At 33.5% G+C, this 62,310-nt stretch overlaps 6 protein-coding genes, 1 long non-coding RNA gene and 2 other non-coding genes across 10 annotated transcripts; 6 read left to right on the top strand and 3 right to left on the bottom strand.

Annotated features, from left to right (window-relative positions):
• The first annotated feature begins 1,802 nt into the window (after nucleotides 1-1,802).
• On the top strand, nucleotides 1,803-3,035 carry LOC105177842 (protein PHLOEM PROTEIN 2-LIKE A10). The gene has a single exon (XM_011101108.2). The coding sequence runs from the start codon at nucleotides 1,803-1,805 to the stop codon at nucleotides 3,033-3,035; it is 1,233 nt and encodes a 410-aa protein (XP_011099410.2).
• Nucleotides 3,036-3,330: 295 nt separating this feature from the next.
• Nucleotides 3,331-5,199, bottom strand: LOC148787008 (uncharacterized). Its single transcript, XR_016067368.1, has 2 exons — nucleotides 4,752-5,199; nucleotides 3,331-3,630 (listed from the first exon to the last, which is right to left on the bottom strand). It is a non-coding gene; the product is annotated as an uncharacterized LOC148787008 (long non-coding RNA).
• Nucleotides 5,200-7,589: 2,390 nt separating this feature from the next.
• On the bottom strand, nucleotides 7,590-8,200 carry LOC110013165 (phytosulfokines 3). Its single transcript, XM_020699039.2, has 2 exons — nucleotides 8,032-8,200; nucleotides 7,590-7,941 (listed from the first exon to the last, which is right to left on the bottom strand). Exons 1-2 carry the CDS (start codon nucleotides 8,137-8,139, stop codon nucleotides 7,819-7,821), a joined length of 231 nt encoding a protein of 76 aa, XP_020554698.1. The 5' UTR covers nucleotides 8,140-8,200; the 3' UTR covers nucleotides 7,590-7,818.
• A 13,031-nt stretch (nucleotides 8,201-21,231) lies between these two features.
• On the top strand, nucleotides 21,232-22,217 carry LOC105177843 (uncharacterized). Its single transcript, XM_020698904.2, has one exon. The coding sequence runs from the start codon at nucleotides 21,253-21,255 to the stop codon at nucleotides 21,946-21,948; it is 696 nt and encodes a 231-aa protein (XP_020554563.1). The 5' UTR covers nucleotides 21,232-21,252; the 3' UTR covers nucleotides 21,949-22,217.
• Nucleotides 22,218-29,235: 7,018 nt separating this feature from the next.
• Nucleotides 29,236-29,316, top strand: LOC148787007 (small nucleolar RNA snoR126). The gene has a single exon (XR_016067615.1). It is a non-coding gene; the product is annotated as a small nucleolar RNA snoR126 (small nucleolar RNA).
• A 94-nt stretch (nucleotides 29,317-29,410) lies between these two features.
• Nucleotides 29,411-29,499, top strand: LOC148787006 (small nucleolar RNA snoR8a). Its single transcript, XR_016067618.1, has one exon. It is a non-coding gene; the product is annotated as a small nucleolar RNA snoR8a (small nucleolar RNA).
• A 2,512-nt stretch (nucleotides 29,500-32,011) lies between these two features.
• On the bottom strand, nucleotides 32,012-35,684 carry LOC105177844 (growth-regulating factor 1). The gene is made up of 4 exons (XM_011101109.3): nucleotides 34,962-35,684; nucleotides 34,000-34,203; nucleotides 33,395-33,749; nucleotides 32,012-33,038 (listed from the first exon to the last, which is right to left on the bottom strand). The coding sequence occupies exons 1-4, from the start codon at nucleotides 35,332-35,334 to the stop codon at nucleotides 32,240-32,242; spliced, it is 1,731 nt and encodes a 576-aa protein (XP_011099411.2). The 5' UTR covers nucleotides 35,335-35,684; the 3' UTR covers nucleotides 32,012-32,239.
• Nucleotides 35,685-47,103: 11,419 nt separating this feature from the next.
• Nucleotides 47,104-51,529, top strand: LOC105177845 (AP2-like ethylene-responsive transcription factor ANT). Of its 2 annotated transcripts, none has more exons than XM_011101110.3 (9): nucleotides 47,104-48,715; nucleotides 48,825-49,482; nucleotides 49,652-49,734; nucleotides 49,874-49,882; nucleotides 49,992-50,080; nucleotides 50,163-50,236; nucleotides 50,325-50,375; nucleotides 50,475-50,554; nucleotides 50,691-51,529. In XM_011101110.3, the coding sequence occupies exons 1-9, from the start codon at nucleotides 48,430-48,432 to the stop codon at nucleotides 51,311-51,313; spliced, it is 1,953 nt and encodes a 650-aa protein (XP_011099412.1). In that variant the 5' UTR covers nucleotides 47,104-48,429; the 3' UTR covers nucleotides 51,314-51,529. The 2 variants fall into 2 exon arrangements, with proteins under 2 accessions (XP_011099412.1, XP_011099413.1); XM_011101111.3 differs by having other exon boundaries at nucleotides 47,110-48,715; nucleotides 50,478-50,554.
• Nucleotides 51,530-58,655: 7,126 nt separating this feature from the next.
• On the top strand, nucleotides 58,656-60,083 carry LOC105177847 (receptor-like protein 44). The gene has a single exon (XM_011101112.3). The coding sequence runs from the start codon at nucleotides 58,983-58,985 to the stop codon at nucleotides 59,784-59,786; it is 804 nt and encodes a 267-aa protein (XP_011099414.1). The 5' UTR covers nucleotides 58,656-58,982; the 3' UTR covers nucleotides 59,787-60,083.
• The last annotated feature ends 2,227 nt before the right edge of the window (nucleotides 60,084-62,310 follow it).

The following is a 62,310-nucleotide window of genomic DNA, read 5'->3' as shown; positions in this document are numbered from 1 at the left end:
CGTCCGTGTTTTATGTTAATTTTAATGGACCGGAATCATTTTCGGGATGCTCGTTCTACGGGCTAAAATCGTCAAACGCCCCCCGACTCAAACATTCTACCAGCCCTAGTGCTGGTTTTTACATCAACTTCTTACAATAAAATCTCCACGTTTTCCTTTTACTGTTATTTCAATTTTTTCTTAATTTTATATAAAAATAAAAATTTGTATGGGTTAGTCCATAAAACTTGTATTTTATGTATTTAATTGCAAGAGGTGTCACATCAAATATATTTTTATTTAAAAAAAATTGATAGTATACCTTTTTTATTTAAATTTTTTAATAATGTCATGTCAAAGCATTATTTAAATATTATATTATTATTTTATAAATTTAATGATTAAATTTTTTTATATGTATTTATATATAAAAAGTAATAATTTAGATAAAAATAAATATGTTCAATGAGAATATACGTAAATAACTATATTTTTACTTTCACTAGTACTGTTTCAATAATTAAAAGTAAAATAAAACAAGGCAAGGGAAGATATTTAATTTGTGTTATACGAAAATGAAACCAAATAATTTTAAATTTTAGAATTGGTATAAAATATCTTATAATATATTTATAAAATTATAAAAAGTCTGGTAAGATATTTGAAAATTTTACATAAAACTAACGTGAATGGACAAATGAAAGCATAAATTTTATAAGCTAGAAAAATGGAATAGAGCACTTTTTAATCTCTTTTAGAAAATCAAAACAATGAATTATTTTCTTGAAGGATTTTCAAAAACTTTTGAAATTTTTAGATAACTTCCCTCAATTCAAATCTTTGGTTGCGAATTCGTGTTATACTTAAAAGAATCCATGTTATCTATATATATGTATTACATATAGAATAAATTCTTCTTAATTTTAGTATAATTATAAATTTAGTATTTGCGTGTTCTTTTTCCTATCTTTGCTTGGGCAATGTCTTTGGAGAAAGCCCGGCGGTGCGGTTCTTGACGACCGTGTTATCATAATTGATCAGGAAGTAGCAAGGGGTATGAACAACCCTTGGCCAGGAACAATGCTGGCTCCCAATATTCTCTTAAAAAAATATTAATTATTTATAGTTTTTAAATGTTTTTACACACATCAAAGTGTATCCTGTACTGCGGGCAATTTCTGTATGATTGCCTCATATATGAAGGTAAATGTTTATGTAATTCAAATATGAGCAAGTTTGACCAGCAAAGTTTAATCCCCACTCATTGATCTGTCAATTCAAGAAGTTTGGAACACTGAGCATGGGCCAGCCGCCCTGACTGTTCCATTATTTCTTCATCCCTATCCTCCCATCGCAATTCACACACAACTACCAGATAACTGTATGTATTGAGTTCCAATCATCCATATCCATCTTAGCTGCTGCCTGCAAACGCTTGTACATACTGCAACCTCAGCGTCTGATTTTTCACCCTTCTTATCAGCATAGTTAAAGACTCTTCAAGATTTCTAGTAGATTACCTTCACCTGCAATCTTCTTTCCCGGTTTCTTGCATATTGTGTTGTACGTGCACTCAACCCCTTTAGAAACTGCTTCCTCGTCATCACTTTCCTTTTTCTCTGCCCCCAAGGTTGCGCATACATCATTTCTGCTGTTCTTTTCTGTGTGTGTACATATTTTTCTGTTGGATATAAGCTTTTGTTCGTTGTTGTGCTGTTTTATCTGTACAGGTTTTGTGAATCTGTTACTTTTAAACTTACAGCGGGTTGTTGTAAATAGCTATTTTAGTGAGAGAACTCACTCTGTAAAAAATTTGTATGTTTATGGAACTGTTGAACAAAAGTGTAGACTTTGCAAAGACGAAGAAAAAATGGGTTCTTGTTTTGGGGGCGCTGGGGTTCACTGGTTATGGTGCGTACAGGGTTTACAACTTGCCTTCTGTTGTTAAGAAGAGGCAAAGATTGTTGAAACTGTTGGGTGCATTCATTTCTGTAGCTGAAATGGTGTCCGATTCAGCTGAGGGAATTGGGATTGTTTCAAAAGATTTGAAAGAGTTTCTGGGGTCGGATTCTGATCAAATTCCTCAGAGTTTGAGGCAAATTTCTAAAATTGCTAGGTCCGATGAATTTTCCGAGTCGGTAACTAAGATCACAAGAGCTTTGACAGTGGGAATTCTGCGAGGATATCAACATGAGATGATGAAAAATTGTACATCTTTGAATGGTGATCCGGGTTTCTCCGACAGGGTTATGGATAAGTTGTTTTCGGATTCAGGCTCTGGTTTTGCTTCTGTAGTTGTTGGGAGTTTTGCTAGAAATCTGGTAATGGCCTTATACTCAGAATGGCAACAGGATCGAGGTTCTGGGTTGAATGATCTTCCAAATGCAGATCAGTTTGTTTCCAGATTGGTTGAGGTTGCCTGTGAGGCTAAGTGTAGAGAGCTGATCGGGGATTGTATTCGACTATTTGTGAGCACAGCTGTGGCTGTTTATCTTGATAAAACGATGAATATCAACACCTATGATGAAATCTTCTCTGGTTTGACTAATCCTAAGCATGAAGCTAAAGTACGAGATATGTTGGTTTCTGTCTGCAGTGGTGCAATAGAAACGTTAATCCGAACATCTCATCATGTCTGGACTACAGAATCAGCTGCTGCTTCGAAGTTGAAATCTACTTATTCCAAGATTGATGATGAAGATGTTTTTGGTGTAGTTCCAACCACGTTTCGAGCAAAGAAATTGATCGATGAAAATCAAGAGAGTGGATGGGTGAGGAAGATGTCCTCGACATTGACTGTGCCAAGTAATAGGAAGTTTGTTCTTGATATGACTGGGACAGTAACCTTCGAAACAGTCAGATGTTTTCTGGAGTTTCTGCTTCAGAAGCTTTCAGAGTGCATGAAGAGAAGTGTTGATGTTGTCCATGAGGAAGTGGTCGATAGGGGAGTTGAAGCAATGAGATATGTGAGTGGCAGATCGTCTGCAGTCACTTCTTTGTGTCTTACTTTATGTTTGAACATATTGAACAGCCCTTGGGTTCTTGTTCCCAACTAGCTTTCCAGATATTCTTTCTACAAAAGTAATCGTTGTCTCCCTCAAATGATTATCTTCGTGACAGTCCAGATTACCACGTACGACATTGTCATGAACATTGATGGAAATGTGCAATGTTGAGTTGCTTGTTTCGCTGCGTAAAGGTTTATGTTCGTTTAGATCCATGTTTCTGTCATACACTCCTGTTGACTTGTGTGTTCTCAACACAAAGTGCCTTGGATCATTTTAAGCTGCAATTGAAGTGCTGTGCATAAGTAGAAGATGAAGACTTGAGTATCATGCCTCAACCAAGATGTGAAGGAACCAAGAATCATCCCTGTCTAGCAGGAAAAACTGGAAATGGATGATCGACTTATTCTTGGAGACGTTAATTTCACATAAAGTATATAAATACAACTTGAATATCTTGGGGAAGAAACAGTAAATCAAAACCAATTCTAATTTCTCCTAGCTTGTTTTTTTTCTCAACAAGTTCAAAATCATTCAAGCAGAGCCAGCATCATTCTCTTTTGCTGCTGCTTCTTCCTGGAGCTTCTTTTTCCAGTACTCATCAAGAGGGGGCCCAAATATGGCTTTCCCAGATACAACTCCTATGCTGCAGAATGCAGTGAAACAATGAGATCAGATCATCAACGACCTATAAAATTGTAAACTCTACCAGTTAAAGTATATCATATTAACAGCTAAATTATGACTATCCAAATGATGCAATTCACACTTCTCAGTTATGTGCATCTTTAGGCTTCTCATACAACTTTGCAAGAACGATGCCACAAATCATTCATGTTCCTGGCATGATATCAAAATTCTAATTCTCACAAGGGGTGGAGTGTTCTGAGCTTAGCAAAACAATGTGTAGTGTGTACAAGTACAGCTCCAAAAGTAATGGTGACTCCCAAGTAATAATCAGTTAGAATCCTATGACCCCAGAATCCTAAACTTTTACTAGAATACAAGAATAGAGAAGAGGACAATGGGTAAAACAGCTTCAAACATATAGTCCAGAAGAAATAGATCATTTGTAGAGAGTACATGCATCAACATCATCAGTCGACACTCGATGTTTTTATATTTACAGAGGTAATGATGTCTAATAGGTAGATCAAACCATCTTAACTCCTGTAGCAGAAAGTTTATGCAAACAAACTTGATGACCTCTTACAAAGTTGTCCGCTCAACCATATAAGAAACTCAATGTCTAAACACTTTAAACACCCAAAATTTCATTAAATCAAGAAAACAGCTACTCTAACAATTTAAACACCCAAAATTTCATTTAAAGCATGATTCTTTGTCTTCGAGTACCAAATATTACGACCGAAACCCTAGATCACAATTTTCCTTTCCGGGTGTGTACTTGTGCGCTCCATTTTAGTCGCCAGTAAATTTCAAACTGGAACAATACTAATAAGATCATATTCCCTCGGGAAATGTCCCAATATGCGTACAATTAGGGTTTCAGCAAGCAATCCAAAGACCAGAAACTCGTGGAAATTTCACACAGTGCTGAGGGCAAAAGAAGCAAGACATCGTCCACCTCCCTTACAGTATGGAATCAACCAAAAATTCCAATTTCACCAAACCATAAAGGAAAAATTTTAAAAATAAAATTACTTCATTAAACAGATTCAGAGGTGCAAATTTACATTTAGTGACGAAGAATTGTATGCAACAACTTCGAAAAGAAATCAAATAGAAAAGGTGGGAAGAGCTTACACGACAGCTCCAATGACTAGAGGCAGTGAGAGAAACTTTCTTCGACCGAACATCTGTAAGACTTTATCCAATTAGCAAGAAACAGAAACCCCTACCACAATAACTCAAATCAATTTTGATGTTTACACTCTCTTCTTCAGTAGCTTCAATTCTCTCAGCTTTTCAGATTTTCCTTCTCTTCTCTTTCACTGGTGGGCTGATTGATATTCAACGGATTTGGGCCGCATTCCAAACAAAATCTGATTGAAAGGAAACCCTAACAATCAAAATAGTTAAAATTCTATTGGGTCGAAAACACAAATCAAGCCGAATTCAATTTGATTAACGGTGGCCCAATTAACCAAATCCAAAATCCCCGATTTGAGACTTCGTTTAATTTTTATATACAATTAAAAAATGCTTTGTTTTGTTTTCATATGATGATGAATTTTCACTCATAAATTTGACGTATAACTAAAAAAACCAATCATTCTTTCAAGGATAAATTTATAAACTCTAATCAAAATAGACAATATCTTTACAAGACATGGACGTGAATGTGGACGAGGACAACAGACATACATACTACAATAATTTTGAGGAAATATGGATGTAAGAAGCACAAGTGGGAGTAGAAGCCCATATGAACGCGATAAAGCAAAGAAATGATGGTGCAGAAAGTCGTAGCAGATGGGCCATCTGCTGACTGCATACGACGAATACACCAAGACAGAAGAACATTTGGTACGTTTTTTGACCCATTTCAACTCCATTATTATTATCAAAGAAAGCTCAAAGCTGTTTTGATTTTACGGGCTCACCATCCATGTTGGCATGGTTTCTTTACGCAACGTCGATTAAGTACCTAACCATAGTAGAATTTAGAATTAAACAGGAGCTGCAACATTCTTAACTAGTTGACCAGAATCTAGTGGGTGGGTGCCCTTTCACACCGCTGTCTACTCTGCTGTTTGTCTTCCTGGGAATCTCAGAAAGCTGCTCCAACTTTATTTTACTCACATTTCCCAGAGCTTTTATTCTTCGGTTATTTTTACAATGACTTTTGACATTGTCACAAATTCATATTGCTATTTTAATAGCCTGTCCATTGACCGACACTGCGTTGATTACCTTTTATAGGATTTTAAATTTTCAAAAGTACCATTCTCATTTAGATTATCGATTTGGTATCACTAATCTCAACCACTACTTTTTGTGGGTGAAGTGTAAAGTTTCGCAAATTCTTTCCTAAATCAGGACTGGTTAAATCAAACTAGTTGCATAGTAAATATGTCATATTTGTCATGTAATTAAATAAATTTTTTAAATTATACACGAATCACTCAATAAATATATCATACTTGCTATATAATTGACTATAGTACTCCCAAACCCGAATCGAGTTAGGATATTCATGAAGGATTTGTACATAGAAGCTAGCCAACTATTGTTGTGGTCACTCTAAAACCACGAGCGTCCTTGATCTTGATGTGGCCGAAAATGCAGAAACTTAAATGGTCAGGACAACAAGGTCACAGCCGTATCTATACATACATCACAATAAATAATGATAATAACTATAACGCCTCAACTGTCAACTAACCATGATTTACTTTTGTTCTTGTTTTTCAGGCAATTAATTCCTTATATTTTCACATTGTAAAAGTTGATATTTAATCGACCTGGGCCCTTCACCAGTAATGCCTTATTCTTGTTTCATCTCATTTCATTGTATGTTGGTACAATTTAATTACTGTGGTGCAGTGTGTGACTGATACTTCGTTGCGTGGGATATTATTCTTTCCGACTTCATATAAATTCACTACAAGAAAATAGCTTAATAACTATGAAAAAATTTAATACTAAAGTTAGCATCGAGTTAATTAGCAAGTAAAATTTTCGTTGCTAATCTACACTATTTAATATATATTGTAAACAATTCATTGCTAAATTCCGAGCAACTAAACTTTCGTTGCTAAATATTAGCAAGTAAAGTTATTTTATTATAGTATACAGAATGTGTGTTTACATGGTCGTATTGTCAGAATGTGAAGTCAGAATCAAAGCGTGCAGCCAATTTTCTGCATGGAAAAACTTGACCTTGTGCACTAACATGATAAGAACGTAAGGAGCCTGTTGAGTGCATCACAGAATATACATTTGCCACACATTTATATTTATGTCTATATATTCTGATCCGAAACAAACAGGTTCATACTTTGATGCTCTTATGCATTTATGAATATCCTTTGAGTATATAAACATTGGCTGAACTCATATTAATCACCGATGAATGCATGGTTGATGTACGATATGAAAAACAATCAGTTCGTATGATAAGTATAATAAGAGATATTTAACAAGAGATACGGGGCCCAAGAATTGAAGGATGCGTTTGGTAATCCCAAATCGATTTATAACTTATCTTGTGCCAGGGTTCAGGACTCTAGTTAGGTGGGGCACTTCAATTATAATCCTCACAGACATCTGGTATTGATGAACTCTTCAATCTAACTCATCCAATCAATCTCACCAATTCCATCCACACAACCGAATACACTCTCTCAAACCATTTGTCATATAATTGGTTCAAATTTAATACCTCTTACACTATTTGTCATATAATTAATTTAAATTTAATACGATTAATGTACTTGAGTTATTCATGTCTTACCAAATAACTCCACACATTAATGTACTTATTCCGTCTCTGACCACAGTGGAGTACTCGACGACTCCAAGAAAATAAAGGCACTTACACTGCATTCAATTTCTCGGCGCTCATCTGCCGTTCTGGTTTTAGTATTTCAAGGCAAATCTGATGGAGAATGATAACTCAACCAAGACAAACAAAACATGTACAAGGAAACAAGAACCCAAATAAACTATAAAACTTTTTTTACATTCATACCTATGATTTCAAGTAGGAATTTTGATCAATATCAGTAACAGCCCCCTCCCCCCTCCCCCCCCAAAAAAAAAATTAAGACAAGACCAGGTTCTTAGTGCAGCTTCGAAGCATGAAGATGCTAAAATCTTACAGCTCACTACAATATATTAAGAAAAAAAATTATAATTCCTGATATTTTTATGGCTTGTGGTGTTGGGTGTAAATGTAATCAAGGTGAGCAGCGAGGGTTCTTCTCATCAAGCACTCATCTTCACCAATTCCCTGGCAGTTCTCTTCCGCTTGGCCTGCTTCTACCTTAACCTATATATATCAATCCAAACAGGGTCTTCATTAAACTGATGAAACATATAACAAAGTAATATGTAGAGATAATTTTTGAGCATGACAAACCTCATTCTTGGCTTCCACCTTGTCGTGAGCAGTGGGCGTGGGACGAGAGGCTGAGCAGAGAGAGAAGAGGAGGAGGGCTACAATGAAAAGGGTTGTGGCTTTAGACATTTTGTGTAGTGGCGTGTTTGGTGGATTCTTGAGAGTTATAGTTGTTGAGATAGCGAGGAGGTGAGGAAGGGTGTGGGTTTATATAGAGTTGATGATAAGGGAGAGGCAATTGTAAAATGTGCCAAGTGTGAACTCGGAAGAGCGAAAGAACGACTTTAGTTTAATGCGTAAGTAGGGATCGAGCAATTAATGTTGTAAATAAATTTGACGATTTTATGGAAAGAAGACGAAGAAGAAGTTGATGGAGACCACAGGAAGTCGGGCGAAAGTTTCAATACCAGGAACTATACCCTTGGATTGAATTTTATTTTATTACTAGTACATAAACATGTCTTTCTTTATTTATATATTTAACTTTCCCCCTATTCTTTTCCTCATAATTTTCACTATTTTTTTTACAAAAATGAAAAAATCAGAACTCACATCCTATAAATTTCGTTAAGGATGATCATATATATATAAATATAATCACAACAAATATTTAGTCTCTCCAAATTTCGTAAATGGACTGAGTTAATGTGACAACATTCGACTTTTAATCATTAAACTAGAGTACTTGACGATTGTGTGACGACATGCATTAAATTAAAAGGCTTTATGGACCAATTTTTTTGGGCAATGGGAAGGCGAGATGGGGTTGTCTAGAAAAAAATAGCGTTGACAAAATTAAAATAATTTCATTTTCATCTTTAGCAAGTGGCCCCAAAATTAGAAACATTGTTTATCTTTTTCCTAGTCTATTTTAATTCTGTTGGCCTACCACTGGGAAGCCAAAAATTTGGTTTACATTCACTTTGTGTGAATAGTCATGGAGCACTACTCCAATTGATGTTCAAATTTTCCTACTTCTAAGTGGGAGGGGGACCTCCTATGCAATGGGAGTGGGCATTAAAACTTAAAACATCCATATTACCAAACAAAAATATCAACGCGTATTGCACCATATCAATTACTGCTGATTTTCATTACGTAATATTTTTAATATTTGAACGTCGACAATGACAGGCACAATCTAGAAGATCTTGTAAAATAATTATTTATAGAAATTTTGAATTTTGTGTATCGATAATGTAGATGATTGTAATAGAATGTTAACTGTCAGTTTGTGGAATATATGATGTAGTCTTGTAGATGAGCAAGTTGTACAGGTAGCCATTTAATTTGAAGAATTCCTGGGAGCCTGTTGACCATATGTGATTTCATCATTGTAGATAAGGGAATGTTCAATGGTCAAATGTTCATTGTCACACGCTCCTCCTTCCTACTGAAGTAAGTTGTTCATATTTCTCCTCCTTACCTTATATAAGCTTATCAACTTTTACGAAAATTTCCAAAAAATTCAACTTATAATTGTTCGAAACCCATCTAATTACTGAGGCGAAATTATTTAAGAATAAAACAAACATACAAAATTTCTCCTTTTTTTATTTATTTTACATCTAAAATCCAGGGACAAGATTCGGACTGTATGATGATGATAAAATTATTGTTGTTGGGTTGGTGTAATAATTGAGCAAAATTTTGGCATAGTAAAGTTGATGTGGAGTGGTGGAAGGTGTTGTGGATGGGTATAGTAGAATTGAAAATGTGCAGTATTTTTAGCATGTGAGAAAAAAGTGGTTTAATTGACAATTCCGTCGGTACTTTTTTATGTTTGTTCCATTATTTGGTTAGGTGAATAATATTAAAGTGTCCCCTCATGACTACTCTATTTGCACACTCATTCTTTATTTCATGAAATCCGCGTATGCTACCAAGTTGAAAATTCCAATATATTTGTTTACTTATAGGATATTCTAATTATATTTTATTAAATTGGTATCATTGAAAATATATTCCTTCACTTTTAGAAAAAAAAATGACAAAATTATTTTAACTAACCTTATTTTTTGAAATTGTCCTGAAAACCACGAAAATTGTATCGTATAGCGAAAACTCTGCAATAGGAATAACTAATACTATAATTGTTTTAGTATTATCCGATCGTAGTGATTATTATGAACATATGTCGAATATATTTTCAATTCTTGATGTATTGAATTAATCTTTAAATATGACGACGGTATTGAATAATACAACGGATCGTATATTATTAAAAGAAATCGAATATACAAATGTCCGAAAGAAAATATAGAGACAAGGGGCAGCCAAATCATTTTAAAATTGGGAGTTGTAAAGTATGGTGTTGATAATTTAAGGACTAAAGCCGAGGTCACATGTCGAACAATTAGGCTATATATAACTATAGAAACAAACCCGATCATTCCTAAATACAATTAGGTATGTCTAAATTAGTACTCAAAATCAAAGTAGATTCTCTGACTATATGACTGAGTGAGAACCAAACATGCACGTACCTACTTGTAGCTACGGCCAAAATCCATCGGCATAAAGTCACTAATTAATGACAACGATGTAAATCTGCCGGGGGAGAGAGGGGTAGCGTATGTACACTAATAAATAATACATGCAGTATTTTGAATAGGAGGTTGTTGTAGTCAAAAGACAATAAAGTTTAGATTAATTAATGAAGTCGAGATCTCGTGATCCCATAAATTTGTGGGTATAATATATGTTGTTGTTCTAATGTAATAGTGGTTGTTGGTTATTTACATATTTGATATTGGTAATTAGTATATGTTAATTATTGATGATTGAAATTATAACTGATTCATTGGAAATAAAAGATAACGGTTTTGTAGTCAAAAAGGAATCCTGATCGATTTTAATGGAGTCAAAAGCTGAGATCCTGAGTATTCCTTTCGGCTTCTAAAGTGTTGCAAATTGGTTTCCTCTGATGAAAGAAACCAACTTTTGCAATCTCACTAGATTTGCTCTTTGAATTAGTTGTGTCTTCGCTTGCGGCTGCTTTTCCTTATTTATTTTACATTATTCATTTCACATATGGAACATTCCTATTTATCTGTTTTAATAGTGGTTATTAATTATTATAAATGATTATTGGTCGTTGATAGTTTATGGTTATTAATGATTTAAGTTTATGATATATTTAATAAATTTTCTAAAAAGAAACATGACTTTGCTAAGTAATGGCTCACTTCATGTTTTGTAATAATCAAGGTTGACTATAATTAATTCGAGTTAGTTAAGATTAATCAATTTAATTTCACTGCAACATTGTTGTAACATAACTTTGAAAAATCAATTTGTTGGCACATGCATACAGTGGCTAGTAAGAAAAAGAAATCCAAACTTCTGAAAAATCTCTCACATACTTTGCTTATAAAAATTCAATGTTCTCGATTTATCCAAAGAATTGATTGATCATTGGACTGACTGGCAGCACCTTATACTATCCTTAGCCAAAATGCTTTCCCTGTAAATAATCAACTGCAGATAATTTTCAATAATTGCTCGTAAAATTTATTCCAATTTCACCATTTTTATAGTTTTTCAACTTAGATACTGATTTAAACATCGGAAGACTTTTAAGTCCATAAAATCCTCTTGTACGTCCGTATCAACTTCATGTCGTTTGTCACATCTCATCTTAAGATTAAACTATTAACGTTTTCCAGCACAATCTAGCTACATATATACGTAGAACCATTTATTTGTTGGGATAATTTGTCTAGCAGTGATTTGTTGGGTCCTAAAATATCCAGATATCAGAAAACATGCATGTCTGCATTCGGAAATGTGAGTCCAAGAAATCCAGAAATTCCAGGACCGCACAATTCAGATTGTTTGACTTGGGGAGCGCTGTCATGATGCAGCCCACTACATATCTAATCATCTTTTTGACAGGAATTGGAAAAAGCAGGCCTGTTCTTTGCCTGAAATTTCCACATTCCACACCCTGAAATTTTCTATAATTTGTCATTCTGACTCCAAGCTGATGTCTGATCTAGAGACTGCTTCTGAACTAGTTCTGGTACGACGGGTTTTGGATTCCAGACACACTCTTCTATTCTTTTTCTTCTGGTTTTTATAATAAAACTACAGCAATAGCTTCCGTTGTTTTAAATTATCATACCCATATTTTATGTTGGTGATGGATGTTTTAATTACACTATGATTACTATCTTTGCATCATTAATATTATGACGATTTCAATAAGTTAGTCATAATTGAAAAGGCATTATAATAAATTTTTGGTATTAAAATATTTGGGAAAAATCCAGAAACCCCCCCTGTGATAATAGGAATGTTCAAAAATCCCCCTATGAAAATTAAAGTATCAAATACACCCCCTATGATATAAAATAAAGTTCAAAAAACCCCCTCCGTACAAAAATTGGGCCACACGCGCTTTGACTGCGATTTTTTTATAAAAATATATTTTTTTTTGACATTTTTGCCCTTCTCTCACATTTAACATATAATATTATATATATGTATTTAAGAATTAAATATTATTTTATATAATAATTATTTAATTAAAATATGATATATTTCCATTAATAATAAAATATTTTTTTATATATAATTACTTAATTATTTATATAATAAAATATTATTTTAATTAAATTAAAAGTAATTTTATATATAATTTTTTTTAAAAAAAAAGCAGCGGCGGCGTCATCGCCGCCGCTGCTGAAGAGGAGGGCCGGCGCCCTCCTCACCATGGGCGACGGCCGTCGCCCAACGCAGCATGGGCGCCGGGGGAGGGGAGGGAAGGGGAGGGGGAGGGGGAGGATAGGGGAGGGGGGAGGGAAGGGGGGGTTTGGAGGTGGTAGGGGTGGGGGAGGGGGGAAGAAGATGGAGGTGGGGAAGAAGATGGAGGTGGGGGTGGGCCCGGTGGGGGTGGGGGTTTGGGGGGTGGGGGTGGGGGTGGGGGGAATGGGGTATAATTATTATTTTTTAATTTTTTTTATAAATTATAATTATATGTATTATAAAGATATGTTAAAAATTATAAATTAAAATAATTATATTAATAAGCCTAGTTGATCGGTTTGACTAGAAGGGTATTTTAGTCATTATTTCTAAAAAAATAGATTCAAATTGACCAGGGGGCTGTGTGATTATTTATTGGTAACCTAGGGGTGATTTTTTATATTAAAAATTTCATAATGGGGTTTTTGATATTTTGTTATATCACAGGGGGGCAAAATGGATTTAACCCTAAAATATTTAGGTAGTTTCAACTTTGATAATTACCAGGAGACAGGATATATAAGCCTCAAACCATAGGAATATTTTCAAATTATTTATTAATGCATAAATCATAAAATGGTCCAAAAAGTGATTTTCAATTTTAGTCCTGTAGAATATACAGGGAGTTCAACACTTTTAGTTCTCTACTTTATAAAATTTTCAAAATGGTTCTAAAATTAAAAAAAAATCGACATTTTTAGTCCTCTACTTTACGAGATTCAAAATGTCCCCAAATTAAGAAAATTTCACAAATTTAGTTCCATGTCCATGTTTAATATACAGTAAGAACACTGCAATACATGTGTTTATTAGCTTTCAAATGGTGATGAACAGTACTCATTCTTTAAAAGAACATTTTCGTCATGGTAATATTGTGGAGTAGGAGGTAATTAAGAGTGCATTAGATATGAAAGTAATGGTGATTGTGAGTTGATGGAGCAGTACCAAAGAGAGGAATGGGCGCAAGTATATATGATTAATGAATGATTGAAGATGATTCGGATCTAGTTCATGGCCATGTCCCAGATTACGGCTATGGGGTCAAAACTCATCTCAAACTGCAATACGCAATTAATGTCCCTCCATCAACATCTTCTCCTATTCGTATTTTGATCCCCTAGCTCAATTCTTTTTGCAATTTTTGTTTCAAGTCAAGTTTTAATTTTGATGAAATTTGTACCTGCCAATCATATGATGTAGCTCAAACCATACAATCAATGTGGCACGTGACTGCTGGCACGTGCTTATTATGTTAATACATTAACGGAAAGTTGACTTGGAATGAATTATTATTATTATTATTTGAGATAAAGGATGCAACGTGGTGAGGTAAAAAGTATTGGGACCAAAATTACAAACAATTTAAGTTAAAAAATGATTTTTCTTTGATGTGGGGGTTTAATATGAAAGTCATAAAAACACTCAACGAAAAATTTGAAAGTAATATATTATCTTAACACAAAAATAAATATTTAATATGGTTTTTAACCACTTGAAAAACAAAATCAAAACAATTAAAGAAAAAAGGATATAAAATCGAATATTTTTGGTTAAATTCCAAACTGGAAATTTTATTATCCAAACATGAACCTCTCATAATACAAATTGCTATATATGGAAAATAAGTTAATAGTGATCACACATATAAATATAAATATATATATATATATATATATTGATTCGAGTCGAGGTCTTTAATCACATCCAGGGCTTTCATATTAGAAGCTTGGGATTGAAAAAAGAGCAGATCGTTAAGTTTGTTGGGAGGTCCCCAAATATATAAGACTCTATGATGCTTAAGTTAATATCGGAATTAAAATAGAAGAAAGCGATTTGGATATCTTTAATGCGCGTTTGAATGTAATAAATGTCTTACCATAATGAAGCACAAATGTTACCATACATGATGTCAAGTGAATCCACGGTTTAAAGAAGCGGATCCTCTGAGTCAGGTTGTCAGGCACTGGAGGATCCCACATAATCCGAACTGGGAGGGCGCGGATCCTTCACCTGAGGTGTAATAATTTCTTCCTTTTTAGAGGTATTTGTGTAATTTCCTTAATATAATAATAATCCCCCATCACATATATATATATATATATATAAATAGGTTGTTAGAGGCGCAAATAACCACAAAAAATGTGTATTGGAGATAACACGTTTGAATTATTAATAAGCTGATAAGAATGTACGTGTTGTGGGGTTCGTTAAGGTTTTGGCTTTATATATAATAATGTATGTTATGGTCTTCATGCCATGCCCCCACCATTATTAATTTACGTTGAAAATCTTTTTCTTTCACAATTCTTTTTAATGTTTTAATCAAATATAGTGCAAAATGCATGAATCTTGGACTTGTCTCACCCTATCCTGCGTCAGGAGTGATTGCAGCAAAATTTTGGAATTTTTCAGGATGTCACTCACATCTATTAGGGTTTACCTCAATTAAAATTAATTATTATTTATTGAAAAAATTCTCCTATCATGAAAAAATATTTTTTCAATACTTTTAAATACTATCTTCTTTTTTTATAGTATATGATTAATTATATCATTCAATACATTCAAATTTAACGACTGATTCAACATGTTAATACTCAAATTAATGATCGAATATACTCAAACAAGACAAACAAATAACAAACCACTGTAGTCTGTAGAAATAAACTTATATTCATATGTATATAATTCAACCTCATAATCTTTAAACGGTGAAGTGTGAATTTTAGGGTTCAAAGAAAATGTGGTTCACCCATTTAAATGTGCAAAATCCAGTAGTTGTAATGACTTGTACATATTGCATGGTTGTAAGATGAGTTAACCATCTGGTCTGATCCTACATTAGATTTTCTTGCGTCGATTGTGGGAATAGAGTGGATACCTTCCCGATGCCATCGGACATCTGCAATAATAATTCATATACCACACGAAATCAGTGTCGAAACATTGTCGTGGGCTCTCTGAAAGGCTCTTGTCGTTTCCTGAAAATCGGGCAACCAAAGGAAAGAAAGAAACTGATGTAGAGGAAAAGGATTTTTCATATGAAAATCTTGAGGTTCCTAATCAATCTCATTTAAAGAAAAATTCTAATTTAAATTTAGTTTGATTGGATCTAAATCAATTATACGACAACTGTAATCTAATTGGTATATAATTAAAAAAAAATTACACTTGCTCTATAATTAATTTAAATCAACCGAACTTAATTTACGAGAGTTACCAGGATCATCTCCTGCGAATAGAACGCAACTATTGTGGTAAAAAAATTCACTTTAAATTTTACCTACCCAAGACGTTTGTTGGTACTACAGGCTGACCTCAGAGTTTAAATAGGATTTTGAATGAAAGAATAAAAAATTAATAGATTTTTAATTGGATGGCATAAAATAATTTACTTCATATAAGCGAATGAATTACCGCTTTGCATGGCCCATTTGTATCCATTGTCATTTCATCTTTGGTTTTTAGGTAAATGGGCTTTTATGTTATAAATATTGATTTAACCAAATCCTGTAAGGCGGACCGGCCGGTTTTAGTTGGGCTTATCAGTTATCATTAGCTAGTGACTGAACTTGTTCGCTATGTTGGTCATAGTTTTCTTTCATTTTTTAGTTCTTAACTTAAGTTTGTAAGAATTGATTTTAGCTTTTAATTTTAATTTTCTAATTGTTCCTTCTGCGTAGAGTTTTTCATTTAATTTATATCGCAAGTAGGATAATTTATTTTCCTTTAATTTACATCAAATATTTTTAAGTTTTACCAGCCCCTTGTTATTTCTAAATATTTTTTTTTGTAGAAATTGTGGAATACTATCTTCAGAAAAAAAAATAATAATAACAATAATAGACACACATATTTTCTAAAAGCACATATTTTGTTGCTTTGTTATAAATTTTAGGTGTAATTAATAAAGTTTCGACATAGTGAATAATATATCGATCACTTTTAATTAAAGTGAAAAAAAAAGGCGAAATTCAACATAATATACATGTGTCGATTTTTATATAGTAATAAAAAGAAATAAAATGAAAATCCATCCTAGTATTCTGAGGTTGTAGTAAGCATCTTCAACAGTTGCCTTATTCTTTAACTAATTTAGAGGTAAGGCATTGCTTCAATTCCTTGTATCATCCCATTAATCAAACTCCAACCTAATGCTACTACAATCTACACCATCCATTCACTAATTCTTTTAGCTCACACCTTATCCTCATCATAACCTCTCTATTATACCTCTTACCTCCTCAAAAAACACCTACTCAAAAATATTACATTAATATCCCTCACGACTTGTAGTTATAATTCTGCAAAATGTAGAGAGTATTTGTGTATTTTAACTTAATTATTAATATAATTTATCCGAAATTTGATTAATGATAACACAAAAATCGTGATCGAGAATCAAGCATGCATATCAACATCATTACGCTTATTTCATAAGAAAAAATTATGTATTCTGCAATGTTTTTTTTATTATTTATTTATTTGCCAATATATGTATTGATATACTACAGTTATTTGTATTAATTATTAATTTATAATTATTACCAGATGCATGCCAACAATAATGAGAATTGATGAATATGAATATAAGAAAGCTTACAAATAAGAAAAACAAAACAACCGTCCTTCTCTGTATACCCACAAAATTAAATTAATCTTTCATCTCCAATTTCCATCAAACAGATGGCAAAAAATGCAACTACTCCAACGTGCAACATCAACTTTTGCTATTGCACCGACGGCCCAATTGATCCCGCGGATGCCGCCGTCAAACCACCCAGAACCACCACTTGCTCGGTGGTGCCCAGGAGGTTCGACGCTGTGGCGGCACGGCTGCTGAACGGCGTGACAGCCGCGTTCTTTGCCTCGCTGGAACGGTGCTCTTGCATTAATATTGCCACCAAAGATGATGTTGAGGATGGCGGTAGCTTGCCCTTGATCCGTGGTGGGATTGTACTGCCGGCTGCTGACGTCAGATTTACAGGCAACCGTAGGGCGGAGGAGGAGTGTCGTATGGTTGAGGATAACAAGGATGTCATTCATGCTCGGATCTAAATGATTTTCAGGGAAGTATAATATTGATCAGGTCAAAGAATTAATTCTTGTGAAATAATAAATATATATTATTACTACGTACTTGCCTCAAATTTATTTAATCCAAGTCAAATAAATATGAAAATCGAATCACAAATTTAATGTTCTTTTCAAAAATAAATCAAATTATGCTTTATAGAATCATATTATTATTGCTATAAATTTAATTGACGCACCATCAATCGTCCTGGTCTAAATGCACGAATTGAACATACAACTGTAATAACATGGGTCGGGTTCTTATCAAATCGTTTGATGCGACTAATCATACAACTTTAGTTTTTGAGAAACATCTACCTAAATCCTCCAAAACTGTTGTCCAAAATTCAGACGCAATCCTTGTTAGTGAAACTGTAAAATATCACTCTACTTTATCAATCACTCAATTTTCTTACAAGTTTCTTGTTTGATCTTTGCATTCCTTTTTTTGTTGAGGTATGCAGCTTTCCTAAAAGCAGGATAATGTTTCATAGAGAAAGGGATTGACAGAGGCACCAAATTTCCCAGAGTCGATCACGTTTTTTTTTTTTTTTTCCAATCATGTGAGGAATGTGGTCCAGATGTATAGTCGTGTTTGGATGTGCAGCCCATGTTGTTAAAATCGGTATTCCACAATTACTTTTGGGAAAATGAATGCCGATAATGATGTCCAAACATCGGACTTGAATGGCATCTGTGGAAACATGTACAAGTCTTTAAAGCTACAATTCTGATTCATGTTGCCTCTTTTATTTCATGTTCATGAAAATGTAGTTTCTAAACTATTCTTCTGTCTTCAGATAAGATTAAGTATTCAATCGAAAACAATTAATTTCTTAAAAATATAAAATAATGAATTTATTAACTTATCTGATCGATCGATGCATACACCATACCTGTATTTATTTGTCTAATTCATTTATAGTTATTCTCTTTTGAGATGTGAACTTCTTAATCAAATTATTTATTACACTTAATTAATTGTTTATATCTTGATATAATTATATATATATAATTAATCATTTTGTTTTTTTTTTTTTAGAAAAAAGCTATCCATATGTCTTAAACTAATCCCATCACCTGGGAGAGAAATTTATTTGAAAATTAAATAAGAAAAAAAAAAGGGGGGGGGGGGGGGGGGGTGGAAAAGGTAGTGATAAAATAGGGAGCATATGTTAAGACTGTGTTTGGGTGGTCGGCCTCGTGCTCCCCATTTCAAATTAGACCATAAAGTTATGGTGTTTGCTTTCCGCTTAGTTAAGATCTGTTTTGTTTCGTGCATGCATTCTTCTTCTACCTACTTCTACCAAGCATTGCAAGACATTCATCAATTCTCTTCCCTCTTCACTCTCACACACTCACGCACGCTGCCACTGGAGTGGAGTGAATTTGGTTGGAGAAAGGGGAAATTCTAATTCAGACAAAATCTGGCCGTATCTGTACCAATTAAATGACAAGTATAATACACCTGTCGTGTGATTAATGTATATTTTAAAAAAATAATTAATTATATAACAAATATGTCACACTATTTTGTTATTAATTTGATTCAACAAAATCTAATTCTATATGTTTAAATAAAAGCGGGGGAGGTTGTAAAGTAGGTTTCACATTCATTTTCCAAAAAGAAACTAATTATGTTCCATGCTGTCTTAGTAAAGACATTATGGTCGTTTCTGTTCTAAAAAAAATAAAAAATTTAAATATTATACCCATTACTCACTACTCACTCCAAACGCGAATTAAATATGTGGTTTTTATTTTTATTTTTTTTAGGAACGATGATATTATTATGTCAAAGTCATCATGACGAATAACATATGTATAAAAATTTCGGTAAAGGGCAATAGTAGATGGTAATTATTAATAAATAAAGCGGCATGCATCCTTTATTATAAAGGGCATATATAGGACATGTAGGAGGCAATGGCATGGATAAAAACAATTACTGCGTTAACGTCATTCTTGGATTACATTTGTCTAAATTGCAAACACATTTGCAATGTCGCTCTCGCTCTGTTCCCAATAGTGATCAAATCCGCTTCAGCCAATATCCCCACTCCAACTCCTCCTCATTGATCAGTAATTACAATATGGGAAAGGAGGAGCATAATCTCACCATTTTTCATTTATACTCCTTCAATTATTCATATATATGAATCTCTGCCATCAAATTAGTCTTTCAATTAAAGTGCGGAAATTATAACCAGGGCCATTCGTCCACTGCCAACATACGATTCTGACGTATTAAATAACAGGTCTCCTTCATATCTTGAAAACAAAATGTTTATACATAAAAAAAAAGTTTAATAAAATTACAAGGCGCAACCTTAACCTGTGATATAAGATATGTGCACATACTCTGCGAAAAAAAGATTATCACAATTTCCTCCTATCTTTTAAAATAAGAATTATAAATATCATTTTGTAATGATAAAATGTGTAACACGAAATTGCATGAAAAGTGGTTTTTCTTTATTTTAAAAAAGACAAAAACAAATTTTTTATTTATTTTTATTGAAGGTAGAATTGCTCGTTTGCAATACAAAGTGGGACAAATTTCTTTTTATTACAACCATTATATATTCCACTTGTTCTAGGAGGACAAACGCCAGAAGTGGATTGAGATTTTTTCATCAAGATAATGTTGAATCTTTTAATAAATTTATTATTGATGTATATAGAATTAATACACATCTAATTATAAGGGTAAAAAAGTAATTTTTATATATATAATTTATATAATAAATAAATATATTCTACTATACTACATAAATTCCAAAACCACTATAAATATAAAAAATATAATCTTTTAAAGTCAATTACTATTTATTGATTTGACCTTTAATACGTATAAAAAGCTCTCTCTCAAATTGATATTGATTTCATCTGGTAAGCAATCGTGTCATGAGCAAAATGTCTGTTTCATCCTTTCATTAAAATAACAATCACATCAAATATGTATATGTTAATGCAAATACAAAAATTATGTTATTTATTTTATTAAGAAAAAAAATCAATTTTCCACTCTCAGTGGAGCGCATAGCCCAAGCGGAGTGGTCACTGCTTCACGTAAGCACCTTACAGACTATTGGCTCTCCACGCGCTCAACCTACCAGAGTATAACATGTGTCCACTAAACCCCGCGTCCTATTTTTTCTTCATGACTAAGCTTAAAATGGGACCCACAGGGATGATGTAAGCCCATGCACCCTTTCTAAAAAGCCAAGCGCTGCCCCACCACCAGAAGTGCCGCCTGACTCAAAAGCTACCCCCTTCAGTAAATGACCAAAATGCCCACATGTGGGTCACACCAAACTGCCCACAGGTTTCCCAATAAATACCACTCTCCTGTCCTTCGATTCTTCCCTTTTCCCCTCCTCTCCTCTCCTTCCCTATTATAACGGTTTTCCGGCCATGTTGTCCGCTTTCCCGGTCGGTTTTCCCTCCGACTCCTTCCTCGGAAACCCCTTTCCCCCTTTTGAAAGCTGTTTTCCTCCCTGGGACTCCTATCAAACTTCTTTTGTCTTTCCACCTCCCCCCAAAGAAGAAGAACCGGTTGCCTTCAGCCCACAACCTTCTCAAGAACCGGTCAGTTCCAACTCCGGTTCAGACACATCAAACCCAGCACCCGTCACCCCGAATTCCGGTTCCACTGAACCGAATCGGAACAACTCTAAAAACTTAAGCTCCGGTTCGGACCGTAGTAGTTCTAAGAAAGTAAACCCCCGTTCCGACGGTACTAGCAGTCGCTTAGGCCCCGTCATAGACGAACGAAAGCGTAGGCGCATGATATCGAACCGAGAGTCCGCGCGGCGGTCCCGCATGCGGAAACAGAGACACCTGGAGAACCTGAGGAACCAAGCGAACAGGTTTAAAGTGGGGAACAGGGAAGTAATGAACCGGCTGCGGCTGGTGGTGCATCAAACCCAATTGATCCAGGCGGAAAACGAACGCCTCCGGTCGGAGGCGGTGGTGCTCCGACAAAGACTATGGGACATACGGCAAGTGCTACTCGTACGGCAGCTTCAGCAGCATATGAATCCCTCTGCATGGCCATTAATTAATAACGTGGAAGCTGGACAACCTCTGCCCCACTCTCTAATTACTTAATAAATAATTACTAAAAAATAAAACATGCATGAACGTGAGATATCACTCTCTCTCTCTCTCGATCAGTCTTTCTTCTCTCTCTTTGGGTGTCAACTAAATTAAAGATAGGTAGTATAGGGACGTAATAGCAGAAAAGTAAGGTGGGTGTGAATTTTGGGCGACAATTGATTTTGGTTTTGTCAAAACCAGACTAGTGATGATTAATCATTTTGTAATTAAAGAGTCTTAAAGTTTGGCCTTTTTTTTATTTAATTATTTCCAAGTCATTATTTAGCGCGCTCTCTCTCTCTCTATATATATATATCGTAATATTAACATTTGCATCATGCAGGCTTTCTTCAATTTTCCCACTATACAATTTTTCTTTCTATATTTTTTTAAAATTATTCGATATATATAAGGTACGTTCAGAATAGATCAAACAACAAAAGCGCACTTAAATTTATATATATAGTGAGTGGATGGGAGCGATTGAGCGAATGTCGTTACTGGTTAATGCAAGTGGTGGAATACAGTTAATAAAAGCAAGCACGCTTACTGAGTATTAATTTAAAGCACTAATAGAAATCGTCAACAATCCAACGCGTACACGCGGAATGAGACTAGTAATCAGGACAAAGTTACAGACAAAGAAATATTAAAGCTTAAGAAGGCATTTTCCGGGGTCGGATCCTACCGGCACTAAGATTATTTCTTATTTGTATATATGTTTATAAACCCATCTGTAAGATACATTACAAGCCCTCTGAATTGTGCAACTATAAGAATATTCTGCCTAAATCTACACCAAATCTCCAATCATTTAAAAGGTCGCAACTATGATACAATTAAATGATCACTGCTCTGGCAATATTGTAATATTGGTCCCCTACAATGGGTCATTTTAATTTTATGAGATTTTATTTTTTTACTTGAAACTCTGCTAAAATTTACACCGTTAGTGAAAAAAAGTCCAACAAATTCAGTCATTTTTTAACCCTCCCCATTAGAAATTAAAGGTATAACCCATGTGATCTTCACATGGCTGCTAGTTATTGATTATTTTTACTAGAAAAATTCATTACTTGATCTTCATGTGCATGCAATGACAAGTAAAATTAATAGTGACATCAATAAAAAGAATTTATAACTCCTAAATCATCTTGAAATCCTTTTGAAAAACTCCATCCAATCTTTTTTTGCATAAAACACTTGAAACCCTCGATAAAAGATGAAGATTTCTAGAGAATTTCTATAGGATAAGCAGACAATTTAGGGTTTGTGTACTTCTTTTACTATTGGATTAATGCTAGGTTTGTTTTGTTAATTCCAGTCCACTGAGCCAGAAATTGGAAAAACCATAGCGTGGGACAAAGAATCAATCAGAGACGGCGAATATGAGCACTTTGGCGAACAAGCAAGACCAGAGATTTCAAAGTATCCAAACCCACTTTTTTTCTTTTTTTCTTTAATGAATTCCACTGGTTTTTAATCAAGTACAAATGAATTAGCAGCTTTTGTCTTTTTAATGTTAAAGTCAGACGAATGACTTTATAAATTTTAAAAAAAAAATTAGACGCCCGCAAACACGTATACCAATTAACTCTCTAACAAAAGGGCACAGGAAAAAAAAAAAACCAAAAAAAAATCAAGTAATAATTTTACTATTGTTAATAATTATATATTTAGTAATAAAATATTTATTTTATGAGCTTTATAATTTTAATGTTGACTATTATTTTATAAAGTTGTTATTAGAAAGATTTAGTGAGAACAATTTGTAAGTTGTTACAAAAATAATTAGTGACATATATATACAGTAATAATAAATAATTATTGTCGCTATATCATTAAGTTGTTATTGTGAATATCTCATAGTTTACCTACACAGATAATTTTGTGTACAGTTTTGTCACTAATAATCATATAATGATATGATTTTATTTAATATATATTTTAAGTGATAAATTTAAAATTATCATTGGATATTATATTATTAATATTATTGATATGGCTTGTGATGTCTCAATTGATGTCACATTATATGAGATATTATCCGCTTTAAAATCATATGAGCCTCATGGTTATGTCACAAAATTAAAAAAGTGTCTAGCAAGGAAGAAGAGGTTTTGGAGCTTATAAGTCGGTTAAGCTCCTTGTCTACAACCTAACGTAGGATGTTTGTCTACTATTAGCTACTAAACAAGGGACTTGCGACGAGAATATGGCCTCGTTCCCAGAAAAAATGTCAAATCATGTAGCTTGCGAGGCAATTGGTGCCCCTTTATGTGAAATATTATCCGTTTTGGCTTCATATGAGCCTCATGAATTTTGATGAAAAAGTGCCTCTTTGGAAAAAAAATACCTTGAAACTTATAAATTGCTCAAATTTTTAATTTACAATCAATATAGAATAGTTACCTACATCAATTATATTTTATTGTAGTGACCATAATACTATACTTCCATTTTTAATAACTTTAATTAACTAATGATTATGTTAAGCTACGCTAAATGGTCAACGGCTTCTGCCTTCTGTATTAGTGGGCAACTAAATAAAAGTACTTATGGATAGGTCATATACATGAACCTGGAATGTACAAACACTTCTAAAAATTATTTGATGCAGTGCTTAATATGTGTCAGATATAGATACCGCTCGTGACGTCTCCGAAAATTAATAAAGAAAAAAGAACATAGCATCGGACACATTTTGAACATGTCTCGATATTTTTTTTTATAATTTTCAAAACTATCTTTAAGAAAAAAATGAATTTTAGGTTTAATAAAAAAAAGAAAAAAAATTAAATCATTCCTCTTAAAATAAAAATATTATGATGAAATTACTAAAAAAATGGAGAGATGTTCACGATAATTTAACTAATTTAAATTATTAGAAATTTTTTATTGTATTTTTTTAAAATAAACTAATTATGTATATTTTTGAAGCCACATCTGATTAATGTAGATGTAAGACATGCTTATTTTATGTTTTATCTTAATATTTTTCATATTGCATATTTTAATTTTATGAAAAATTAAGAATATATATAATAAAAACGTATTATATTACCCGTGTCAGTGTTGTGTCGTTTTCTAATATTTTTATATTTTTTATGTCATCGTGTCCGTGTCTATGCATCATAGACATGAACCCTCTATCAATATTTTCTGACGAATTATATATATATATATATTTATAATTAACCGCATTTGATTCTCATCTGCAATACAATAATTTGTTACATATAATTAGAAAAAAGGGTTAAAATACAATTTTATCTCCTATGTTAATGAAAAAATACAAAAAAAAAAAAAAAACCCTATGAAAAGATAAAGTGCAATTTACCCCCTTATAACACTAAATACAATTTTTTCATAAAGATTTTTCCGCACTTTTCTATTAATACGAGAAGGTAAAATGTATTAACCCTTAAAAAAGAGTATATCTACAATTTAAATCCTGATAACTAATTCTTTTTCTATATTCCGACTTAGATTACTAGACTGCACCATCTTTGGAATAAAGGGATTATTAAAGATGCCCTCATACATAGTTTTATATATACTAGCTATTCAACCACACTTGATATCGTTATACAATTTAAATTTTTATTATTTTTATTTAATTATATGAAATAAGAAATAAAATAAATAATTGATTAATTGATATTTTTTTAAAACAAATTTCCTTAGTTTGGAATGTACATGAATAAAATATCACTGATATAAGAAATAATCATTTTGTTTTTGAATAAATATGCATTTATTAACAAAAAATGCTCGTCGCACTTTATATTTTATTTCTCAATTTTCCATATATTTTATTTAAGATAATATGTCACTATGATAACTTGTCAATCAAAGCAGACAAACAATACCCGGTAGGTAGAATGATTAAATCATCAATTATTGCAGAATAATGTGTTAAGGTTTGTTTGGGCGGTCCGCTGTCTTGACGTCCGGAGAGAGTTTGGTATTGACAGCTACCCTTAACACATCTTTAATTATTCCTATTCAGCTCTTAATTATATGATCTTCTTTTTCACTCGCTTTCTACTCTTTGATTTAGACTCACAAAATCCTGAGGACTAAAGCTGCACTGACAGTGTGTCTTTCCTTTTCTTCGAATTTAAATTATAAAAAAAAGACTCGACAGTTATGATTTTTCGTGTATCAGAATCCTAAGTAGCTAACTAGGTACAAAATTCATACTATATATAAATTAAAAGGCATGCATACATGTCCCAATACGAATCAGGTATATATATATATATTTGATTATGTTACTGATACCACGTAATTCAGACTATTTAATATTTTTAAATCCGTAAAAAGAAAATGTCATGTACAGATATGAGATTTCCATAAGTAACAAATTAAGCATCATGAATTCCGTATAATTCCTTTCAAATAGTTAATGATTGGATTCAATTGCTTAAATTTTAGAAAACTCTATAGTTGCAGAAACTCATCAAAACCACTAATCAAACCTATCGGATTATATTCAATTCTGGAAATTATAACCAACATTAAATTTGGTCTAACTTGATGAATCAATTTTATGACAAGTGCAATACACCTGTAGTGTTGTTAGTATATAGTTTCGGAAAAAGTAAATTACAACGACCTCCTATAGGGTTTGGTATAATTACGAATACTCCATCATTGTTTGAAAAGTTACTGAATCCCCCTAATTTTAACTGTCACCTAACAATCAGTCCAATCCGTTAGGTGTCCATCCATTTTTTATGGTGAACTGACTGTGAACTGAAAATTATACTTTGATTTTATTTTTTTTAAAAAAATATCGAGTAAGTGGATATTTTTTTATAATCTTTAAAATTTTTTCATCCATCCCGTTTGATTTTTTTATAAGTTTCTAATTAAAAAAGATAAAAAAAAATATATACAGTAAGAGCAAAGTTGATAATTTCATACTTTCATCCAAAAATTAAATAATTTCATCAAATATCAGAGGGTATTTATAATTTTTCAAACAACAAAGAGGTAATTGTAATTATGCACAATATATATAGTACATTTACTTCGTAACTGATTTAGTTCGGTGAAACGTGATTTTTTGGTAAGCATTTTCGACAATTCCCAACTCCTAACTAAACATAGTCCGACGTACTCTACATATATATACCAGTGCCTATCTTCACCACTCTACTTCACGTTATCACACATGTACTTACTCTGAGCTCTTAACAAACGATCTGCGGCTGTATCTCTCCTTAGGAATAGGAGGAAACTTGGACAGCTTCACCAAATGATCACTCTCAACATTACAAGACTCCTTGCACGAAAACAGACTACTCTTGCTATAACTATTCCTCTTGGACTCATTGCCTTTCTGCCTTAATCCCTCGCTTCGTCTGTCGTTGGTAACACTTTTCGTGCAAGACTTTAAGGCTGCAATGAACGGATCATCATGCAACCAAGAGACCTTGCCGGAGTAGCTCCTTCGTGGGGGTTGAGACGTGCATGGAGGCGGTGGAATACTGATGGAGCTGCTGAAATTATCAGGCACAGGCTGCATGATTTGGAGAGCATTTAAGCTCATGATATCTGAGGAGGACTTTTGGTGGTTGAATTTGGGAACTCCAGGCTTTTCTTCCCACGAAAACGGCACGGACCCGTGCGAACGTATCTTTCGGTGGCTCATTGCTCGTCAGCATATATATATATATATATATAGTGTCTGCTAACGAATTTTTATGACATTATGAATGATGGAACTAGGACGGCGGCAATGTGCGTGTCTGATCAGTTGTGCTATATATTTTCAGTTAATTGAGAGAGAAATGGACATGAAGTTGAGAAGAAAGGTGGAGTACCTGTGATGTCTTTGCAAGTGAAGAGAATGTTCAAATAGGATCATCTAGTCAGAAAGTTGTATATACATTGGTAATAATACATTGACAATGAGACATATAGATGAATTTTTAACAGCTTTATTGTAAATATATTTGGTGGATGACTGAGGGTTGGTGAAATGGATGCTGTCCCAGATGTTCTAAAAGGGAAATTTCATCATTTTACATGAGAAACTAAACTTAGGTTGGAATGAGTTAATATGTCGAGGTCGGGAGTGGAGCACATAATTAGGACAAAAGTGAGTATATTATTAGGAAGAGAAATATTGTCATGTATATGTGATTAATTACTGCCAGTAAATTAAAATTATGATTGAGTTTCAAGACATAGAGTTTTTTTCAGGTCTTCTACATAATTGGAACCCTGAATCGAGACAAAATATTGGAATTGATGATGAAAAATTATTATGCTAGTCGTCCTTAGCGTTTTAGTTATGTCAATTATGGAAAGACAGAGAAATGACAACAATGATTTGGATTGTGATTTAAGAAAAGAATAATGTTGATGATGAGTGGTGAAACACGAAAGAGAAAGCAGGGAGAGAGTTAGTACTTGCAATGTTTTGGGTTAATTTAGCTCAAAATCTGGACATGATTGATGGAACACCACCCGCCAAGTTCTTTTTTTTTTTTTTTTTTCTTTAGATAATATATATTATTTTAAATCCATAGACATATTACTATTATAACATTTAATCCATCAATATTTTTAAATCAAATAATAAATTTAAATTAAACAAAACAACACTATATTACTACTAAAATTAATATATATTAAAATACTTATATTTATACGACTCAAATTCACAACCTCTTAATTGTAAAACCTAAACCTCCCAACCTACCAAAGTTGACACCCAGAACTAGTTGTTTTAATAACTTGTTTACAACACAATAAAGTATTTTAGTCGCACTGACGAGACATCTGTTTAGGTAAGGACAATCATTTCTATTCTTTTCTAATGGATACAACAAATGTATAGGATTATTAAAGTGGAAATTACGAGAATTTTTAGTTAAATTGAGTCTAATCAAACTTGAACTAATACAATTGATATAAGTTTCAAAAGGATTGACCATTCATATGATTAGTATATTGACTCAATTTGATCAAGTTTGATTTGACAACATAAATGCTGAATAACAATAGCGGGCTTTAAAATACAACGGGCCACAATTGAACCTTGGGCTCAAAATAAATTTGGGCCCAAAGCAAACCGTGAGGCGCGGTCCAAAATAAAGCTAACCCTAAACCTAAATTCAGGACAAGAAAACCTCCGCAGCTCTACGCTGAAATGGAACAGGAGTTTTCAGCATTTCTCCCATACAGATTCATTACAGATGATGATGTCTGCTAATTCTGCCAAAAACCATTTCTACAGTTTCTCAGTATTTTTACATTATCGGTTAAGATGTTATGAGAAGAAGGCGATGAAGACATCAATCATTTCTCGATGCTGAGTTACGGACCTTTCATTTTGATGACATTTATGCGTGTCTGAGCCTCCTCATTGCATTCTTACCCTCATGTTTTTGTTTTTTTTTTTCTTTTGATTTTTCGTTTTCTTTCTCTTTAATTTTCGGCTTTTGTAGAAGGAGGGGAAGCTGCGATGATTATAAGTTATAATTCCTCGTTCTGAATGCTAAAGGCATGAGAGACTCTGTTTAACACCCATAGAATCTGAGCAATCCCCCTGCTTTTTCAACTTTGACCTCCGGCTGATTCCCTGCAACTTGAGGATTTTCAGTCGGAGCCTGCTGTCGATAGTTGATTTTCTGGTTTTTATCTCCGTCGCATAAATCATTGGTATCTTTGTTATGTCTGTTTGGGCACGTTTTGCATTTTGGTCAGAGACTCGATTGCTTCCGAGGAAGTTGTGAGTTAATGTTGTTTCTTTCACAAAAATGGATCACCGTCGGAGCTTCGAAACAGCTTATAATAGAGCTCTCAAGAGTTGTTGTAAAAAGGCAATTTTGGTATCTAACTTCTCAACATTATCAGAATTATGCCATCAAACCTGCCGTAGTTCTGATGGTGTGTGGAAGGAAGGAATCTTTGTGCAAGAAGAATCCTTTGATAATTTTTTGTTTTTCTTTTAAAAAAAATGTGGTTTTGAAATATTTTTAAGATGTTACATAATAGGGTAATTTAGAATGATTTTTTTTACGATTTGACATAATTATTTTAAAATTTATGAATACTTGTTGATTTTAGTGTTTGTTTTGGAAGATCCTATTAGTTTTTCTTAGATTTTTATTTATTTATTGTGTGAATAAATATTATAGTTGAACTTATTTTTGTGATGATAATATGGATGGCAAGAAAAGGGTTTTAGCCGCTTAAATAATAAAATCATAAAACTCTAGTTTTTGTTTTTTAAATAAAATATAAGGTAATATTATCTCGATTTTTCAATTTGTCTATACAATTAAATAATAGTTATCATTAAAATGTTCATTAGCTATATGAATGTATTTATTTCAATTACTTTAAAAGTTAGAATAACGTATATCATTTTAAATTTTTGTCTTAATTTTTATCCAATGAATAAGTGTTGGCAAGCACATAAATAAACTTAGTCACGCGCGCTTTATTAATTATCACATGATTACTGTGGTGAAGAAATATCTGTGTGTAATTGACTATTATCTATTGATCTTACCACATGGAAGAAATTAGGAATGACAATTAGACAGGTTTTGCATCCGAGACCTGCCTAGTCTAATTTTTACAAAATCTAAAAACCCGTCCTGATCCGCTCTGGGACCAATGAAATTCTAATTCAAATTTAATTTAGTCATATTTAAATTAATTAAATGATAAGTTCGTGTGATTGATATCAATTATACTTATTTTTTGATTGGTTGGATTCAACCAAATTACAGTAAAACCTCTATAAATTAATACTCTATAAATTAATAAACTCTCTAAAATAATAAAATCCTCCGGTCCCGACTTGGGCCTTTGTAAAAAATCATCAAATTCGATAAGATAATAAAATAATAATTTTTCAGAAAATTCCTTTATAAATATTAGGTCCCATTAAAACTCTAAATTAATAATTCATAATTATTACAATTATAAATATTATGATAATTTACTAAAATATGAAATCTATAATGCTTTACGCATTTGATCATTCATGGATGATTTTGCAATGCCTTTTAGATGAGAAGACATGGTTGGGTGTTATTAATTATTTTATTATCATATTGAGATTTATGTAGTATATGTTTCATTCATCATGCATGAATATATTTAATTGGTTATAATAGTTATTTAAGTGCAACGAATTAATGTAAACATATAAGTAATTCCAATGAATTGATACATGTGTCTATGGATATAATAGTTAATTGCTGCATGAATATAATCAATGAAACATATATGAATTTATTTATTTTCAATACATATGTACTAAATTTGCTGAATTTAAAAAGTCTCTCTTTTAATTAATAAAATATTAATTTATCGATAAATTAATATCTCTCTAAATTAATAAAATTTCATGGTCCCAAGATTATTAATTTATAGAGGTTTTACTGTATATAAAAATTTTGTTTAGAACCACCCCCACCTAGACGTGCGAGGCTTATATTATCTTTTCATTTTACATATCCACAACACGTGAGTACAATTCAACTAATACGATGATCTCATCTTTACCATTCTTTGACAAGAATTGAGTTAAAAAAGGGGGTAATGGTTCCTGCGCGGAGTTTAACAAGATTCTACAAGGAATTAAAACAGTGGGTTTTTAAGTACAGAAACGAAAACTGAAGGTCAAACATCCTCCATAAATCAAAAGTCTATTTCTTGGCAGTGTTGTCATATATGTATGGCTATGGCGAGTTCAAATTTTATGACAAGTGGAGGGTGATGGCAAGTTCAATGTAATGAATCTAACTTCCCATATCCATATCCATATCTGCATATGAGTTGGGGCAGGAAACTCTAGCTGGAGAAGGCCGGCTAGATTGCGAGTATAATATGCTTGTCATCTAATTGACAAGCGGCATTATAAATACAACACCACTTTCAACGTGATTTGTTCAAGCGTTGGTAATTAAGTGTGACCAAATTTAGTTCGGATAACAATCTTCCGTAGCGAGGGAGCTACTGTGCATTTTATGGTACTGGGGCAGCTGCTGTAAGAAACTAAAATTACACATGGACGGATACATATATCCTCGAGTCGAGATGGCAGTTAAAAGATTAAAGGATAATGGAATACAACAAAGAAAGTCACAAAGCAGTAATAGGTTCAGCCCTTGTTCGAAGATGAGAAGAAGATCAAAGAAAACACAGAATTCAATTTAACACAATAAAACATCAGGAAAACCTCTTTCTATTACCTCCTTAGTCACCTCTGCAATTGTTTTGTCAGCTCTAAGTTTTCTGCTTAGCTTTGTCGCTTCTGCCGAATCACCTACAGAGATGGAATAGCCGCAGAACTTACAAGCGCCGAACCGAGCAAATCACTGCAAAGAGTAGCATTTTCAGGCGCCTTCTTGTTGTCACCGCTGGGTGGACTGCTTCCAGAACTGCTGTTAGAAAGAGAAACAAAGGTGGTTTTCTGCAGAACGCCGGTGGGAGAAGAACCCAACTCAGGGCTGCTCTTCCAGGCTTTCACAGATGAGAAGCTCTCGCCCACTCCTGCAACGGTAGTCGTGCTGGTCAACACCTCTCCTAATGGCCCGCCCATCGAGTTCCCCCACGCAACTGGCAACCATGATGGTTGCTTTTGAAGTGGTTCGCCAAGATCATGACTCACGCCCAGGCTCATATGAATCGGGTCAAGCTCGTGAGATAGCCTTAGCGTCGACATTGTAGATTTCTCTTGTGCAGGAGAACTAGAGGATGATGAAAAATCTTGTGTCACAGGGATTGACATAGAGAGCTGGGTCCAGTCTGATTTCAGCTCTTCCGACCAGGGGCCTGAGCTACAATCACCCTGATCCTTTGGCCAATCATCAATAAAGTGGTGAACTGGATGTTGATTGTTTGCTTCTTTGACATCGAACCGCAAGAAAGAACCGGAGTTATTAGCATTCATGTAGGAGATTCTTTCGGAAGGGTTCAGAAGGGAATCTGAGGAGACAAGTCCAAACTCCGAGTGAGATGATTCTTCAAATGGCAAGTGTGGCTTTTGGATCGAGAATGGCGCATCTTTAGACTTCAGATTGATTGGTGGAGGGATCAAGGAGAGGCCTTGAAATCCTTGTGATCTGCAATACAATCAATGTCGTTTAGACAAAAAAGAAACAGAAGAAAGACAGAAGTAAAATTAACTGTGTTAATTTACATGTGTGCACCTATGTGCGAATACATTCCCACGCTTTTGTACCTAATACTCGCTAAAAGCCAACACTACTAGTATTTTACATAGATAACGACGACTGAACAAGTCTCAGCTTTAATTGCTAAAAGTAGTTGCCGTCGCGAAATCATACCAAATGAGGGTCCACTTCAAAATAAAGAGAAGAACAGTACTGAACGCATATTCGTGAATTTGTCTTTAAAAAATTAACTGATAATATGCGGGGAAATTGAAAAAAACTGAGATATGCAGTAGATCATTCACCTGCTAGCAAGATGATCAGTAGAAGCACTGGCAGTACTTGGCTGCACAGAAGCAAATTGATGCTGCATTGCACTAAGGCTGTTGGATGTGCTGCTGCTGGAAATCACTGATGCTGAAGAGGAAGAAGCAATCGGTGCCACCTTTGAAGTAGTGGATCCAGAGACAGCATGGCCAGTGTGGCCTTCCACAGGCTTTCTTGAACGGTGACGGCCCCTATTGATGTGCCTTTCACAGTATTTCTGATCAGGAACGGCATCTCTCGAGCAACGCCACTTCTTTCCATCTGTCCTCCTACACCTACCTGGCTCAGGATCATTACTGCTGGAGAAACCTAGATGGAAAGGACCCCACCCCACTGCATACCCAAAGCGAAAAGAAAAACAAATAAGAAATAGAGAACAGCTAACATGTCAAAAGCTCAAAAACCATGCAACAAGCCATAAGTGAACAATTTTTTCTTTATGGAAATATCAGAGAACTTGTCGGAAATATGTACAACAAAAAGGAAATCAATATAAACAGCAAGAAAGAACGATTATCATAATTAAATTACAAACTAAATATTCCAATGGTGGATCACAATCAGGTAAATCAAAGAAGCTTACAAAAATTGGAGGCATATGATCCAGGTGATCCATATGAGTAGAGGGATCTCTTGAGAGGCAGAAGTAAGTTGGAAGGAACAGGTACATTGGCCACAATGTGTTTATAGATCAAAGCCTGATGCTCCAATTCCATCCATTGGGAGGGAGTAAATGGCCCTCTCACTCTGGCAAAAGCCCCACTTACGCCTCCACTTAGCCCGCCGCCTGAAGTAAAAGCAAAGAAAGACGGGAGTTGGACATTTCTCTTTAAACATAAACTCCAGTGTATATCAGAAAAGATAGAGATCAAAAGTATACATGCATATAGATACACATGTGCACTTCATACTAAAGATACCTGGTAAATCAGATAAAACACGAGGCCGATTGGAAGGAATTAGACCAACGCCTCATATGGAAAGCAAAAGTGAGAAATAAAAAGCTACCACTGCTTGTTATTGTGTTAGTGGTGGCATATGATGCCCACAATAACTCATTTTCCTGTGCAGCATTTAGCAACACAGAGAACATAAATACCAAATCTTTTAATTCTCATTCATTCATTTGTTCACAGTACTTGCTACCAAGAACTGAAAACCTATTCTTTTTCTTGACAAGACTCAGAAAATTCTTAATCAGTTGTGCACGAAAACACCCTCTACCCGACAACCCAGTACAAGGAGATAACGCCACGCACAAACTAGAACAGATAGTCCCCATCTTTATGGCAATGCAAATAAGTACCATCATCACATTGCACAACCAAATCTCAAAGTAATAGTTAAGAACAGGACTTCTTGAAAACAACATCACCATCTTCTGAAAAACCCATTAACAAATTGAATTGAAAATTCACATTTTCAACAAAACAAAAAAGAAAAAGGCCGAAAGGAGAAGCGTATAGGGCAAAGAAAAGAAAACAAAGAGAAAAAGATAAACTTCCTTCAACGATAAAGCAAGTATTTTTATATCAACACATATACCTCCAGTTCTGGCATGATGCTGCTCCTCTGGGCAAATAGAAAATGCTATACTTTTGCTGGAACCACCACCAGTTCCATCAGTGGGGAGTTGCTCAGAAGAGGAAAAAGAAAGCATCTTCTGGCCATCATCCAGCGTTGGTGGCCACAGATTGGATCTCCCAAAAGCAGCAAAACTCTCAGTAGGCTTCTTGGAAGAGAAATCAACTTCACCAGGCCTCGGCATTTTGGGTAGCCTCCAGTTGTCGTCGGGAAGCCCAGATCTTTGGTGCTTGAGATTCACAGATCCATGACCCTTTTCATCTCTGGGCTCAGCTGAACCCAGACTAGGTGCTTTAGGAGAGGTTTGCTTGTGGCTCACCACCCCAAAATCCATTTCTCATGTAAAGCCAACAAGTTTATAGCAGTAGTAACCCCACACAAGAGCATGAGTTCATTTCAAGCAACTTTCTAGCAATGAAAAAATATCAAGACAGAGAGAGAGAGAGAAAAGGCGCAGCTTAAGGAAGAGTTCAGTTCACCGATAATTTTTCCTTTTCTATTTTATTTGTATGTGAAGTTGAGGAGAAGCAAGTAGCAAGCATACCAAGATTGGTACTTGGAAAACAAAAAAGTGATAAATACTTGAATTAATAATGAATGCCTCAGAGAGAGAGAGAGAGAGACAAAGTAGTTCAACGGAAGACCATGGCATCATCTCTCCTCCTCCTCATCTCGGACATACCATGTTTAGGCCAAATTTTATCTAGTTAAGAAAACACCAATTTACTAAAATCTCCTTAATCGATGTGATGAAAGTGGGATGATGACAAAAACATGGGGCCCCCAATATTGGACTTAGAACATCAATTGATCAGCCCAAAATGGCAAATTTTGTGTTTCTTAAACCCACTCTTAATTTATGTTGGAGATTATTAATTTAGGAAACTTAACCACATCTTCATCACTCCACTCCACAACAAATCCAATGTCTCTGATTTTGATGCTCCACACTTGTTTGTATGTTTATTTTTCAAAAAAGATCATTTCTTTAGTTTATAAAACATTACATTTTATTTCAAAAACAACTTTTTTAGTTGTTTGGATAAAAAAAAATTATGGTACTTATGAAAATGTTGGTATTAAATAATTTTATAATTACCATAATAAAATTGAATATTTTTTTTAAATTTAGAGATAAGCCATAACTCTTTTCTTTTAAAAAAAAAAAGAGTTTATCAGTTTGTATTATCGTATCTTTAGAGTTTATAATTTTATTATTCAAAATAATTCACAATGCTTTAAAAGATATTAATAAAAAACTTATAAGCTTCCTGGGTCGCTTTGGAATATCGCTATTAGTCTCTATATATCCTGTAAATTAGGAGACATAGTCTTTGATCTCAATCGTGTCACTTTGCTAAGTCATGACAGTAACATACACTTTTAATTAGAAACCTTGTGAACTTAGGTTTGATCCAGATCACACGTGTAATAATTACTTTGTTCACTAAAAACTTTGCTATATTAAGATATTTTTAAAAAAATATAAACAAGTAAATCACTGTTAAAATAAACAGACACTTGATGTGTCTCCAAAATTATTAGATTCGTTTAAATTATATTTATATGTAAAAATCTAAATCAATTTATATCAGTATTGATTCTTCATATACATATTTATAAATCAAAAAATCATAAAAATCACACCGAAAAATATCTGGTTATAATTCATTGATGCCTAAGTTAGTACCGTCATATATAAGAAATATCAAAGGTCGTAAAATAGAGTAGGCAGCAAAAATTGCTTGGTCAACATGTTGAGTGAAGAATGTATAACTGTATTTATAAACTTTTATATATGTATAAATCTCAAGTGAACCATAAATCTAAAAATAATTGGACAGTCAACTTAAGTCCATACCCAAATTTAAGTCAAGTTGGAGCCTAGTAAGAATGACACGAATAAAAATTCCTGATTCTTGAATCTTGGCTTGTTTTTATATTAATAAAAGAATTAGGGACATTTGGTGTGTTTATAATTTTCCGATGGTAGTCCCAATATTTACACTCATATTAATAAAATTCAAACTCTCGATCTATTTTATTATAAGATCTCAACATTATGAGTTTAATAAGGTAGCTCGGGATGATTAAGCTTAATCCGTACGAGTTGCTATTTTGGATTATAAATTCTAAAGCAAATCCGAAAGTTGTTGAAACATTGCCTTAGGTTTGGCACATTAGTGAGTACTTTTGCCCATCTCCACTCAGACTGACGGGCAGTGTGTGAAATTGTGTGCATATGTTCCGCCCACGGGATTGGTCAACAATGCATAACAACCTTTTCCGACAACCACACTTGGATCCTCATTCAATTACGATTATCTTATACATTATGCAATAGTTCAAAATGCATGTTTTGGACAAGTTGTCACGAGAAATTTCTCCAATGATTAGCGTTGCACAATAATTGAATTCAATCCAATGCAAAATTAGATGTTTGACGTGAATGTGTGAAAGCATCAATCAAGGCTCAGACAATACACTCCAGGTTACAAAGAGTGCGCAATCTAAATGCGGTTCCATAGAGGTTGGTTGGATCTAACTAGAGTTTTTTGTTTTAGTGAATCGATTATATTTGCTTTGTAAATTTTAATTATGAACAATTAATCAATATGCACTAATTAGTTAATCGATGATTACTATTGAAATTTTTCAATACCCATAAATTGACGGGAGTGAAATCCATGACTTTTTGATCATGGGGTTTCAAAGTAACTAACTAAGCTACGCTTTGTTGGTTCCTAATTGCTTGTAAACATGATTAAGAGTGTGCAATCTATGTTATTGTTTTAAGTGAATTTTGTGTTCTGAGCTAGTAGATTCATGATTTGATTATGATAATTGATTATGATCCGTTTTATATTTTGATAGGATTTCAGTGATATGTTTATCTTTTTAGTGATAGTTATTGGTTCAAACCTGAGGATTACAATGATAAGAAACTTCATTGATTACTCTTACTGCTATGGTAAAAAAATGATGAAAACCTTCGGACCAATCAATAATTAACTATTTACATTTAATAAATAATAGGAATAATTACATTCCACTCCCTTGAAGTTTAGTGTAACTACATGTAAATTTCTTGCATCTAGCACCCCTGGGGATTGTTCCGTCTAACAAATAAGTTCACCCGTTAGTCAAAATTCACCGTATTAACAAAAAAAATCTATATTAACCCCTAATTGACTTATTACAGGTCAGATAAATCTTTTTATAACTAAATTATCCTCATACGTCTTCACGCGTTAATGCATGTGAGGAGTTATATTTTCTCTGCCATAATAGTAGTTTATTTCGAAAAAAAATATTTGACCTGCAATAAGTCAGTAATTAGTCAATTGATGGTAAATATCAATTTTTATTAATTTTTTTTTGTTAATATCAATAAATTCATTTAATTTTAACTAGAAGATTGACTTATTTGTTACGCAAAAGCAAATTTCGGTGGTATTAGATGTAGTTTTCCAAATTATAAAGTTTATGTATAATTACATCAAATCTTAAAGAAGGGGTGTAACTATCCCTAAATAATAATACAAGGATCAAACCAGAGTAGGTCATCTCAGCAACCTCCCATTAATTTAATCCAAAGACAAGCACACTAAAATATTTACTTTATGGAAAATAGTAACATTAAATGGAAAAAGAATAGTAAAAAAATAAAAAATAATTCAATGGAAGATATATAATAATATAACGTGATTCATATTATTTATTTTTTATATTTTAATTTTATATAATAAAAAGAAAAAAAAGGAGAAGATGTAAATGATTTGGAGTAAGCTTTGGAAAAAGCCAAGAGAAGTGGTTGGGATATGAATCGGGATTGTAAAGGACAAGAGGGAGATTGGGCGCAGTGACAAACAGCCACCTTCCTCCCCTCCCAACCCCCCATCCTCCACAACGCCTTTCCACCATGCTCAGAACCAAAACTTTTATCCAAATCACATTTAATTGAATTCTCCACACTTTTTATGTGATGGATTATTTTTTACAAAAATAAATTACACACTGAATACATACAATTGTTGAGTATTAATTCAAATTTGATCAGATCCGATCTAAATCATAATTTTCCATAATAGTTGTAGAAAGAATCGGGGACGGTGCTCTTTGCAATTTATTTACTCCATTTTTTTGTCAATACACTATCTATAGTAGCACACGATATTTGTGCTCTTTTAATAAATATATGATTAGAAGCGGATCAAGTGATTAGCATGAAAAAATGGATAATAAATATGACAATATATTCACAGTTAAAAAATGATATAAACCCTTTGAAATAAATAAATATTTTAAAATTCAATGCCTTAGTATTACAAACCACCAATTGTGACCATGGAATGATTTTTTGGTTCACACTAGTTGGGACGCAATCCCTACATATATATATAATAAATAATATTTCAAAAATTAAAATATATTATAAATAAGAATAAAATATATAAACTATCACATCACATTTCACAAAAATAAAGAAATAAATAAAATAACACGGGTATTATTAACACAATAAAAAAATTAATATAGCGATATTACAAATCACAATTTATGAGTGAGTTTTTTTTTTTTTTGTTTTTATAAGAGTAATAAGAATTACATGTAATTGATGGAGTTGAAATAAGTTTGTTTGGTGTTCACTCAAATAACATTGTTAAGTTGCTTCCACTTCCGCTCTTCTTTCCCCGCACTTAAGAAATGCTTTTTTTATTTCCCAATAGGAAAGAGGAGTTAATCCATCCGTGGAACTGAAGGGGTAGTAACGTAATTTCGTGAGTGGCACGACCTTAGCTTCCTTCCTTCCGTCAGTCTAAAGTTCGTAGTAGGAGTAGATCTTCTGCGGGAGGGGTACAGCTCATACCCACGTGACCTAATCATAAATATTAGGAAAGTAACCCCACCTCCCATTTTTCTTTCATTTCCATCTCTATCCCCTATTCTTTTCTATTTTCCTTAAGCCTCCCTTCGTTTTAGGGAAATATGCGATTTAGGATATGAAAAATATGAAAAAAAAAATAGAATTATTCTCTGTCTTTTCAAAAATAAAATAAAATTTCATCTTATTTAAACTATTGATATAAGAAAATTTAAATAATTTTCTAAAAAATATGGAATAATTTACTACTTTTTTTTATATAAATAAATAGGGACAAAACCGTCTTTCATCAATTAACTCTATTTTAGAAGTGATTTTTCTCAAAGCATTATCCAATTTAGTTTTTATATTTTTTTTACGAATACTACTCACTTTTTTAATTCTGCTACAACTTCTGACTTTTACTACAAAAATCACTTATTTAAAAACACAAGTTTTTGCAATCACTCCCATAAATCTAAGATCAACTGCTCGTAAACTTTGTAAAAAATGCTTTAGTTACTCTTTATTGTTCACATCCAATATTATGATGGATAAGCTATTATATAGTTCAAACTCGTGAATTAAAAATACTAATTTTGAACATTTAAATTTAAAAATTAGATTTGAGACATTCATGATACCAGAGAAATTGAAATGCACACAATCTTATTAAAATCTATTTATAAGAAAAATAAAAATAAAAAAGAATGTATAGAATAATGTTCGAGTTTAGTTAGAAAAAACATATAAAGAAAGAAACAAAACAAGATGTATATAAGACTTCTCTTGAGTTTAATTTTATTTTTGTCCAAAATAGGGTGAAAATGACAATATATTTGGTAAAAAAATAAAAATAAATTAAAAAAGAGTGCTTTTTATTTTTATTTACTCAAATTATCTAAAATTGCTTTTTCCTTCCCCCTCTAACAGCACTGCACATTATCATTCTTTATATGGTATTTTCGGTACTAACAAAGACGTTCACGTTTGAATTCAAAGTCTTTGTTTAGTAAAAAAAAAAAAACAAAGCTAGTTCAATTTAAGATAATGATATATAAAAAAAATAGTAATGTCCTTGTTTGATACGTATTTTTCATTTTTTAATAATTTTAATTTATTTTTAACTTTTTTTTCAAGTACAAATGAAAAGAAAATACTATTTTCTTTCTATTTTTTCTTTAATTTTGTACTAAATTGGAGAATTTTTTAAATTTATTTTTCTTCCAATCGTACCAAACAATTTAAAGAAAAAATCATTATTTTTCCCCTTTCCACTTCCTCTTTCCTCCCATTGGACCAAATGAAGCCTTTAAGTAACAAGAGTAAGTAAAAATTAAAATCAGAAAAGCAAAATAATTGATTGAATTTTTGTAATTTTCTAAAATAATTCCTCTTTATGTTTATTTTATTAAAATAAAACTTAATCTATGCAAGCACCAATCCCAACATCCACAAATCAAATTGGATGCATGATTATTGGACAGTATACGATGAAAAAAATAAAATAAAATCATGTAATTATAAAAATAACGTTGAACAATCTCTATATTTGAATACTAATTAATTTATGCTACACTCCATACTTTATTTATTAACTATATAGATGACGATTACATATTCCTTATTTTTTCATAATATAGCAAATGTAGCTCTAACTTTGAAATTTATACAAATATTTGGTTCTCCTGTTATATTTCACCATTTGACAGGTGTTTTCTGAATAATATATTAATCGTTTGGATACGCGAAACCAAATTGGGCTGGAATCTGGGCTTCAAACCTTTAATCAAACTCCCGAAATTCTGAACTGGGCTCTGTCATTTTCTCCGGCCCATCATCCTCTCCAGTTGAAGAAACATCTTGCTCTTGGAAGAACCTTATTCCACTTCAAATTTAATGTGTTCTCCAATTTTACTAAATAAAACAGTTATATATTTTTTTGGGTGTTTATATATACTATGTGTTTTAACTTAATCAAGTTCTCTTGCTATTATCTGCATGACTACAGTTTTATAACTGTACTATTTATCGGGCGTTTTGTCGTCTTCAGTTTGTCCATTAAAATTATGTTTTAAATTTCATTTCATAGAGAAGTAGTCGTTACAGCATCTTATAAGTTCATAAATTTACTTTATCGAAATATTTTAAAAATATATTTTTGAAATAAAATATAATATGTTTATAAGATATAGATTGATGGAAGTTGTCATTTTCAAAATATTCTGATTAGAAGGGAGGGATTGGTTCCATTGCATGTAATAGATGATGATATATGTATGTGGGAAATGAATAATTAAGTAAAGAGGTGAATGAATAATGTGTATATTAGGAGAGAGACATGAAAGGCAAAGGAATTTGGAATTTTGTGTGAAAGTAAAAGGGGCAATCCCACCCCCACCCAGCAGCTACTATTTGCAGTTGAATTCAATGCTTTTCTGCCATGATTTTGCTCTTTTCTTATTTTGTCACGTCCTTGTTTCAGGGCTACATGCATATGGACCCTCCCTAGGATTGTTGGTATTTTCGTCATTGCCTTGGGATATGCCTTCTTCCTCATACCCCCTACATCAAATTCTACTACCCCTTTCTATTATTACAATAACTCACTTCATCATCAATATTCATTGTAGTTATAAAATTTGAGTGGCTTATAAATCTTGAAATTTAAAATAAACGGTATTGAAATCATCATAATAAAATAAATGGCCTCACAAACAAATTTTATAAAAGCACCCGTGTCTTATAAAAAATATAAAAAATTACAAGATGAAAAACCCGCATAAAAAAACTAAAAGAATAAAGAAAAGAATGCATGCATGGATATAATAAATAAGGTCTGTCCAGTTAGGGGAAATTACAAAGATTTGGAAATAGAGAGGTAGGAATGGGATGGCCAAACGGGCTTCATTCCTCTCTCTCTATAGAGAGAGAGAGAGAGAGAATCTTGTAGTGAATATGACATGACACTCATGCTCTAGACTAAGACATTTCAGACAGAGAGAGAGAGAGAGAGAGAGAGAGAGAGAGAGAGAGAGAGATTAATTAGAAATATTGGCATGAGAGTTTTAAATAAAGCAAAAACTTTAATAGGTAGGAGGAGGTGCAGCATGATGGGGTAAGGATTAAGGCGCCCGTTTCTCTCTCACACAGACTGAGTTGAAGAAAAGGGAAAAGAACTCAAAGAGCTTTTGGTCTCATAAAAAGAGCAGGATACAACAGAGGTGTGTAGTCATTCTCACTTAGGTTGCTATCTGCAATCTACTTTTATTCACAGTTGACTCCCTCTCCTGTTTCCCCCCATTGCTCCTCTCATTTTCTGCTCATATCCCATAATTCCATCACCTCCTCCATAGGTCAAACCATTACTTCTTCATCTTTACATTAATTTACCTTCCTCATCTTCTCCTAATTAATATAACTATATTACATTTACAATACCCTAAGACGTTACTCTTTTGTACGTGTGAAAAATTAATGGATACGTTGTGCTTCTTGCCTAGCCTCCTTGTACTCAGGTTGTGTTTGATATGTGCAACCTACATTTCCCTAACACCCTCAATCACCAAAGAGACTCGGTTTTGATGCTTAAATTAGTGCAAATTTGATAAAATTTTGTTACCTTACTTATGATGTCAATACTGACAAGAGTTCTGTTGATATTCAATCCACCTCATATATGTTTTTTTTTATTAATTATTCAAATACATTTTAAAATATAGGACATATAATCCAAAAACATTTGGGGACTGTCTTATCAAAATATTTAATGTTGTCGTAAAGGATCCCTGCATGAGGGGGGGTAGGGACTAGAACAGGCCTCCTCCTACCCCTCCAAGCTTTTGATATTTTATTCTGTCCACCTGATAATTTATTGCACTTCTTATGATCAAAATATCTTAGGCCCACTTATATGCTATCTGAGTTTGTAATAATATTTGTTGATTTATTTATTTGTCATCACATAGTTACTAGCTGCCATGCACATACACACGGATAGGGCTGACACAATTATAACATACATAATTTACATCCTATGTTAGTGGTCCAAGTTCAACATTATAACATTCATAATATTGATTTGAAATTCTTGTCTAAACATATTTAGATGAGCTATGTGGTTAGTGTTTACTTTTTTGACAATAACTAAATTAGTTAAAGGTAAGTGCCTGACCGACACATATGTCATAATAATTCATAACGAGTTTATAGGATACCACTTCTACTTTCCGTTAAAAAAACGAAAATACAATTGCTTGCAATTTTGAAAATTTAGAACATGGTTCAATACGTTTTATGGAAAAATGGTTTAAACGTCTTTACTATTATAAAAGAAAACTCTTTGATTGTATTAATTTTTTATTGCTCCAATTTATCCTTCAATTCATTCTATTTTATTTTAAAAAAGTTATCCATAGTAGTAATTTAAATATTTTTTAATTTTTTTTTCTTTCAACCGCTACTCCATATGTCTCAACCCCCTACTTTATATTTTCTCTCACATTTTTCATATTTTTTTCTCACCCATAAACTTTCATATTTTTAATAAATTCATAAGTTATAATTTATTTTTTTGTCTCTCACCTTCGCATACATTTATTTCTTATCACAATTTTTATATGCTTACGAGAATCGCGTGCAACAATTACTAGTTGTTAAATAAAAAAATTATCAAAATACGGTGGTTTGAAAAGCATTAATTTTTCTTTTTTCTTTTTTTAAGTAGAACCACTCGCAAAATAGCGGTTCTGGGACAAAAACATTCTAACAGAAAACCCAAAAAATAAAAAGTTAAAAAAAAAAAAAAAAACCTTAAAGAGCGTGAGACACGCGGAACCGCCAACTTGTCTCCTAAAGTCTCCAAACTTAATTACCCCCCGGCACAAACACTAAATAGCCAAAACAATGAGTAAATTACATAAAAGCCCTTGTCTTTTAACTTTTTAAGTGGCATATTTGAGGGATTAAAGTGATATTTACCCTTCGTAAAAGATTACAAACTTCATTTAAAGGGTGTAAAATATTCAAATACCCTCGTTCTTTCAAATAGTTATAGCAAACCAATTTGAATCTTCAGCCTTGATTCGTAGCAGAAGATGATTTATACTTCGAATTGTTCGAGTAGAACTCATCCATGTGGCACTCGGTATCTTTTCAGGGCTAATTTGGCTTCCAAGCGTGCAGCCCTGATAAGTCTCCTTGCTCTTTCTTAGGCTTTCAAGGCACTTTCGCTCAACGAGCTTCAGTCGGGGATAGGGGCCGAGAGCTTTAGCGCCTTAGGTTGCCAGTAACCTTAAATCCTTCTCGGGCTTCCTCTCGCTTTGGGATTCTCTGTGGATTTGGATTTTTTGTGGCATTACTGTTATTAATTAATAATTAAATATTTAATATGAATTAAAAATAAAAAATTTATTCTTATCTATACTATTATAAAAGAAATTATTTGCCGTACCAATTTTTAAATATCTAAATTTACCCTTTAATTCTTTTTTTTTTATTTAAAAAAATTGATCAAAATACCAATTTTAATATTTTTTTAATAATTATATAATTACATTTTTTCCTCTCAACCCACTACTCTATGTTTTTCTCTCACTTTCTTCATATTTTCTTTTTCACCCACATGCTTTCATATTTTTAATAATCTATAATTATAATTCATTTTTTCTCTCTCACCTTCTCCATATCTTTTTATTCATAAACTTTTATATTTTTAAAAGATTTTCAATTATAATTTATTTTTTCTTTCTCAAAGTACCCCACATTTTTTAATCTCACATAATTTTAGTAATTTATCTGCATCTCACATAATAATTTATTTTTATATGCTCATGGGTAACGCGTATAGTAAAAATTTATTTATTAAAAAGAAACCATGTAAAAACTTTATTGGAGGTTCGACAATCTGCTAGGAGAACTGCTTCCTGATTAAGCGGTTCTCCTTGCTCCTGCGTTTTTGTTTTAAATTTGTTTATTTTTGCAAAACTGCTGTTTCAATAAGCGATTTTGATAAAAAATCTGATCTTTTCAAACTACGATATTTTGATAATTTTTCTTTTTCTTATAATAATTAAATTATTTTTCCACATTTTATATACAAGAAATCTCAATACACATATATACATTAATTTTACTAAAAATACAAAAAAAAAAATACATACATTACAAATACATATACGTAAATAGTAAATAAATTGATTCCATAATGATAATTTAACTGGGATTAAGACATAATTATCCCTATATACATATATATATTTTTTTCAGAAGGTAATATATTCTCAAAATAGTTACAGCCATAAAATGTGTGCTACATCATCAGCATGGAAGGCTAACGGCGTTTTGCTGTCATGGAAAAAACAGTAAATTTTTCTAGTTCGAGTCTGGGGTGGGGGTTAAATTGGAGATACCGGGAAATTTAACCCAAATTAACAAAGGAAGGTGAAAATGAAAGCAGAGCAATCCTGTTCAGATGTTATATATGGAAATCAGAAAATGATCATTTACCCTCAAACGTATATCCTAATAATTTCATTTTTCGTGTGTAAAGTAATTATTATTTTTTTAGTAAACATATATATGCACCATATATATTTACTGACGACATGTACGTCGCTCTAAAATTACATATATTTGTCGTCTAATAACGAATTGTTTTACATAACGCTACAAGAATGGTCAAAATTGAGGGATCCTTGCTTGCTTGCTTGCTTTTCATAGTCTTCTCAATCACAATATTACCAAAAATCTCATCAATTTTATGATTGGAGTACCTCATTTCTTCTTCTTTTTTAACTTATCTTTTTTCGCTTCATTAAAAATGTTAGATAAATAAATTTAGAAAGATGTATTTGAGCATGCAATAAAACATAAATGTTGTAGGTTTTAGGGGAATACTCTGATTGAGGTGAGGTAACGTGAGGATTTGAGTTGAAATGGAAGAGGTGTATGTAAATGAAAAAAGTGTTGAACAATTGAGGAATAATAAATGGGAGGGTGGGTGGAAGGAAGTATACAAGAATTGAGAGGGGAGGCAACACAATGTACAAAAGTTATTAAGATTTGGGAACTGCTGAATAACCAGATTTGGACATTGTGCCATTCAAACATTGGCTCCTCCTACACAAAGGTACAATGCTCTGTCCTGCCAAAAAACTTCAAAAAAGCACCATAAGCATGCACCCGGTCAAACTACTTTCTTTTTTCCTTACACACATTTTGCTCTATGCCTCTGCCCATTGTACACTACCCTCGCTTACTCACAACACCTTTTTGCAATTCTATCACCACTTTTCTTTTCTTTTTATACGGCATCGTTTAGCCTTGTCAAGTAACCAAGACTAGCTATGTAGTGTAGGAGTAACAGACACAGAAGGGCTACATCAACATATATGTAGATAGATAGATAGATGTGTGTTGTGTGTGTGTGTGTGTGTATATATATGTACTTGGTGTGAAGTGACGAGAGAGGCAAGTTCTTGCTTCTGCCTGGAGAAATCTATCTCTAGATTTTGCAAGTGTTGTAAAAGTCAGGACACTCTCTATCTATTATTACTTGGGAAAAATCCGAAAAACAAAAGGCAAAATTTTAGTTAATCTGGTTATAGATATATAGATATCTTGTGGGACTGGAGTGAGTAAGACAGGGCAGGGCTGTTCATGCTCAGGCAGGCCAATTGATTGTTATATCATATTGTATTAATAAATAATTCTTGGCCAACTTCCCACCTCCTCTGGCTCTGGGCCTTGTTAAATTCAAGAAGAGAGAATGATTTGCAAATCAAAAGTGTTTTTTATAAGATAATTATTGCTTTTGGATTGACTGTTCTTTTCTTTTTTTTTGTGGGTAAATAAGGAGCTGTTTCTTCTGCAAAGACACTGTTTTTCTCAGGCTGGTGATGAGGTTTTAGGCTAAATTTCTCTTTTTTAAGTAAAGAGTTCTCGATTCTTGAAACTGAATGAGAATATACACATTGCTGAGGTAGGTGCTGAGCAGAGATATATATCTATATATATACTGTATGTATTTCACGTATGTATGCAACCCCAAGTAAAGAGGGTAAAAAGGAAAAGGGAGGAGGCAGTGCAGGGGTGGAGCGGAGGAAAAGCAAAAGAAGATGTCTTTCTCAGGCACGGATCCCAATGGAATGCAGGAAGGATGCCCAGCATTGCTTGCTGGAACTCATTCTTTTTGTTTAGTTTAAAGGGCCTTGCTTTGTTCTCTTTAGAAATCTTTTGAGAGAGAGAGAGAGAGAGAAAAAGCAAAAGAAAGAGACCATAGATTCAGCCATTCAGCAGAGGATGCGCTTCGGCTAGATTTTGGTTTAGATTTCATACTACTTAAGTCTGCAGCTACAAAACAAAAGAAACCAAGTTCTTTCTATGGAGGGGGTAGCAAAGGAGAGTTGCCCACATGATTAGTTTATTTGTTTCCAATCATTGACTTGCTTTCTTGCAACTAGTAACAAAGGAAACAACAACCAAAAAAAAAAAAAAGAGAAAACTTGCCAACAAATCTCCATTTTTATATTTTTCTAAGTGAGAAAGAAGAGTTCGTGGTGAAAAATGAAGTCTATGGGTGATAATCAAAGTAACAGCAACTGGTTGGGTTTCTCTCTTTCTGCTACCAGCATGGAGGCTTCAGCAGACCACCATCATCAAACTCAGCCATGCTCCAATGCTGTTTCTGATGCAGTTCCCTTGAGCTTTTCCTCTAGTTTTAACTATCCAGGGATTTACTATGGGGTTGAAGGTGAAAACTCTGGATTCTATTCTCATTTAACTATGATGCCACTCAAGTCTGATGGTTCATTGTGCTTAATGGAAGCTATCAACAGGTCACAACCACAAGGTTTTATTCAAACTTACTCACCCTCATTTTTTCAACTTCATTTTTTTTTTACTGGAAATACCTTTCTAGAGTTCTGGAATATACTGCCTTTACTGTTTTTACTGTGAAGGTATGGTAACTTCAACGCCCAAACTGGAGGATTTCTTTGGTGGTGCAACAATGGGGACCCATCACTATGACAGAGGAGGTATGGCTCTGAGTCTAGACAGCATGTACTATAATCAAAACACTGAAAACCAGACCAACAATGGCCAAGATTTTCTAAGCCATCATCAAGAAAACCCCAGCCATCCTCAACTTCAGGTTCAAGAATACCCACACTATTCAGCTTTCCGGGGCCAAGAAATGTTCCAGGCGTCAGAAGAGCAGCAGCCTAAAGAGCCTCAGCTTGCAGATCGCAGTCTTCAGCTCCCAACAATGCCTGAAGATGAAATGCCTGGCACAAAAAACTGGGTTCAAAGAAACTATCCAAACGGCCATGTGTTGGAGCAGAAGATGGGAATTTGTATGGAGGAGAATGCGGGGGAAACTGGGCCAATGGGTTCGATGGGGTATGGTGATTTACAGTCTCTGAGCTTATCAATGAGCCCTGGTTCCCAGTCAAGCTGCGTGACGGGTTCACAGCACATTCCGCCCACTATGGCTGACTGCATGGGCCTGGAGAATAAGAAACGGGGCCCCGAAAAGGTTGATCAGAAGCAGATTGTTCATAGGAAGTCTATTGACACGTTTGGGCAAAGGACCTCTCAGTATAGAGGAGTTACAAGGTTGGATTTTCACCTGTTTTCACTCTTCTTTTTCGATGTGGTCTGCATTTCATCATTCTTGGTTTTCTTGGACTGTTTCAGCGTTTCTTTTTGACTAATGTTGTTGCACTAGAAGAATAACGTACTTCTCTTATCATTGACGCTTTTGCTTTGTGGATCTGTGGATCAGGCACAGATGGACAGGCAGGTATGAAGCCCATCTATGGGACAACAGTTGTAAGAAAGAAGGGCAAAGCAGAAAGGGAAGGCAAGGTTAGTGAGACATTCCCTGAAAACGTTCCTCGTCTTCCTCAAATTTGTTACTTATATTTGTTTTCACTAACTTAAACGTGTTCTCACTTTGCCCCCAATATCTTGGTTCCTGTGGGATGACATATGAACACTTTTGCAGTTTACCTAGGTAAACTCTTTTATGGATTCTGTTTTTCATTACACCACTTCTTGAACTGATAAACTAATTAGCATACTTTGGTAGATAGGCTATTACTGATTGTGAATATCCATTTTAGGGGGGTATGATATGGAAGAAAAGGCTGCAAGGGCATATGATTTGGCAGCACTCAAGTACTGGGGACCTTCAACCCATATTAATTTTCCTGTATGGTTTGATTGTCATTTTGCTTTAATTAGTATCACTCCTTTTCCAAGAATGGGAACCTAAACTTTTACACTTAATGCAGTTGGAAAATTATCAACAAGAACTTGAAGATATGAAGAACATGAGCAGACAAGAGTATGTTGCTCATCTAAGAAGGTAAATTTTGGCTCCTTGTATTTATTTTACTATCTTTCCAATTTCACATGTTTCTTGATGGACATCATACCTCCGCGATTCATTGTAGGAAAAGCAGTGGTTTCTCGAGGGGAGCTTCAATTTACAGAGGAGTAACCAGGTCTTGATAAACTGCATGCTTTTATGAAAGCTCACGGTCTTTATTTAAAGACGGTAACTTTCTTTTGTTGAAATCTTGAGTTCTTGTATTGTCCTTTAGCAGACATCATCAACATGGACGGTGGCAAGCACGCATTGGCCGGGTGGCAGGAAACAAGGATCTTTACCTAGGAACATTCAGTGAGTTACCTGAATCAATCCCAACCGCGTAGTTCTCAGCTAAACTGATGTTTCAGTTATTTTTTGTAGTAATTGGTAAAGATTAGTTGTTTTCACAATCTGCGCACTAACTAGGTGTGGATGATAAAATTTTCAGGCACCCAGGAAGAAGCTGCTGAAGCGTATGATATAGCTGCTATCAAGTTTAGGGGTGTAAACGCCGTAACCAACTTTGACATATCAAGATATGATGTGGAGCGGATTATGGAGAGCAATGGCCTTCTTTCTGGGGAAATGGCGAGACGTAGCAAAGACGTCGTTTCATGCAATGAAAATTCACTGAACAATTATCCTAATCCTAGCAATAACGTTGAACCAATTCCCCCCAAAGAGAGCAACGGCAACATGTCAGATTGGAGAATGGCGCTTTATCAGTCTTCTCATGAGAAACCAGGAGTTGAAGATTTTAAGCTTGCTAATTTCACTAATGGGATGATGGGAATTGAGGCATTGAACGGATCTGGTCCGCAAGATGTGGACGATCCAGGGAAAATGGCAACTAACTTGTCAAGTGCATCTTCACTGGTGACAAGCTTGAGCAGCTCCAGAGAGGGAAGCCCTGATAAAAACGTCGTCCTCCCTATGCAGTTTGCTGTGCAGGCTCCTCCATTGGCGTCCAAGTTTTTTCCCTGCCCAACCAGCAACGGGACGCCTTGGATCCCATCTGCCCAAATGAGGCCTCAAGTGCCACTGTTTTCTGCATGGACTGATGCATCATAGATGCATTCTTGCAAGACTAGTCTTTTGTATGTACAAAAGAAACAGGAACTGGAGGTGGTCTAACTTTCATGTGAGGCTTTGGATATTGCTGGCAGGAATCATGGGTTGATTTGTATTGGTGGGGCTGGGGAACTAATCATTCCGTCAAGAAGTTGCAAAGTTTTTCAACTAATCAGTTTGACAGCTTTAAATGAAATTATTAAGGTTTTTATGGAATGATTCTTGCCTACCTGGGACGACCATTGTCATGATTACATGATCCTTTTTGTGATGTGCAACTCTTGGCACCAGCTTGATTTCACTTGATTGCGCCAAAGAAAAGAAAGGTTTTCGACAAAAACCTTTGACCACAAATCCAAAACGCATTCACAACTGGTTCCATTTTTCACTCACATCATCATTACCAAATTCTTGTTGAATTCCCCATAATCAGTTAAAATTTCCATTTCCCAACCTCTCAAAATCTTCTCTTTACATTCTTGATTTGGCATCTCAGACCCGTCCGCCATTGCCATGAAAATTTAATGATTGGAAAAGAGAGTCTCCGATGATTAATGCCCAAATCGCACATTAATCTTGTGAAAAAGAAGTGATTAATTTAGGAGCAGCAGCAGCCATATGAACAGTGGAATTACAATGATGCGTGCGTGAAAGCGCAGCGGGCGCAGGCATGAATCTGCAAGATTTGCCGGCCAATACACACTACGCTACGCTACAACTACTGGGCTGGTTTCTTCATTCATTGCCCCATCATTACTACAAACCCCAATCAATTGCTGTTTTTCTACAGCTGGGAATCATTGGATTTTTACATTCTCAGTTCCCTTCCAAGCTTTCCTCATTCCCCCAAACTCCCACTTCTCTCTCTCTCTCTCTCTACTAATGGACAATGAAATCTGACAGTGACATAACAATAACATTTTCCTATCTTGAAATAAAAATTAAACTTATTCATATACTATGTAACTAGTGTTGATCTTGGATATTAATCATGCATCCAAGTCAAGTATTGGATGCACATTCTTGAAAATGTTTGGAATTGTACTATTCTTCTTCCCGGAGTTCTGCTTTTTGATATTTTTATTTCCAATTCTATTATATTTTCTACTTCAATTAATATAGACACTTATCATGTGTATATGTATTATATTATTTATTTTATTTAAATTTTTTTATATACGTGGCATTTATATTTGTAAATAAAATAAAAAATATAACAAAATTAATTTGGGATAAAAAAATGAATCACAACTCTGATTTGCCTCGAATCGATTTTTCTTTTAGCTCTCGTATTTCATATATTGTTACTAAGAATGTAAATTCCTAGTCAAGTTACTTGCTATAACTTATGAAACCTGGGGTTCTTAAAAATTAATTATTTCTTGGCTTAGAAATCAAATATGTACAGTATAGATTAATTAAGCACATTATTGTCATTAAATTAAACTTTATTACAATGCTTAAAATTTTAGGGCATATAATCCTGAATATATAAAAAATTATAATTTTAGTCCCATAAGATAGGGTGTTTCACTTTTGATCCTCACGCCTTTCATGCTAATATTTTTAATCCCACAAAATTAAAAGATATTGCCAATGCGGTCTCAAAACCTAACCTTATGTTAGGCTTCGGTTTTGGGCCATCTCAGATATGGCCCAAAACAGAAGCAATGTTTGCCATTGTTTATTTTGTCATGTTTTTGTCTTGTTTCTAAGTATTTTGTCTTGTTTCTAAGTATTTAATTTTTAAATACAAATATATTTTATTTTAACCACTTAATATTTTCTACGTAATATTTTCTACATCATTAAAATAATTAAAAATTTTAAAAAATATAAAATAATATAATTATTCTATGCAGTTAATTCATATATTACATTATTTGAATAATGTATTTAAATTTATCACTTCGAATAGAACAACTAACAAAAAATATTGTTAATCCATTATTAGAGTGCATTTAATTATTTTTAAAAGTGTATTTACATAAACTATTTTTTTTCATTTCCATACATATATAATTAGGAAATAATATTTATTTTAATCCACTCACAACTAAATAAATTATATATATCTTTATATATATATATATATATAAATATATATAAAAGAGACATGATTTGACAATGAACAGTATTTTTTATCTCTCCACTACCCAACATCAAACATAACATACTTATTTTATATTATCTCCAAAAACAAATCCAAACATACACACTATCTCTAATTTATTTTTATTTATCTTTATTTTTCTCTCTCTATCTCCACAAAATACTCAAAAACAAGTTAAAAACAAAATCAAACATAATGTAATAGATTTGGTCCCACGTGATTAGTGAATGGGACCACATCTATAATATGTTTTAATCTTATGAGATAAAAAATATAAAAATTTTAAAAGTTTGTAATCAATGCTGCAATACCGTTGTCGTTGAAACTAAAAGTGGAATTTTATTTTTATTTTTGAGAAAAACAGTGGAATTTTTCCTATATATATATATATATATGTATTGCAGATTTGATGAGGAAGAAAACGAGATAAAGATGCGACTTTAGGATAAATATTAAGGCCGAAGTGTTGACAGAGCCTGGCCCTGCACAAGCTGAAAGAGCAGCTGTAAAAAGTTGTAAAATAATTCAGTAAAAGGACGCACAAGATCTAAAACATAATTGATTAGATTCCATTCTCCACAAAATTACATTTTCAGTCCGTAGGATATAATTCAATACTTTTTGTCATGTATTTCACAAAACTTTTAAAATAATTTTAAGAATAAAAAAAATTAATAATTTTAATCATTTACTTTACGCAATTTTCAAAATGATTTTAATTGCAAAAATATGATATATTCAGTTTTATATTTAAATTTTTGTAAAAAAATAAATGATAAGAACACGTGCAGTGCGGGTGTTCTTACATTCCAATTACTACTAAATTTAATTAAATCTATAACTTTCAAGGTTTAACAGGAAAGTATGAACTTGTAAGAGTATCTCATAATATTGAAACATGAGACAAAAAGAGAAAATTGAGTGTGCCCAAACATTTATACGAAAGTTGTGGCAGTGAAATTGTAGACAATCAAACGAAACAAAATTGACGTGTGTAATACAAAGGGTTTTGATTTTTGATATTCTTTTAAAGATACAGAAGAGGGTTTTGATTTTCGAATATTCCTTTTGGTAATAAAAAGTCCAATAATAAAGGGCTACATCAATCTTCAAAACTTGGGTTGAATACCTAATTGATGAGCCCATAGTTATTTTTAACGGGCCCAAGTGAGTTCAAGGTAGATTAATGGGCCTATAAAATTGCCCAAATCTGAACAATACTTTTTCCTGTAACATCGTACATCCAAAAGCGTCTCTAATTCCATGGTGTTAAATTACAAAATTACCACTGGTTCCAACATTTTGTTTCCAGAGCTGATGCAAATCTCCGTCTTTTTGATTTCCGGTTATCATACCATCGAGACCATTAGACCAAAGTGGGTCAGGTTTCTAGGTACAAATTGCAACGGGTTGATAGACATCTCTCCTGACTGGAGATCAAGATTTGGATTTGGAATATCAATCTCCAGCTGTACATATTTCATTTTCTTTTTCCCCTATGTTATATAATACATATATGCATATCCCTTGTGTACTATTATCATGTGGTTGTACTTGGACCTGCAAAATCAAATCATTTGAGTTGTAAAGTAATTTAATTTCAAGTATAATTATTAGCTATAATAATAATAATAATATAAATGTGGTGATTTGATGTGTGGTTTTATGACATTATCAATACCCAAAAGGCAGCCTGCCTACCACATCTCCAATTCTTGAACAGCTCAATTTGGGACATGGGTTTTGGTGGGGATGCCCTCAATGTTTGTTCTAATTCCTACCACAAAAGGGAGTCTTGGTGGTTGGCAATTCTATTCATTCTCATGGAGAAAAGCTGTATTTTCTGTCTCATTTTAGTTTGTAAATCACCATCCAGGCAGCCCTGATTAAAGTTTTTTGTCAACCGCAATACAGGCAAAAGTCTAGTACAAATCGGGTGTGTTTCATGCTTCTGGAGGGTTCTAATGTTATTCAATTTGTTGCTTCGGTTAGAATGGATTGAATGACGTTGTTTTATCATTGATGATCGCCCATAATATTTAATCCAGCAAAAATCTGAAAGCAACTGCTTAAATAAATTTGAGTCTATGTCAACAAGTTTTCTCCTCTAAATCATCAACTCCACTTCTTGAATTGTGAATTTGATCCACATAAGTTGGTCTTGTCGGTGAAAATGTGTATGTGTTCTATTCAAGTCATTGTTCGAAACTGATGATACTGAGTATGCTATTATACACGAACTAAATGAACAATATCTCACGCAATAAACTTTGATTGTATGCTTTGTTTGAATTAGAAATTGAGTGTTGCTTCCTATGAAGGAAGACCAAGAAACATATGCCCTACTCAAATCCATCCAACTCTCAAAGAAATGCCCTGTCCAGCATATACCCACAAAACTCTAAAGCCTTGTACTGACGTGACAAGGTTTGGTGTGAGATTCTATGGACCAAGGAGTTGATATCTTCTTGTCTGAAGAGCCAGCACCAGCACCAGCAGGTAGTTAACACAATTTGGTAACTAAAAGGGAGTCTTGAGTGTGAGGAATTTTAAGAATATAGGGCCTCAAGTATTATGGTAGAGGGCCCATTTCGAACTATAGCTTTCATTAGGTTATCACCACAAGAAAAAGGCTTGTTTCAACTTGAGTTAGCTAGCCCCCAATAAAATGTTGGTCTCTATGCACTCATGCTGTCTTGCTAGCATGGGTGACTCTCAATCCGATTTTTTAATTGTAAAATATATTTTATTAATATATACACGCTAAGTGTATAAAATCTTTCTCAAAATAAATTACTTGACGCCATTCGGGCATTCCCATAGTCAAAATTACATCTTTAGATGTCATTTTACGAAATTCAAATCCAATATGTTATTAACTTATTTTTATTTATCTTATATTAGTATAGAATACAAAAGCAAACATATGAAAAACTCCAAACAAACACATGTTTATTTCTATCTTTATAAAATTATAAAAGAATGATACAAATTCAGTGACATATTTTTATTTTTACTAGACAAACTTTATGGGAGAGAAAGAGAGATGAAAGCAAGTTAGGACAAATTCCAGCACCATGATGCGCATATTTCACTTTTAATGACGCCCACTTCTCTTTGTCAATAGTAACAAAGATAAATTCTTGAACGTGATCTGCTCACCCACTTTAAGCATTACTGATCAGGTCAACAACATCAACAATCCCTAACATTGTTCTTCTACTGCTCACCTTTGTTGTCATATATTAAATTAAATACCACACATCTTCTCTATCTTTCTCCATGCCTCCTTACTTAACAAACGCAAAAATTCTTATTCAAATTAAATTTGATTTATTCAAATTAATCACTTTATTATGTGGGTTTTTTTTTAAACTATACGCTAATTATTCAGTCAATATAATTATACTTATCATATAATTAATTCAATTTAATTAAATTCGAATTAGGTTAAAATTTTCTATAAGAAGTGGCTTGCTTTTAGTATTTAATCACATCATGGCTTATTCACAAATAATCCCTGAAATAACGAATTTCTCCTTAAAAAATAAGAGAATGACCTAACAGATTGGTGGTTCATATAGTTTTACTCCACCACAATTCATCCCACATGACATAATTTCCCACACCACTATAAATACCCAAAATATTAATTTTTTACACCAAGTTGTTATTCATCTTATTTGACAACTCATAACCTCTCTCTCTTAAAAATTCTCTCTCTAGATTTAACTATTCACATGTTGTGTTATTGTATTGAGGGTAAAATTCATGTTCCATCCATTAATCAAAATTACTACCACATCAGTTACTTAAAACTCAAACAAATTTAGGTATTAAGTGATTATAATTGGAATCAACCCGAACAAGATTACTGAGTTTTATTCTCAAATTCCAAGTATTCCATACCCAACTTTTATAAATTCAACGAGACAACAACCTCGATGGATCAACACCAAGAATTGGAGAACCATTTACATACTACAACATTCTATCATAGTACTTGCGATGAAGTTGCATGTGGGCGAAATCAGGTTTGGTCAAGCCATATTAAAAGTATATGGGACATAGGCAGAAAGTGCAAGAGTAGCTTGCTGAAACAATGAAAGTCGGGTAAAGTGTACCTTGCATTTTTGCTCACATTATTGAGTTGAGAGTTGAATATTGAAAATCTGTTCCCTATGTTATTTCACATATGGGTAGTGGTAAATGGAATTTCTCTATCCCATTAATGGTAGCATTCATTTTGCCAGATGAATTTAAATACGCTATAAATAGGAATGTTGCATGGAGTATTAGAGTGAAGGATTTTTTATCACACTTTGATATCGTATGTTAATATTATATTTGTATGTGTATTGTATGTGATTTTATTTTTAAATTATAATTTAATTTTACTTTGAAATATATAAATATATTAATTATTTTATTAATATAAAATTAATACACAATACAAAAATGTGATAGAAAATCCATAATCGCTCTATTACAGTGACAAGAGGCGAAATCAATTGGAGAAAAGTTATTTATTGTCTCCTATAAGTCTAAGGAAATGTGAGCAGGGGTGCACCCACATTACCCCTTGCCCAGTTGGCTCAGGGAATATTTTATTTCAAACCCTGACTCTATTTTTTACTTTACTTGATTTCTAACTTTCATGTTGCATTTTTTTTTCGTGAGAAAAAAATTATTCAAATAATTGAGTTCTTAGAGTTATCATCTATGAATATAATAGATTACTCTAAATTAAAACATAATAAATCAACATATATATAGATCTTTTTTCTATATTTTGGTTTCGAAATAATTAATCGAAAAGCGATTTTAATTAAACTTAGGTTATGAAAAAGGCAAATATCTGTAAAACTTGAAAATTTTATATGAAAACTATATGTTGGATGAGATAGATTTTAATTAAAACTCAAGCAAATAGATGACAAGTTTATTGTATTTTTACATTTATCACGTGATTGATAATTGCATGACAAATAGAATAAATTTGAGATTTGATTATTTTAGGGTAATTAATTTAATTTGAAGATATAATCTTAAAATTTATTTAAATTAATGGAAGGAGGAACCACGAGAAGCTGAAAAGTAGTCGTCTGTATATGTCGAAACTACCCTTGAGATGAAGTACGTGTTGTCACCATCCTCACCCCCCAACTCTCGTTCAGACAACCCTCGGCATTGCCCGTGTCACTACTTTCACTTTCACCAAACCCACACAACATATTTTAGTGGTTTAGTGCCACCCACTCCCCACCCACCCCCCCGGCCTGGGTGGGGGGTGGGGGTGGGGGTCCTCCATACATGTGAACTATATATACACTGTTCATCAATAACCAAGCATTTCTCCATGGATTCATGCCATGCTAACATGCACCTCGACATTACCGAGCATCCATAAAATAGTACGGATTAGTTAATTACTCCTCCACTTGTACTCCCAAACATTAACACCATTATCTTAATCACCAGAATTCTAATTCTTGCTGCTAACCTGCCACTTCTCAGACAAATAAACAAACACTTGGTGTGCCGTTTATGTGCTAGATGGGTATTTGGGGCCAGCTGCTGGCCGTGGCCCTGCTGTTATTGTCCGCCGCGGCGGATCCCAACGACGAGAGTTGCCTGAACCACCTCAGCGAATCGTTGGAGGACCCCTTCAAGAACTTGCAGAACTGGACCAAAGCCACTTTCGCCAACCCCTGCCAGGGATTCACCTCCTTCCTCCAAGGCGCCACCTGCAACAATGGCCGCATCTACAAGCTCTCCCTCTCCAACCTCTCTCTCAGGGGCACAATCTCTCCTTTCCTCTCCAACTGCACCAATTTACAAGCCCTCGACCTCTCCTCCAATCAGCTCACCGGCCCGATTCCCTCGGACCTTCAGTACTTAGTCAATTTGGCCGTCCTCAATCTCTCTTCCAACCACCTCTCCGGCTCCATTCCTCAGCAATTAGCGCTCTGCGCTTATTTGAACGTCATCGATCTCCACGATAACCAGCTCTCGGGCCCTATTCCACAGCAGCTCGGGCTATTAGTTAGGCTCTCCGTCTTCGATGTGTCCAACAACAAGCTCTCCGGGCCCATCCCCGCGTCGTTAGGGAACCGAAGCGGGAACTTGCCCCGGTTCAACGCAAGCTCCTACGTAGGGAATAAGGGTCTTTACGGGTACCCATTGCCGCCCATGAAAAGCAAAGGGCTCTCAGTTTTGGCAATTGTGGGGATCGGACTGGGAAGCGGTTTCGTGAGCTTGGTCCTCAGCTTCACCGCCGTTTGTATTTGGTTGAGAGTTACAGAGCAGAAATTGGCCAATGATGAAGGCAAGATCAGTCAGCTCATGCCTGATTATTGAAATCATGATCATTAATTACATTTTCCAAGTCTACAGAAAACTCAAGAGATTAGTTTTGCAGGTATGTTTCTTGGATTTGTGGGTTGGGTTTCTCTTTTCTTCTTCTTTTTTTTCCCCTCTCATTTTCCTATTTATGGGAATTTTTACTATTGGGTAGCTGTAAGAATCGTTCCCTGTTTCCTCCGATGTTGTGATTCTTTTCCAATGTTCTAATTAGTAATTTCTTGACAGCATTACTCAGTACAAATGTGTAAAGAATTGAATGAAGCAGTTAAACCATGGAGATTCGTCTCTTAATTCGTTTGCTTCTCTCTTTCTTACATTTTCTTGGGATGCAGCTATCAAGAGATGAGAGAGAGGAAATATTATCACATAGCAAATAGTAAGAATATTTACTAGACCACGTAAAATGGTAGCAAAAAATGACTCTGGATTCAGGAACCTGGAAATAGCTTTACCAGAAAAGTTGACTCCATGATTTACGGTAAGAATGCACCAAAAGTTGGTGGAGAGCGGCCTAATCATGACCATTATTACATTAAAAAATGTCTGGTTTTGAATTCCATTTCTTTATGGACACATATTCAATCATCTCGTTTATGTTATCTTGTTTCATTTAATATTTCTTGGAGCTTATCTGTTCCTTTTTTCTTTCATTTTTAAATAAATGAGAATTTCCATGCCAACATGATTCACGACGGCTTCAAGCACTAACCTAATTGAGTTTTGACCAAGACTAAGCGAGTTGATTGATTTGGGCCCAAAGCCATATTGGTCAGGAATATTTGGTCAATGCACTCCTTCTTATCTACATTTTGGTTAATTTTTCTATGATTTTTTCTTTTCATTAATAAAAATATTTTCAACATCCAATATTCCTTTCGTCATAATTTATTCGGATATTTTTCAGTCTAATCGCTCGTTGTAGTCTCACTAACATATTAGTAGTAAAGTTCAGATTTTGTTGGTTCAAGTATTATAAGGCGATCGCCACCATTGCAGTCATTGTATTTATTTATTTTTTAAATGAAATTATTAATTAATTAATAGTATAAATATGGTTTTTGTAAAAGGGAGGGATTTGAAATTCTTAGTTTGGGAAAGAAGTAATTGGGGTTTGGGTAGAAAGCATGAAGGGGGTGTTGAATTATGATGATGATTGAGGTTGGTGGAAGAGTGGGTTGACATTATAATGGTGGTGGCGACATATATGGGTACATCATGATTTTCCAGGCTTTTTAAGTTTAATTAAATTATTGCTACTGTTTCCCATAAGACTCGATGACATATTTCAGTAGTGGTACGAATAACTGGAAAGTTTGTGGTCCTTCAGTACTTTTAGTACCTTACTGCTTATTAATAGCTATTGTCCATTTCCTCATAGAATGAATGTTGCTTCTCAATTATACTCTTTTGTGTCAATAATATTTATATAACTTTTATTTCAAACTATAATTTCTTTAAATTGTAATACCACAATGTGGTTCTTAATATTTCCTAACTCATTTTTATTTCTTTTTATTGATCTACTAATTTCTTGTCTTTGCTATATAATATGTGTGTTTTCGTAGACTCGTATCAGTTTATCTTTGATTATATGTCTTGACTCGTGATGACATGGGACTTGGATAGAAAATACCTATATATCGGTCTGCGCTAGGTCGAGTAAATTTTTTTTATTTTTTCTATCATACAATCCAACTATAGGAATAAATTGAAAAGCACGCGGACAAAATTTGACCGGACCAACTAATTAAATCAAATTCAATTACAACTAAATTTTAAATGGAAATAGCTAACTGTTTGGCAATAAAATTAGGGTTACCCTAAATATTGGGATGGAAGAAGGAAGAAAAAAAGGGGTTGCACCGAAAGTAAATGCAGGCTTGAAAAGTGTGGAATGAATTGATGTGATGATTAATGTATTGTGGGAGAAGGGCATGTTTGTCATGATAGAATGGGGCCTTATCTGCCATCCATGTTTGTTTTTAAGATTCAGAACAGAATTGAGTCATGTTCGGAGTGATTCCATTCACTGCTCATTTAATAACATGCCATCCGTTGCGCATGTCGTTATTGTGTGCATATAATAAATAATTTTTTTATATATTTTAAAGTATATTAAAAATAATATTATAAATAAAATAAAATATATAAATCAATATATTACATTAAAAAATAAAAAAAAAGAAAGAAATGAAAAAGCTAATTTATCAATAAATTGATTGTTGATAATTAAAATTGATTATATAATTGTGATCGATGAAAAAAAGGAGTAGATTTTTTTATGGGGTTAATAACATTTAGATCCATTCAAAAAAGCGAAAGTACACTTTTCATTAGAAAATTTTGAAATTACACTTACATTTCCTCCGAAAATTCTTCATTTATACTTGACATCGTTTCATTCATGTCTAGACGAAGAATGCTGGCATGAGCAAAAAGAAGCACATAATTTTTAATTTTGCTACTTGTTTAATATTCTCATGTATATTTTTTATTTATAAGGAGACAAATATACTAT

Source organism: Sesamum indicum, linkage group LG9 (assembly GCF_026168435.1).
Source record: "Sesamum indicum cultivar Baizhima isolate 11 linkage group LG9, ASM2616843v1, whole genome shotgun sequence".
NCBI classification, from domain to species: domain Eukaryota; kingdom Viridiplantae; phylum Streptophyta; class Magnoliopsida; order Lamiales; family Pedaliaceae; genus Sesamum; species Sesamum indicum.
This window is presented reverse-complemented; position numbering and strand designations above follow the sequence as displayed.

Bases quoted from the DNA above. Each gene is read 5' to 3' on its own strand.
- LOC105177842 (XM_011101108.2), top strand. From the start codon at position 1,803: ATGGAACTGTTGAACAAAAGTGTAGACTTTGCAAAGACGAAGAAAAAA.
- LOC110013165 (XM_020699039.2), bottom strand. From the start codon at position 8,139: ATGTCTAAAGCCACAACCCTTTTCATTGTAGCCCTCCTCCTCTTCTCT. The intron at 7,942-8,031 runs GTTTGTCATGCT...TGATATATATAG, and splicing joins AGGTGGAAGCCAAGAATGAG to GTTAAGGTAGAAGCAGGCCA.
- LOC105177843 (XM_020698904.2), top strand. From the start codon at position 21,253: ATGTTGTCCGCTTTCCCGGTCGGTTTTCCCTCCGACTCCTTCCTCGGA.
- LOC105177844 (XM_011101109.3), bottom strand. From the start codon at position 35,334: ATGGATTTTGGGGTGGTGAGCCACAAGCAAACCTCTCCTAAAGCACCT. The intron at 34,204-34,961 runs GTATATGTGTTG...CTTTTACTTCAG, and splicing joins GCATCATGCCAGAACTGGAG to GCGGCGGGCTAAGTGGAGGC. The intron at 33,039-33,394 runs GTGAATGATCTA...ATTGTATTGCAG, and splicing joins ACTGATCATCTTGCTAGCAG to ATCACAAGGATTTCAAGGCC.
- LOC105177845 (XM_011101110.3), top strand. From the start codon at position 48,430: ATGAAGTCTATGGGTGATAATCAAAGTAACAGCAACTGGTTGGGTTTC. The intron at 49,483-49,651 runs GTTGGATTTTCA...TCTGTGGATCAG, and splicing joins CAGTATAGAGGAGTTACAAG to GCACAGATGGACAGGCAGGT. The intron at 50,555-50,690 runs GTGAGTTACCTG...TAAAATTTTCAG, and splicing joins TCTTTACCTAGGAACATTCA to GCACCCAGGAAGAAGCTGCT.
- LOC105177847 (XM_011101112.3), top strand. From the start codon at position 58,983: ATGGGTATTTGGGGCCAGCTGCTGGCCGTGGCCCTGCTGTTATTGTCC.